General features: G+C 44.3%; 2 protein-coding genes across 6 annotated transcripts in view; one reads left to right on the forward strand and one right to left on the reverse strand.

Annotated features, from left to right (window-relative positions):
- LOC137544351 (RH-like protein) overlaps positions 1-11,638 on the forward strand; it is a 107,756-nt gene extending 96,118 nt beyond the window's left edge. For all 5 annotated transcript variants that reach the window (XM_068265417.1, XM_068265420.1, XM_068265418.1 and 2 more), the window contains 5 exons: positions 924-1,061; positions 5,137-5,267; positions 6,999-7,078; positions 9,611-9,684; positions 11,352-11,638. In XM_068265417.1, the coding sequence (XP_068121518.1) occupies positions 924-1,061; positions 5,137-5,267; positions 6,999-7,078; positions 9,611-9,684; positions 11,352-11,378 (450 nt within the window). In that variant the 3' untranslated portion in view covers positions 11,379-11,638. The remainder of the gene's footprint in view (positions 1-923; positions 1,062-5,136; positions 5,268-6,998; positions 7,079-9,610; positions 9,685-11,351) is intronic.
- Positions 11,639-22,962: 11,324 nt separating this feature from the next.
- Positions 22,963-51,470, reverse strand: TMEM50A (transmembrane protein 50A). Its single transcript, XM_068265421.1, has 7 exons — positions 51,337-51,470; positions 41,544-41,647; positions 38,117-38,229; positions 35,627-35,694; positions 31,708-31,800; positions 30,049-30,109; positions 22,963-23,244 (listed from the first exon to the last, which is right to left on the reverse strand). The coding sequence occupies exons 2-7, from the start codon at positions 41,634-41,636 to the stop codon at positions 23,199-23,201; spliced, it is 474 nt and encodes a 157-aa protein (XP_068121522.1). The 5' UTR covers positions 41,637-41,647; positions 51,337-51,470; the 3' UTR covers positions 22,963-23,198.
- Positions 51,471-72,089: the final 20,619 nt, after the last annotated feature.

A 72,089-nucleotide genomic window follows, 5' to 3' on the forward strand; every position in this document is an offset into this window, starting at 1 on the left:
TTTATAATCTCGAGGAACCCCTGCATTTTTTTTCCGGAGGCATGGTCTTTAAAAGTAGGTGAGGCTGTTAGTTTCACAACCTCCTATTACATTGCCACTCATTATACTGTGTTCATTATTATTCTGACCCCCAATTTAGTGCTTCTTTTTACAGTACCCCCTATTATAATGTGCTATATTATACTTCCTCCACGATGGGGGAAAATGCCCCCTGCAGAGTCCTCAAGGAACCCTGGGGTTCCAGGGAACCCTTGTTGAGAAAGCCTGCTCTAGGATAAAGAGGATAAAGATGGACCCATTGCTGCAACTATGGGCTATAGAAGGCAAGCCCCTGGATTAATTAGAGGCTTCTCACTACTAAAATAAAATATCCCTCAGGCGATAATCCGTCCGACAGGATGGATCCTAAACAATAATTAACCCTCAGTTACTGCTTCCTAAACAAGTCCCACAAGGACACAAGTGGGAATTTGAGAATTTGGGGTTGCTCCATCCACTAAACAGTGGTTTGTTGTGTTGGATGCAACAAAGCACAATTTAAAACACCTATAATTTCTTGAAAACAATAGCTAACCGGAGACTGAAGTGGAAAGATATCTTCTGACATTAAGGTACAGTATGGTTTGTGTATCAATGACACATCACTTTTTTATGAAAATGCAATTATTGTGTAAACAGTGCTTGTGTGGCAGACTGTGTAGCACTCCCTGTAGCTCTTTCCCCTGATATTGTACACAGGGGGAGGGTGGCCCCATACATGTTGTATGGGACCTGGATTTGGTTTGATTTTGTTTGATTTTGTTTTTGTTTCAGCACTAGTTAGAATCTATGGTGGGCTTGGGCTTTTACTTCTCCTTTGGGAAATGTGTGTTTGAATGTCACTCTGACTGTGTTCGAGTCACCTTAATTTTCTGTATTCTCAGATTCAGATCCGCAATGCTGTGCTGGCTGGTGGTGTTGCAGTTGGATTTACAGCTTCCATTGTTCAGTATCCCTGGGTTACCATGACTCTAGGGCTAATAGCTGGACTTGCTTCTGTATTTGGTCTAAGATACATGAAGGTAATCAGTTACATCATATCAGTAACATTGTGCATCATAACCCTTTCTAAATGTGCCTCAAATTTAGGATGGCGATGGTTAAAACACATTTAATTTTTGACGGGACTATTGCATTGCCCTCTATGCTGGCCTTCTTTTTTTCCACAAAAGTATTTTATTGAAAGCAATAAGTGTACAGTACAGAGAATAAGGGAGTGCATAAACATCTGCGTAATTGCACTAGTACACGCAAAGAAAACATTCACAATTTATCAGTAAAGTGCATAATGAAACAATAGAACATGAATGCCAAAACAGTGACTAACAATTTGGCTGAACCTCTATGTCAGTGGGCTCTGACGTATGTCATAAATTTTAGCCTAGTTGTGCTTACTGCCTCGCTAGGTGGCAGTGTCTGTACGGTGCTAAATTACAGGTGAGTGCCAGCAGCTCTAAGGCCTCTGTCGCCGGCACCCATCATGGTGTCCACAGGTTGGACTGTAAATGGATAAGCTACATGGAGGCCCACCAAGCAGCGGTGGGCAGTTAGGTATATGATTTAGCTGTGGAGACCAGAACAACTAGGTCACATATGCTCCTAGGAGGGGGGGAAGAAACAGCAAGTAGTTTTTCCGACCCCTAGAAGGTCAGGGCAGGCGTCTGCGCCTGGTCCAGAGAGAAGAGGCTCAAGAGACTGAGGAAGAGAAGAAGGGCGGAGGACAGTGGCAGAAGCAGAGAAAAAGAAGAGGAGTAGAAAAAGGCGGGGGGGGGGGGGGAGGGGGGAGCAACCATCCCTGGCTACATCAGATGCCAACCCTCCCCTAAATTAGCAGGAGAGATGTGGAGAGTCCCTGGTGGTATTGATTAATATAAGGGAGCCAGGTTTTTTCAAAGCTGGGGAGGGAGTCTTCAAGGATAGCCTTCATCCTGTCAAAACATAATGCGTTGCTCAAGTTAGTTCTGAATTGGGCTATTGGCAGGGTTGAGGATTTCCATGAGCTAGCTATGACCCGTTTACCCGCCAGGCAAATATGCATGAGTAATCTGTATTGGTGTTTAGTTATTGCTGGAGGACGCATGCCCAAGAGAACAATTTCAGGGAGCTTGGGGATCCTGACTGTAATAGTAGAGTAGATGACCTGGTAAATTCTGATCCAGAACCTCCGGACTCTAGGGCATGTCCACCATACATGTAAGAAGGTGCCCCTCTGGCCACAGCCACGAAAGCATAATCCGCTGCATTTTGAATCGAATTTAGAAATGCGGTGTGGGGTGAGATACCACCTTAGGAGCACCTTATATTGGGTTTCTACAAGTGAGGCGCTTATCGAGCATTGTGGGGTATTTGACCATACAGTAAGCAAATCCTCGCTCTCAAGCGTGGTGTCTAAATCCTGTTCCCATTTTGTAATATAGGGTGGTTTTGGGAGACCAGGGGGAGAGACGATGTTCCTATATAATGAGGATATTAAGCCCGGGGAGCCTGGGTCAGAGGCACAGATGTGTTCAAACCCCGTGCGCGTCCGGAGTGAGCTGTGACCCTTGATTAGTGAGGAAAAGAAATGTTTTATTTGCAAGTAGCGGAAGGATTCTGACTCTGGCAACTGATATTTTTCTTTTAGGAATGTAAAAGATTTGATTGCGGTGTCGGTGGTCAGGTCGTATAGGGATGTTAGGTGTTTATGTTGCCACCAATGAAATGCTGAGGGGTTTTCGATACCCGGGGTGAAACTAGGGTGACCTAGGAAAGAGGTGAGGGGGAGGTGTGCTGATACTAGGCTGCCTCTATGCTTAGTCGCGTCCCATATTCTGAGAGAGTGTTTAATGATTGGGTTATTGATAATCCCCCGTTGCTTGGGAGATAACCATAGCAGATTCCCGAGGGAGATGGGAGAGCAGATAGACTGTTCTATCCGAGTCCATTTGGGGGGTTGAGGTGTCGTATTCCACATAGCTAGCTGTGATATCTGCGCAGCTTTGTAATAAGCACTGATGTTGGGGACACCCAGACCCCCGTCGCATTTTAGACGTAGCAATGTGCTCCTAGGGACTCGTGGTTTAGTTTTACCCCATATAAATGCAAAGATGGAAGATTGCAAGTTTTTGAGTATTGTGGCAGGGATGTTCACGGGCAAAACGCGGAAAGCATAGAGCAGCCTCGGTAGAACCACCATTTTAGTAGCAGCTATGCGGCCGACCCAGGAAATACAGTATCGCTTCCAACATTCCATGGACTGGGTGACCCCTTTAATTAAGTCTGGGTAGTTTGCCTTAAACATGGTATGGTAGGAGCTAGTGAGATAGATTCCTAGGTATTTTAGTTTATTGGGTTCCCATTTAAAATCACATGAAGCTTTCAAGGGCTCAAGCTCTTGAGGGGGGAGGGATATGTTGAGAGCACAGGATTTCTGACTATTTATTCGGAGACCCGACATATCCTCAAACGTTAGCAGGATATCAGCCAGGTTAGAGAGCGAGTTTTGGGTGTCTGTAAGTGTCAGGACCACGTCGTCTGCGTACATGCAGATTTTGTGCTGAAGGCCAGCAATGGGGAGCCCCCTGATCCCTTCATGCTTATTTATTAGTATGGCAAGGGGTTCCATGGCGAGTTATGCTGGCCTTCTAAATAAAGACCTACACGACCTGCAGCTAGTACAGAATGCTGCCGCAAGACTGTTAACAAGCCAACCCTGTCATTGCCACATAACACCAAACCTTTGCTCACTACACTGGCTACCCATAAAATAGAGCATTCTTTTCAAAATTAATAATCCTAAACCTAACATTTGTATAGCGCTTTTCTCCTGTTGGACTCAAAGTGTTCAAGAGCTGCAGCCACTAAGGGCGCGCTCAAGAAGCCACCCTGCAGTGTTAAGAAGACTTACCTAAGGACTTCTTACTGAATAGGTACTGACCATGGCCAGGGATCGAACCCTGGACTCCCATGTCAAAGGCAGAGCATGCTGCTAACATTCAAATCCCTACACGATCTAGGCCCAAGATACCTGAAGGATCTGTTGCAACTGCGTCACACCTTCTACAACCTCAGCTTTACAAATGTTTTGTTGTTGTAGACTTACAACCACTTGTTCAGATTAAATACATTCCTTTAAATAGGAAAAGCTATTCTCTGCCAAAGAGTACATTCCATAATGACTGTTGCTAGACAGATCTACTGTGGCTCTTATGGTCCCTTATGAGAGAATAGTCACTAATACAATCTCGGTACTCGTACTACAGACCCATATTGCCTTTTTTTCTTGACTACTCCATGCCTGCAGCTTCCCCAGTACATTCTGAATTCTAACAGTTAAGGATGTCCACAAAGAAGAGAATGAAAAGCTCTACTGTATGTTATGGAGAATGGAGTGATGCAGTATTGTACCATAACTTGCCTTTGTGGTAACTGAGCTGGACAGACCTGAAGTTTCTGCTACAGAAAACTTACCCGTGGCTTTAACAGGGGCTTTTACAATGTAGCACGTGATTCTACTGGCTAACAGCCTTGCTAACTACACATAGGAGATTTTGGTAAACTTGACCTATACAGACAGTCCCCTATTTACAAATGACTCAAGCTACATTGTCTCAGAGATACAAAGTATGTTGTCTTCATTCATGTACAAAATATACAATTCTGCATTTTTATCAAATATTTATCTTGTTAAAGCCTCTTGCACACTACATGCAATTCCGATTAAAAAAAGTACTACAAGCTGCTACGTTTTTTAATTGAAATAAAAAATCTGATCGTATAAAAAAAATCTGAATTGTATGTAGTGTGCAAGAGGCCTAAATGTTACATTATTGTATAAACTGTTATAAATATTTGAAAACACTTTAAAAGCACGATGAAAACAACCAAAAAAAAAACATAATTCATACTATATCTCCAAATCCAGAGTTGCCCTAAAGTAAATAATTTATCCACGTTTCACCATGTTCAACACAGGACTCAATTTACAAACAAATTCAACTTACAATCTCCTGTAACCCAACCTGTTTGTAAGTAGGGGACTGCCTGTAATGGATCATGTATCTTTTTATATATTGCCAGTTGTTTTCTGACAACTACCAACAATATATCATTTTGCAGGACTCTTTAAAAGTCATTACTTTAGTGCATGACACGTGTGGTGTTCACTACACATTTGGATTGCCTGGTTTGATTGGAGCACTGGCCTATGCACTTGTAATCCTAGTGGCAGATTTTGGAGAATTTAGACTGTAAGTATTCCGTTTCTTTTACATTTGTCTGTATGTGATATATACATTATGTGTAGGACTGTGCTTACAGTATTAGGTCGCCCCGCCTCCTCAGTTTAGATAACCAGATGTGCACCCAGTATTAAGTAGTCCTCCTTCCCAATATAGACAGTCAGATGTGATGGAGCAGAGTGGTAGGCACACGCAGATAGGCACCCGGTATAACAAATTAGAGTTCTTTACTGAAGAAAACATACGAAGATAAATCATACAAAACCATCAGGTAATGCAGTTTAATTAGGACAGAGAGGAACATGGAATGAATACAGGAAAATCACAATACCCTAGAGATCATTGCAGCACATTACAGACAGTGACATCTTGTGGTTGCTGTACTATACTGCAGTTTAAGTTATTCTGTTCTTAAATCTAACAAGATTTGCCCCTAGTATTAGGTAGTCCCTCTACAGTATAGATAGTCGGATGTGCCCCCAGTATAAGACAGCCCCCTCCCCACTATAGTCAGATGTGCCCCCAGTATTAGGCAGCCCTCCTCCTTTGTATAGTCAGATGTGCTCACAGTATAAGGCAGCGTTCTCCCCAATATAGTCAGATGTGGCCCCAGTATTAGGCAGCCCCTCTCATCTGTATAGTCAGATGTGCTCCCAGTATTCGGCAGCCCCTCTCCTCTGTATAGTCAGATGTGCACCCAGTATTAGGCAGCCCGTCTCCTCTGTATAGTCAGATGTTCTTCCATTATTAGGCAGCCCCTCTCCTCTGTATAGTCAGATGTTCTTCCAGTATTCGGCAGCCCCTCTCCTCTGTATAGTCAGATGTGCACCCAGTATTAGGCAGCCCGTCTCCTCTGTATAGTCAGATGTTCTTCCAGTATTAGGCAGCCCCTCTCCTCTGTGTAGTCAGATGTTCTTCCAGTATTAGGCAGCCCCTCTCCTCTGTATAGTCAGATGTTCTTCCAGTATTAGGCAGCCCCTCTCCTCTGTATAGTCAGATGTTCTTCCAGTATTAGGCAGCCCCTCTCCTCTGTATAGTCAGATGTTCTTCCAGTATTAGGCAGCCCCTCTCCTCTGTATAGTCAGATGTGCACCCAGTATTAGTCAGCCTCCCTCCCCCATATGCAGAGTATGCGGAGCAAGCTGCAATAGTTACCTTGGCACCGCCAGGATCCCGGTCACATAGTAGCAGCGTCCCCTCTCTGTCTCCTCCAGCGACGCATGTGATGAGAGGCGCCACTGAGGGCGTCCCAGAGATGAGAAGCTGTGACAAGGTGAAAAGGGATCCCGACAGCGCTGAGTTTCCACCTTCATATTACTATATATTTGTTATGTTTTTGGTGGTGTGAGAAACAAGGTTATGGTGGTCAGGGTAGGATAATAGAGCAATACATGTCATTAGAGGAATTGCAAAATTATGTAAATATAATGTGGAGATACAAAGTATGCATACAAAATAGTCTTGCCAATTTCTGTTCTATGCTGTTATGTATTATTATTTCATATGTATATAGCACTGACATCTTCCACAGCACTTTAACAGAGTGAATTGTCTTGACACTAACTGCCCCTCAGAGGAGCTCACAATCTAATTCCTACCATAGTCTTATGTCCATCATGGTCTGAGGCCAATTTAGGAGGGGGGGAGGGAACCAAATTAACTTAACCGTATGTTTTTTGGATATATTAATACATATTAATAAGTCTCTCTCTACTCCTTTCTCCCTCTCTTTCTCCACAGTCCTGCTTATCAGCCATTAGTTGTTATCGGCTGTCTCTTTATGACACTGTCACTAAGTGTGGTTGGTGGACTTATAACTGGTCAGTATAAACTTGTGCTAGATAATTGTAGTTTTCTCTTTATACTGTGTTCTATATAGGACTTAAATAACTTGTGCTGTATACGCTTTTAAAGGAAAACCCCTAATAAAAAGGGAAACTTCACTAAACGAAATGTGCAATACCTAGTTCATGTTCGTTGTTTTTTTGTTTTTCATTCATTAATTACAAAAAAATATATCCTCAATAAAACTGAAACTACAATAAGCTGAAGCCTTACAAACAAATCTGCTGCTAACTATAATTTAAGGTGCCCATTAACAGTACATCTTCATTGTACAAACTCACCACATCTACATAAATTATCCATTCACAGTATATTCACTCAGCTTACCCTTCTACAAGATTGTACATTATGAGAGTATCCATTTAGTATTCAAAGGGTTTTTATTAAAAGTGCAAAAGAAAAAGACAAAAGGTGAAAACAATCGCAAAAGACATGTAATATATCTCATTGCTTACTAAAAGCATATGGAGAGAGTATCCATTTAAATCATATTCACTCAGTTTACCTTTCCACTGCATTGATATGGTACAATCAAGATCATATCATTGATAGGCACCTTGCTTTGTATGTACAGGTGTATTAATTTAATCAAGAGAGAAATTGATCTGTGTACTGCCATTCACTGACCTAAAGCTAGCCAATAATCATTTTAAAAGTGAACCAAAGATGCGCAAAAGTGTTTGGTAGAATTTTTAATACAAATAATTGGACCCCATATTAAAATTATGAACATAAAGTCAGTCCACTCCTCTGAGGTGGATTTTACTTAATGGTGGGGCCTAAGTCCTTATACATTCTTGTTCTAATGTTTTATGGTTATGATTAAGGGCTGAGTGTTTTCCAATTCACAAGAGCCTTTTTGTAATTATGTGTCAGTAAATTTTGGATTTGAATCGTACTCTACTGTGAACTGCAGACTGCAGATCTATACACATGGTCATTGGAACCTGGTTGTACCTTGGTTGTCCGTAGCAATAGGGGATGCAGAGGTAGTGACCGCACCAGAGCCCCTGGACCAGAGGGGCCCTCCTTCAACTGCTTTATTAGCTCTTTATTAAGGCTACATTGGTAATGGTTATGCATCCCACAGCATGCCTTTCCTCATACATTGAAATCAAATGTTTTGCTCAACTTTTGGTCAATAACTGAATCAACTAAGGCAAGACATATTAATAAGCACAGTTATACTATGTTCCCACTTGAGCCAGACTCCAACGGCCGGGGGGAGTGGACAGTGTTGTGTCCACTCCAATTGTCTATTTGAGGTCCGGTTGGAGCCTGGGCTTGTACTGCACCCTTGAAGTCTATTTTGCAGGCCGCAAGCAGTAATTTTGTATTGCAGTCACTCCTCACATATACAAAATTAGTATACAAAACTATATACCATACAAAGTGAAGAATCTTTTTTTAGCAGTTATAATTTCATAAGTTATATGAGATTCAGTCCTATATACAGCGGGGTGCACAAAAGACCGGCCTGTCTGTCACGAGCAGTGAGTTTACAGGCAAATGCTGGCTGGTCCCGGTACACCTCTATCCCTCTTGTGTGAGAGCGCTCTCCAGCTTAATTGAAGCCTGTGTTGCCTTGCTTCCATCCCATGTGGGTAACGCTCTCATATGGCCACAAATGCAGTTGACACAGGCTTTAATTAAGATGGAGACTTGACAGACAGCAGGTATAGCGTAAGGCCCGGGACCCACTCACAGCTATTCTGCAGCTTTTGCAGATCACCGGCAATCAGCAAAGCACTGCAACAAAGGAACCCTATGAGGGTGGTTCCACTTGCAGCTTTGCCGACCGTCACACATTGCTGTTTGCAAAATTTTGGGTGCAATCCCGGAGCAATCGCATTAGTGGTTACAGTAGCCAAATCTCTGCGGGAATCGTGGCACTTTCATGATTTGGCAAATCGCGGGTGCTTTGCAATTTCCCCCAAAGCGCCTGTAGTGGGTCCCAGGCCTAAGAGGCACACGGGGACCGGCCGGCCAGCATCTGCCTGTATACTTGCATTCAAGGCAGGTCTTTCATGCGCCACCCTGTACAATAAACTGGTAATTTAGCATCTGTAAAAACAGGAGTGCTGCTGTACTATGCAATAACAGCATTTTAATTTGCCTCTTTTTGGAGATAAATCAGAGCCCTCTTTTTGCTTCACAAATTGCTCTGATAGCTCCTGATTACCAGTAAGGTATCTAAGCAAAATCTGGCTTGGGAGAGGTTTTTGTTATTTACAGAAAAATAATTCACATGCACAAACTCTTGGAACACATTTGCAAGCCAAATGAGGGTGATGAATCAAGCAAAGATGAAGACATTAAAGACTGAGAAGCTTTAGCACAAAGTATAAGCAAAAAACTATGATTCCCTTTCCCGCATGAAGTCCTGTATCGCTTAGTAGTTTGTTATGTGTGCCGTATAAAAAATGTACAGGTCTTACGGCATTTTAAATGTTTTCCACCTCACTGTTATTGATAATTCATTTGATCTCTTACATTTTTACCAACAGGTTTCCTATTGAAGTGTAGAATCTTCAAGCCCCCCAAGGAATGGCATTATTTTCATGATCAGCCATACTGGGAGGTAAGATATATACTTCATATATGTCAGCCATTGACCGTTTTGAGATCGCCGATAGTTAAAACCACACCACAATTGTAGCTGCCTAAGCCTGATGTGGTGTAGTTTTAACACCCACACCCACTCTGGAGCACTGGAAGCAATAGTGCGTCTCCGCTGGCACAGATCTCCGCTGTCTAAAGACAGCTGAATTCCATACATCGGTCAGGAGCTGTTTTCATTAGCTCCTGACCTCCTGATCACAGTGATCAGAAAGTAGAAAACTGAAAAAAGGCTTTGGTCTTTAAAGAGAACCCGAGGTGTGTTTGAAGAATGTTATCTACATACAGAGGCTGGATCTGCCTATACAGCCCAGCCTCTGTTGCTATTTCATACCCCCCTAATGTCCCCCTGCACTCTGCAATCAGACATAGATCACAGCCGCGCTGTGTGTGCTGTGTTTACATCTGTAGTGTCAGTCTCGGCTGCTCCTCCGCCTCCTGCAGAGCTCCGGTCCCTGCCCCCCTCCCTTCCCTCTAATCAGCAGGGAGGGAAGGGAAGCAGGCGGGGACCGGAGTTCTGCAGGAGGTGGGGAGAGCAGCAGACTGACACTATAGAGATAAACACAGCCCGCTGCGACACGCTGTGTGTCGACAGCGAGGCTGTGATTTATGAGGGATTGCAGAGTGCAGGGGGACCTTAGGGGGGTTTAGGATAGCGACAGAGGCTGGGCTGTATAGGCAGATCCAGCCTCTGTATGCAGATAACATTCTTCAAACCCACCTCGGGTTCTCTTTAAAAGTGCCAAAGCCTGCCATTCCCAATGAGTTAATAAATCATTTTGGGCTCTGTTGGGTATATCCCTGAGGAGTTCTAAATAGTTATACTCCCCTCCCTCCAATGCATGGCTCCATCCTCCAGACCAGGTGTTGTTGTGGCCACACTTGTTATGGGTGGGAGGAGGTTGGGGTCCATATCAATGTTCTGCTGGCAAGAGACGTGATCTGTAGTTCTGCCCCTGATGTTATACTATGGCCACAATTAACATTGCTGTCTGTGACACACATTTTACCACCCGGCAGCAGTGCCCAAATTGCCCATTTCGGTATACAGTATTCCGTAAAAGGAAATTAAAGTAAACTCAAGCCAAAGCTCAGGTAAAAAATCACATACTAAGAAGAGGGAAGCCTCTGGCATACATATGTTCTCACCATTTGCAATTTGGCCGCAGGGAGAAATGGAAAGATGGCCCTTCCTGTGCTAGGTAATCTAAGGGAATATAATAAATATATGCCCCTACTGATTACTTAATTTGTCCGTTTGGACACGTAATTTGTGGTCTGGCTATTATTGGCACCTAAATTACAGCGATTTTGCAGCAATTCTCGCTGCACCCTCTCTGCTATAGCCATAAATAACATTACAGTCTATGGCAGCGTCCAAAGCAGCTGACTCGAGTCTCTGGATCCTCCGGCGGCTTCCCACGCTGTTCGTCGTGGCTGCCTGAGACATTCTAAATTATCGGGGCTAGCACAAGCACTGAGCTATTGCTAGGGCAAAATATCCAGAATCTCAGTACTAAATGATTGGATATTTAATGGAAACACGGTAATACGTTATTAAGCTTGTCTGCTAAATCACTTCACAATTGTTTTGTATCAATCGTAATGCGTAATGTCTCCTACTTGCAGTTTCCTCATCTGGCCTCTCATCTCTAATACCCAAGGACAACAGATGGATACAGCTATTTATTTTGCTGTGGAAAGGACAATGTGCTCCTTAACCCGCTGTGGGAGGAAATGGACTTTACATAAATACGTTCTTCTTACTTTTTTCATATGTAAACATTTTTATTATTTCTATTCTTTTTCAAATGTTTTTAGAAGTGTTTCTTAGGCAAAATGAAATAGAATTGATGAATCCTTGGCACTGAATGTTTGTTTATTCTTATATTCAATAAAATGCCATACCATTTTAACTCTAGAAGTTTTTGCTTGTACTACAGGAGATGTAGCCTGAAGTTACAGCAGGTGGAATATTAGGATGTGCTGGAAACATCAATCTCGGTAGACTAATAGAAAAACAGACTGGTGTAACAACTTGTACAGCCACTTAGCTTTACTTTTGTTCAGTAGGGAATATTGTGGAACACAGCAGCCAGTCTGATTTCACTGTACCTAATATGGAAAAATGATTGGTTGCTCTGCAGAAATGCATGCCCAATGTACTATCTAAATGTGCTGCTTTATTTCCAACAGCAGTATCATTCAGGTAAAGGAGTAGCATGTGGTCCGGAGTTAGTCATGGAGAGAATCCGAAGACATAACAACAAAAGTTGTTTAGGTGATACTTTTAATGAATAACTGCACAAGATTTCTTTGCAAGCTTTCAGAAGGTTCTTCAGGCATGATACAGAACTGGTTCAGAACCGTACCCTTCTATGGCTCAGATCCTGTTCTGTATCATGGGCAGCACAGTGCTGTAGTGGTTAGTGCTCTCGCCTTGCAGTGCTGGGTCCCCGGTTCAAATCCCAGCTTGTATGTTCTCCCCGTGTCTGCATAGGTTTTCTCCCACATCCCAAAACCATACAGATAAGTTAATTGGCTTCCCCCTAAATTGGCCCTAGACTACGATACATGCACTACCCGATAGATACATAGACATCTGACTATGGTAGGGATCAGAGGCGGCCTTAGAGTACGCAGGGCCTGGGGCGAGTGTCATATGTGGGGCCTAGAGACATACTGTATGCTGTGGATACACACACACACACACACTGTGGAAATACACACTCTGTATAGGTTAGATAGGTAGGTGCCCTACAGTATAGTTTAGATAGGTAGGTGCCTGCAGTATAGGTTAGATAGGTAGCTGCCCCGCAGTATAGATTAGATAGGTAGCTGCCCCGCAGTATAGATTAGATAGGTAGGTGCCTGCAGTATAGATTAGATAGGTAGGTGCCTGCAGTATATGTTAGATAGGTAGCTGCCCCGCAGTATAGATTAGATAGGTAGGTGCTGCACAGTATAGATTAGATAGGTAGGTTACCTCGCAGTATAGATTAGATAGGTGCCTGCAGTATAGATTAGATAGGTAGGTGCCCGGCAGTATAGATTAGATAGGTGCCTGCAGTATAGGTTAGATAGATAGGTAGGTGCCCTGCAGTACAGATTAGATAGGTAGGTACCCTGAAGTATAGATTATAGGTGCCTGCAGTATAGATTAGTTAGGTAGGTACCCCGCAGTATAGATTAGATAGGTGCATGCAGTATAGATTAGATAGGTAGGTTCCCCCGCAGTACAGATTAGATAGGTAGGTGCCCCGCAGTATAGATTAGATAGGTAGGTGCCCCGCAGTATAGATTAGATAGGTAGGTGGCCCGCAGTACAAATTAGATAGGTAGGTACCCCGAAGTATAGATTATAGGTGCCTGCAGTATAGATTAGTTAGGTAGGTACCCCACAGTATAGATTAGATAGGTAGGTGCCCCGCAGTATAGATAGGTGCCGTGCAGTATAGCTTAGATAGGTAGGTGCCCCGCAGTATAGATTAGATAGGTAGCTGCAGTACAGATTAAATAGGTAGGTACCCCGAAGTATAGATTATAGGTGCCTGCAGTATAGATTAGTTAGGTAGGTACCCCACAGTATAGATTAGATAGGTGCCTGCAGTAAAGATTAGATAGGTAGGTGCCCTGCAGTACAGGTTAGATAAGTGACTGCAGTATAGATTAGATAGGTAGGTTCCCCCGCAGTATAGATTAGATAGGTAGGTGCCCCGCAGTATAGATTAGATAGGTAGGTGCTCCGCAGTATAGATTAGATAGTTAGGTGCCCCGCAGTATAGATTAGATAGGTAGGTGCCCCGCAGTACAGATTAGATAGGTAGGTGCCCCGCAGTATAGATTAGATAGGTAGGTGCCCCACAGTATAGATTAGATAGGTAGGTGCCCCGCAGTATAGATTAGATAGGTAGGTGCCCCGCAGTACAGATTAGATAGGTAGGTGCCCCGCAGTACAGATTAGATAGGGATCTGCCCCGCAGTACATATTAGATAGGTAGGTGCCCCACAGTATAGATTAGATAGGTAGGTGCCCCACAGTACAGATTAGATAGGTAGGTGCCCCGCAGTATAGATTAGATAGGTGCCCTGCAGTATAGATTTGATAGGTAGGTGGCTGCGGTGGTGGGGAGAGCGGGCATAGTAGTTAAAGCTCACCTTTCTTCCTCCGATCATGGCAGCTTCTATCTCCTTCCTCTCACAGCATCTGACGTATTGGTAACAGCGCCCCCTGTGGTGACATGCGGTCACATCATCACAGGGGCCGCTGTTACCAATACGTCAGATGCTGGGACAGGAAGGAGTTGGAAGCTGCGATGATTGAATTAAGAAAGGTGAGTTTTAACTACTATGCCCGCTCTCCCCACCACCGCAGATGGTGCGGGGCCTCTTCAGGCGCAGGGCCTAGGGCAATTGCCCCACTTGCCAAACCCAAAGGCCGGCTCTGGTAGGGAGTAGATTGTGAGCCCCTCTGAGGGACAGTTAGTGACAAGGCAATATACTCTGTACAGCGCTGCGTAATATTTCGGTGCTATATAAATACTTAAATAAATAAATGCCTGAAGAAGAAACTTAAGGCTGGTTTCACAGTGGGATGTTACAGGCGCACGTTAGAGCAGCCTGTAACGCACCCCACCGCACAGCAATGAAAAATCAATGGGCTGTTCACAGTGCCCACGTTGCGTTACTTAGTAACGCTGCGCCATAAGACAACGTACTGCATGCAGTACTTTAGACTGCTTGCACATGCTCAGGAAAGTTGGGGAGGAGCGGAGAACGGCCAGGCACATGGCTAATTAATATTCACTGCACGGTGTGACGTGCAGTGTTTACTTCCTGGAGCGGCCGCTCTGTGCGGCGATTGGCCGGGCGGGACCACGTGATGCCGCATGCGTCCAAGAGTGCGCATCACGGCAGCCAGAGTGAGCTGCACAACGCGGCTCACTCTGACGTCCACATCAGAGAGCACCAGGCGTTGCGTTAGGGGCACGTTATGCGACCTTAACGTCCCCTAAAACGCAACGTCCTGGTGTGAAACCAGCCTAAAGCTTGCAGAGAAATCTTGTACAGTTTGTCATTAAAGGTATCACCTAAACAACTTTTGTTGTTATGGAAGCTGGAGTAAATGGAAGCAGTACGTGTTCACATTTGTAAAATGTTGCAGTTCTGTAAAATGACAGCAGGGGCACTAGAACACTAGTTTGCCTTAGTCCAAATAATGTCTTCAATGCTACCAGCTGCTTGTGTTTATGACAGATAGCATGTTTATATTATGCATGAAGGATAGCATTACAAATTGCAGCTTCTCCTACTTAACTAGCATTGCCCTTTTTTGTGGAATAACACTGATATACTATAGGATGCAAACTCAGACACTGACAATACTGTATTTCATAGGCAAAAATACATTTGGTAGTCAAATTGAAAAACCTGCCATAAGACCTGTAATACAGATTGCATCCTCACATGGTATGAATGAGGTATGAGTAAGCAAATAAAAGGTATCCTTAATGTGACCTCACATTAAGCTAGTTTCACAAATGTTTATGTTGTGCATCTCTTACAAGACTGAAAATGTATCCACCAAATGTTTGATAACTCCCAGGTCAGAAGAAACCAAGCAGGGAGTAGTGATTGTTTTATTACCTTGCACAAACACATTTCAATCAGATTAAAGCAGAAATCAATTTACAAGTAAACTGCACCATCACTATCATTTAACTGAGAAATATAATACAGAGCTATTCAGTCAAGCATCCCATAGCTTGCCTTTGCTCAATACATTGAAATCAAATTTCTTGACCAACTTTTGATCAATAATTGAATCTAATAAGGAATATGAATAAGCAAAGTCAGGGTATGTTCCCATTTGAGCCAGACTCCCACGGCCTGTGGGAGTGGACAGTGTAGTGTCTGCTTCGAGGGTCTGGTTGGAGCCTGGTTGGAGCCTGGGCCAGATGCCTTTCCACCACAGGCTATGTAGTATACGCATTCACTTACTGGGAGAAATTGTGGACTGTACATGTTCTATGTGTGAACCAAGCCATAGAAAACAGATTAAAAACTGACAGGACTGGAACGGAAATGTACAGATTTATTTGTGAACCAAGCCATAGACGACTCTTATATAACTGATGCAAAAAACTGACAGGACAAAAATGTCTTTTGTGTGGATTTTTTCTAATAAAGAATACAGGCGTTTATGAACTCTACTAAAGACTGCGGATCACTTTTTGTTGTTCATTGTGGCCTGGCTGTCCAGATCCTGCACCAGCGGGGACGTTTTTCTGGGGGTTTAGAGCATTTGGACTCTCTTCTGACTTCAGATCCCACTGCTCTGTTTTAGACTCACAAGTGTGAAGAGAGTCTATTTATAGAATAGGATCACTGTCAGTTTTTAATAGCAGTTAAACAGACATAAATATGTCCATTTTCCGCTGTAGTGAGAATCGAGCCCAAGTCATAGATAAGAGAATTGTGGAAATAAACAGGCTGAACCAGTTTTGTGGTACAACAATATATCCAAATTTGGGTATAGTTTGAAGAGGGATTCTGCAAATCTTGGATATGAAATAACTTAATATGGCAATTTCCAATACTCCAGTGTTAAATAACATTGTCTATAAAGCCCTACACATGATACATTTGCATTCATTAGCAACACAAAGGCCTCAATTCACTATCGATAAAACATTTGATAAATATATAACACCTTAATGAATTCAAAATTACATTTTACCCATGAGGTAAATTATCATACGTTTGATAAAGCTTAGTGAATTGAGGCCATTGTGTTTTATGCATTGTGCTTCTGTACTTCTTGCAATATTTTTTTTAAATAACTTGCCGAGTCCTGTAAGTTAACCACTTGAGGACTGCCCCCAGCCGATGGGTGGCGGCAAAGACTGGGCCTAAGCGACCGCAATACGCCCATCGGCGGGGCGGGGGCGGGCGTGGTTATGCGGCGATCGCGTCATTTGTGACGAGATCAGCCACCGGCGACAGGCTCCGCCCCCCTCGCGCTGTAACCCGCCGGCCGTTCGGAAGCGCCGGCGGGTTACTAGCTGCCCGATCGCCGGTAACTAAATGTATAATAGGCTTTGTTATGTATACAAAGCCTATTATACAGGCTGCCTCCTGCCCTGGTGATCCCAGTGTCCGAGGGACCACCAGGGCAGGCTGCAGCCACCCTAGTCTGCACCCAAGCACATTGATCTCCCCCCCCTTCCATCTGATCGCCCACAGCACCCCTCAGACCCCCCTGCCCACCCCCCAGACCACTGTTTGCACCCAATCACCCCCCTAATCACCCATCAATCACTCCCTGTCACTATCTGTCAACGCCAATTTTTTTTATGCCCTAAACTGCCCCCTGCTCCTTCCTGATCACCCCCCACCCCTCAGATTCTCCCCAGACCCCCCCCCCCCCCCGTGTACTGTATGCCTCTATCCCCCCTGTAATAACCCACTGATCACCTGTCAATCACCCATCAATCACCCCTTGTCACTGCCACCCATCAATCAGCCCCTAACCTGCCCCTTGCGGGCAATCTGATCACCCACCCACACCATCAGATTGCCCGCAGATCTGACGTCAGATCACCTCCCAAGTGCATTGTTTACATCTGTTCTCTCCTCTAAACACCCACTAATTACCCATCAATCACCCCCTGTCACTGCTACCCATCAGATCAGACCCCTATCTGCTCCTAGGGCACCCATTCACCCACCTCCACCCTCAGAACGACCTCAGACTCCCCCAGACCTCCCCCCCCCCTGTGTACTGTATACATATATTCTCCCCTGTAATCACCTGTCATTCACCACCTGTCACTGGCACTTATCAGATTAGACCCTAACCTGCCTCTTACGGGCATCTGATCACCTTCCCACACCATCAGATTGCCCCAGACCTACCCTCAGATAACCTCCAAAGTGCATTGTTTACATCTGTTCTGCCATCTTATCACCCACCGATCACCGATCAATCACCCCCTGTCACTGCTACCCATCAGATTAGACCCCCATCTGCCCCTAGGGCACCCAATCACCCGCCCACACTCTCAGAACGCCCTCAGACCCCAGCCCTGATCACCTTGCCAGTGCATTGCTTACATCCATTTCCCCCTCTAATCATACCTTGAGACACCCATCAATCACCTCCTGTCACCACCTGTCACCCCCTAGCACACCTACCCATCAGATCAGACCCTAATTTGCACCGTGTGGGCTCCTGATCACTGGGCCAAACCCTCAGATCCCCCACAGACCCCCTCCAGATCACCTCCCCAGTGCATTGATTGCATCTTTTTTCCCCTCTAACCACCCCCTGAGACACCCATCAATCACCTCCTGTCACCCCCCTAGCACTCCTATCCATCAGATCAGGCCCAATACAACCTGTCATCTAAGAGGCCACCCTGCTTATGACCGGTTCCACAAAATTCGCCCCCTCATAGACCACCTGTCATCAAAATTTGCAGATGCTTATACACCTGAACAGTCATTTTGAGACATTTGGTTTCCAGACTACTCACGGTTTTGGGCCCGTAAAAATGCCAGGGCAGTATAGGAACCCCACAAGTGACCCCATTTTAGAAAAAAGACACCCCAAGGTATTGCGTTAGGTGTATGGTGAGTTCATAGAAAATTTTATTTGTTGTCACAAGTTAGTGAAAAATGATTTTTATTGTTTTTTTTTTCACAAAGTGTCATTTTTCACTAACTTGTGACAACAAATAAAATCTTCTATGAACTCACCATACACCTAACGCAATACCTTGGGGTGTCTTTTTTCTAAAATGGGGTCACTTCTGGGGTTCCTATACTGCCCTGGCATTTTAGGGGCCCTAAACCGTGAGGAGTAGTCTAGAAAACAAATGCCTCAAAATGACCTGTGAATACAACGTTGGGCCCCTTAGCGTACCTAGGCTGCAAAAAAGTGTCACACATGTGGTATCGCCGTACTCAGGAGAAGTAGTATAATGTGTTTTGGGGTGTACAACAAAAATGACCTGTGAAATCCTAAAGGTACTCATTGGACTTTGGGCCCCTTAGCGCAGTTAGGGTGCAAAAAAGTGCCACACATGTGGTATCGTCGTACTCGGGAGAAGTAGTACAGTGTGTTTTGGGGTGTATTTTTACACATACCCATGCTGGGTGGGAGAAATCTCTCTGTAAATGGACAATTGTGTGTAAAAAAAAAAATCAAAACATTGTCATTTACAGAGATATTTCTCCCACCCAGCATGGGTATGTGTAAAAATACACCCCAAAACACATTATACTACTGCTCCTGAGTACGGCAATACCACGTGTGGCACTTTTTTGCAGCCTAACTGCGCTAAGAGGCCCAAAGTCCAATGAGCACCTTTAGGCTTTACAGGGGTGCTTACAATTAGGCACCCCCCAAAATGCCAGGACAGTAAACACAACCCCACAAATGACCCCATTTTGGAAAGTAGACACTTCAAGGTATTCAGAGAGGAGCATAGTGAGTCCGTGGCAGATTTCATTTTTTTTTGTCGCAAGTTAGAAGAAATGGAAATTTTTTTTTTGTCACAAAGTGTCATTTTCAGCTAACTTGTGACAAAAAATAAAATCTTCTATGAACTCACCATGAATCTCAGTGAATACTTTGGGATGTCTTCTTTCCAAAATGGGGTCATTTGGGGGGGTATTTATACTATCCTGGAATTTTAGCACCTCATGAAACATGACCGGTGGTCAGAAAAGTCAGAGATGCTTCAAAATGGGAAAATTCACTTTTGGTACCATAGTTTGTAAACACTATAACTTTTACCCAAACCAATAAATATACACTTTTTTTTAATCAAAGACATGTAGCACAATAAATTTGGACAAAAATGTATACAGAAATTTTACTTTATTTGAAAAATGTCAGCACAGAAAGTAAAAAATAAATAAATCTTTTTTTGACAAAATTCATGTCTTTTTTGATGAATATAATAAAAACTAAAACTCGCAGCAGCAATCAAATAGCACCAAAAGAAAGCTGTATTAGTGACAAGAAAAGGAGGCAAAATTCATTTAGGTGGTAGGTTGTATGACCGAGCAATAAACCGTGAAAGCTGCAGTGGTCTGAATGGAAAAAAAGTGCCTGGTCCTTAAGGGGTAGAAAGACTGTGGTCCTCAAGTGGTTAACGTCTGCTGCAATTTTACTGTCCAGACACCTCCCCATCCTATCATTACCCAACACTCAGAGAAGAACTTGGAGGGATGGGCAGGAGCAGTCTCTCCTTGAGAGCACAGATCTGACCTCTCCACACCATCCCTCTGCTGAACGATTAATTCTTTATGGCCAGTAGTACAGCTACAGCTCAGTCTCATAATAGAAGGATCTGCAGTACTGGCCATAAAGAGTAAAGGTTTCAGAAGCATAGGGAGGAAGTGAACAGTGAGAGCTGGTCTCCCGGATCTGCAGTACTGGCCATAAAGAGTAAGGCAGGGAACACACTTGTCTTTCAGTTTTTTGCGCGCGTTTTCCTGCATACTTTTTCTGCACACCAAGTGTGTTTCTATGCAGGAAAACGCGCGTGTTTTTTCACAGCAGCTGATGTAATTGATAGAGAAAACTGACCAAATGTGCAGAATCAGGATGCAGAATGTCAGTTTTTTTCTGCGCGCGAACAACATATTAAGTGTGGACTAGCCCATTGATTAACATAAGTTCTCAGTTTTTCTGTGCAGAAAACGCGCACGAAAACAGTCAAGTGTGTTCCCTGCCTCAAGGTTTCAGAAGCATAGGGAGGAAGTGAACAGCGAGAGCTGGTCTCTAGCTGAGAACACCTATTCGGCTGCCAGCTCCATACTAGCTGAAGCGATCTTTGAGTTACACTTGTACACATCAGATTCTGGAATGGTTCTGCCAACATATAAACTGTATTAGCAATGACAGACTCCTATACAGCTTTACTAACAATGGAAAACATAAGAGGGTGAACTAGGACTTTAAAATCTAAGCCTTCACAAAATAAAGTATACAGTGAGAATTTGGCTTTCAGATTAAAAAAGGGAGCCAAGGTACCTGTGGCTGGAGCAGTGTGTAGAAGCCAGTAACAACCCAACCATGCCCCCCATCAATAGAATGCATCATAACTGAAGATTGTACATCAATGGGGAGGGTGGAACTGGTAGCAGTGATTAAAGTATGCTGCAATCTTAGCGTGGTAGTGTTTTTAAAATTAAACACACCCCTCAACTAGGTAGTAGACTGGAAACCACTGGACTGGGAATAAGACAGGTAGACTGGAAGTGGGGGCATGTGTTAAATAATGTACATATAATAGCAGAGACATGAAAATACTTTATTACATGTTACATAAGAATATATATATAATTATTACAAAACAAATCTGCAGCATGACACTAACCACTCCTACGTCACCAGGGTCTGCATTGTAGTTAGGCTACAACTGTTATAAACACTTTAGGAAACTTGCAGGAAACCATGGCAACAGTATACAGTTTGGTGTTTAAGATACCTAGAAAAAATTCAATAAAATGTATCAGTTAAAGGACCACGGTTACGAAAATCGTAAAATTTAAAATGCATTTAAACACATACAAGTAAAAAGTACAGTTCTTCCAGAGTAAAATGAGCAATAAATTACTTTTCTCCTATGTTCCTGTCACTTACAGCAGGTAGTAGAAATCTGACAGAACCGACAGGTTTTGGACTAGCCCATCTCCTCATTGAGGGATTCTCATGGTTTTGTTTAATTTCAAAAGCATTTTGCGAAAGCAGTTGCTTCGTCCAACTGCCAAAAAATGTGTGTAGCGAGCACAGAGGCTGGCCAGCATCTTTATATAAATCTTTTTCAATAATAAAGGCCATGCTGAGAATCTCCTATGGAAAGATGGGCTAGTTCAAAACCTGTCAGTAATGTCAAATATCTACTACTTGCTGTAAGTGACAGCAACATAGAAGAAAAGTAATTTATCGCTTATTTTACTCTGGAAGAAACTGGTCTTTTTTGTATAGGTTTACATGCATTTTAAATTTTAAGATTTTTGCGATAGTGGTCCTTTAAGATACCCAGAATTCTTATCAATTTATTGTATCTATTTGAGACCCAAATTCTTCACTGCGTTCACTGCAATGACCTAATCATTCCACATGAAGGGATCTTACCGGTCTGTTGGGATGGTAACTATGTATACAGTGTCTAGAGTACTCACTAGGGCCCTTTTCCTTTTGTGAGGTGATGCGAGTGCAGTTACCTTGCCACATTGTATCATTTCCGCATCTCCCGATGCAGAAATGAATGGAGGAGACGGGACGCAGATATGGCCGTGTGAGAATCTGCAGCATACTGCAGATTCTCGGATCGCTCCACACCGCTCTGCATAACCAGCATGCAATGGAAACTGTTCCATTGCCGTGCATTCCGCAGTGCACCAAGTGTAGCAGAAACAGGAAATCAAGGCATGATGTATAAACATGATTTGATAATTGTTTACTTCTTCAGGAAATTGGAGTGTACCCAAGGTGAGCCTCGGGTTAAAAAGATATAGAAGAACGCCGACAATGGCTTTTCAGTAAGAAGACCAGGGGTGCTTCTTTTCTTCAGACACGAGTACGTCTGCACAAGCGCAATAGGCCAGAGCCACTCGTGCACAGAAGCGGCCGCACTTGTACTAAAAGAGAACCACAGCCCCGATGTTCTGGAGGGTCCCAGCGAGCATCGGCAAAGAGGACTTGGGAAGCCCCTACAGTATCCAGAGGACTGAAAAGCGTTGTGTAGATACAATGCCTATTTAGTGTGGATATTAATTGTTATAATCACACTTCTTTCTCCACAGCCTCGCTCTCTACCATTCTACACTGCCCATTTATTTCCACACTTTTTACTTTTCATTTCGTTACCACCCATCTCGCTCTTTTTTCACTTCCTCTACCTCTCTGTCACCCCTTCCTCCATAATTTTGTTCTCTACCCCTTTTGCCTTCTCTCTCCCCTTCCTCACTACCACATCTTTTCCCTTCATGGTCTGCCCCATACACACACTCTACACACACTCTACCCCCTCCCCCACCCCCTTTATACCACCCTCACTCTCTCTCACCCTTTCCTCACTACTCCCCATGTACAGGTTATTCGTATGAAATTCCACCTGTGCACACTTTAGTTAGCTACATGCAGTCAACAGCCATCATTTTTTCAGACACTGTTAAGTCTAAAATTGTGGATTGGGTTAAAAAACAAAAACACGATTACTATTATCAACTGATTTTAATTAATCTTTCACATTGTTTTCTTACAAAATCCACATCAAAACGAGACAACATTTGTGTTATAACGAAAAAGTGCAAGACTTGGCTATTTTATCATTTCTTACATAATTGAAAATCTGTAAATATCAAAAGATTTGCATCTGAAAAAGTCTTATATGCTGTAGCTAGGAATGTGCATTACAAAAAGATACATGGATAGTTTGACGAGGATGACGATATCTACTGCCATAAATCTTCAGTTCGACCAAATTTGAACACCAGACCCCTATGAAAACAAAAGCGGATGTTTCACAGTCTGAGATAGCATCATTTTATTTCACAAAAGCCAGTATTTGCATTTATAAAAAAATAATAATAATAAACTAACAGGACACACAGCATCACAATGAAACACAATTAGAGTTGAAAATAATTAGAACTTGCACTGTAACAAACAGGTAAAAAGGAACAAGTAGTACAAGGAACAATGCACTTTTTCAAATAATCTTAACAATGTTCTTTAAACTAAATATATGCCGTTTACTTGCAAACTCATGGTGCCCCTCAACAGAAAATGAGACTGATATTATATTTAAATTTCCTTTGTGGCCATTTTAAGCTATAGCTAGTCATTGATTTTAAAGGACACTTTAGCAAGAGGGTTATGGAAGCTACCATATTTATTTTCTTTTAAGCAATACCAGTTGCCTGGCTGTCCTGCTTATCCTCTGACTCTGACTAATACTTTTAGCCATAGACCCTGAACAAGTATGCAGCAGATCAGGTGTTTCTGACATTATTGTAAGATCTGACAAGATTAGCTGCATGCTCGTTTCTGGTGTGATTCAGACATATTGTAGCCAAGTAGATCAGCAGGGCTGCCAAGCAACTGGTATTGTTTAAAAAGAAATAAATATGGCAGCCTCCTTATTCTTCTCATTTCAGTTGTCCTTTAAGTAACTGTTTGATTAGCTCCAGTGAAAATAAATCTAAAATTATTTGGTTTTATATCAATCACTAGGTGCCTAGTCTTGTTTATTTTACCAAGTAAAATAAAGGTTCCTCTATCTCCCATTCAAAGCAATCCAGCTAAACTGTTTTCAGCACCATCTAGTGGCCTGTTTGTATAGCACAAATGAAAGGTTAAAAAGCACCTTTCCTATTACAGTGGACCTGAACTCTTGCCTAGGACAGAAGGAAAGCATATAGAAATGCACCCTGTATGTATTGAGAGATTAGCCTAATTCCCCCTCATCTGTGACTAAGCACAAGTTGTAATTTGATACCTCCGCCGCCTGACATGACAGAAACCCAATTGGTAAACACAGGATGTTAACAATATATCTGCTTCCATGACAGCAGGAAGTAGAAACACTGCAAATTTATTGCAGGATTTGTATCAGCTGTAGCAAAGATTTTTTTTTTTAAAGTTATGCTGTTGCATATGTTCTAGAGCAGAAAGGAAGTTCTGAGTTCAGGACCACCTTAATGCAGAGGCAATATATAAACAATAAGCTACATAATATCTATTCTCTTCTCTCCTATTTTTACAGCTTAAAGTACATCTGAACAGAGGGATATGGTGGCTGCCATATTTATTTCCTTTTAAATAATAACAGTTGCCTGGCAGTCCTGCTAAATATGTCAGCCTCCATTTCCCTTTCAGTTCAGGTGTGCTTTAAAGGGGCACTATTGTGAAATCCATCCATTAGTAGTTAAAGTGAATATCACAACATGTTAGTGGTAGAAGTGTGAATGAAAAACAAATCATGAAGAAAGCTCAAGCACACTAATCACAGACTCTCTGTGTAGTTAGCGATGGAGCTGCAGAGTAGCTCACCCCCTTGTGGGGCCTAACAAAAGCAGCTGGAGTTCTAAAACAAACATTATCTCCCTACATGCATGTTGTAGGAACATTGGTATGTTCCTAACGGCCACAGATCCCCCTCCCACTGCTAGAAAGCTTATTATTCATAGCTGCTACAGTGCAAGGGGCTCTATGCTGCTGTAAGAGCTGCATGGTTCTGTGGAAGTTAGGAACTTGCCTACAGTATGCATGTTTGTTTGTCATAGAACTCTAGCTGCTTTTATCAGCACACACAAGTGAGTGAGTGAATTGCCCTGTAGCTGTCGCTAACTACACAGGCAATGGGATGTCTATAGAGACTGTGATTAGTGCGAGTCATCTGTTTTTACTGTATAGCGTAACGAGGACAGAGGCGCCAAAAGAGTAAAAACAGTAATTAAAAGTTTTAAAAGAATTGCTTAGGAGGCAGTGGTGGACTTACCTCTCACAAGCAGACACAACAAGCTGTGTATTCAGAAATAAATAGATTTATTGGTACACTCCGGGGGGTAGTCGCAACGCGTTTCGCAGGCAAAACCCGCTTCCTCAGGCAATAACAAACGGAGTACATACAACTGGGGACAAGAGGCACAATTGGTATATAATCTCGGACACATGCATATGTAAATTAAACAAGTAGGAAGTGATAAACGCACATATACACAAACTATACAAAAAATACAAAAAATTGCAATAATGCTTGTAACACTCAATGTTAGCTATTATGCTGTAATGGGGAAGTGGGTGTTTATACAAGTGAGAGGGCAGGAGGGGCCCAGAGTAGAATGGGGATATACTGATGTGTATAATAAAAATAAAAATAAAGATAAAAATAAAAGACAAAAAATAAATAAAATGTGAGTGGATGGGGGGATATATATAGGAGAATGTGCGTATACAGGGCGAGATGGGGAGAACTTATAGAGGGGGGGGGGAAGCGAGTATTCCAATGGGGTGTGTGTGTAAGGGACAACAATGAGTGGAAAAGGTGATATAGGCAATGTTATTCTGGCTGTAAGGTTTGGGGGAGAGTCATAAGGGAGCATAGCGTCAGGCGCTCAGTGAGCGTAGCATGAAGAGGAACATTGTGTCACCTGTTAAGCGCATATCATATGTGTAGCTTAATGTGATCCACTTACCAGCAATACGTCCGGGTAACACCTGGCGCCTCGTTGCCATGGTGTCCCGGGTTTGCTGTTTAAAAGTGTCAGTGTGGTGCTCATCAGCCAATCAGGGTGCGGGGGCTGGCATCTATTTTCCCGCCTCGCGGGATCACCTGATTCATGCGACCATGCCGTCGCATGTAGATGATGTCCTGTGCGGGATGTGGACGCGTATTGTTGACGTAAGCCTGAGGGTAGTATTCGTGTCGGCGGAGGAAGCCCTTCTGACGTCATCATATTAAACAGTGTTTTCTTCAAGTGCGTGGGTATTCTATTATACCCACGCACTTGAAGAAAACACTGTTTAAAAGAATATCAACTGAGTATAGTCTTCACACTAATTTACTGTCCACAATCAGATTTTTCTCCCCTCAACAGTAAGCCTGCAGCCCAGCCAGATTTGCCCATGACCAACATGGCGGAGGGAGACTCGACGCATGCGCAGTATAAATGCGTGACGTCAGAAGGGCTTCCTCCGCCGACACGAATACTACCCTCAGGCTTACGTCAACAATACGCGTCCACATCCCGCACAGGACATCATCTACATGCGACGGCATGGTCGCATGAATCAGGTGATCCCGCGAGGCGGGAAAATAGATGCCAGCCCCCGCACCCTGATTGGCTGATGAGCACCACACTGACACTTTTAAACAGCAAACCCGGGACACCATGGCAACGAGGCGCCAGGTGTTACCCGGACGTATTGCTGGTAAGTGGATCACATTAAGCTACACATATGATATGCGCTTAACAGGTGACACAATGTTCCTCTTCATGCTACGCTCACTGAGCGCCTGACGCTATGCTCCCTTATGACTCTCCCCCAAACCTTACAGCCAGAATAACATTGCCTATATCACCTTTTCCACTCATTGTTGTCCCTTACACACACACCCCATTGGAATACTCGCTTCCCCCCCCCCTCTATAAGTTCTCCCCATCTCGCCCTGTATACGCACATTCTCCTATATATATCCCCCCATCCACTCACATTTATTTATTTTTTGTCTTTTATTTTTATTTCTATTTTTATTATACACATCAGTATATCCCCATTCTACTCTGGGCCCCTCCTGCCCTCTCACTTGTATAAACACCCACTTCCCCATTACAGCATAATAGCTAACATTGAGTGTTACAAGCATTATTGCAATTTTTTGTATTTTTTGTATAGTTTGTGTATATGTGCGTTTATCACTTCCTACTTGTTTAATTTACATATACATGTGTCCGAGATTATATACCAATTGTGCCTCTTGTCCCCAGTTGTATGTACTCCGTTTGTTATTGCCTGAGAAAGCGGGTTTTGCCTGCGAAACGCGTTGCGACTACCCCCCGGAGTGTACCAATAAATCTATTTATTTCTGAATACACAGCTTGTTGTGTCTGCTTGTGAGAGGTAAGTCCACCACTGCCTCCTAAGCAATTCTTTTAAAACTTTTAATTACTGTTTTTACTCTTTTGGCGCCTCTGTCCTCGTTACGCTATACCTAATATCCACCCTTGGTGGAGAAGGTTACCCCAATTTTTTCCTGTCTACAGAGAGCGACTTCTTATTCCTGAGTGAGGACAGGCTAAATTCCTCACCTGCCCATACAGTGGTTGCCTGGAGGTAACCCTGGTTTGTGAGTATATCACTGTACTCTTCTACATTTACCCATTGTCTTAACCTACTACACTATATTTGGCTCTCGGTTCTTCTTTTTTACATACATCTGTTTTTACTGTTTCTTCATCACTTGTTTTTCTTGCACACTTCTACCATTTCCACAGAGTGTTATTTACTTGACCTACTAATGGATATTTCACAGTAGCACTCCTTTCACCAATGCAAGTGTTGCTTGATAACAGCCTTCAAAGTAATTAGCAGTTAGTGGATTTGCTAGCTTGGCCTTCCACTTTCTGGGTCTGTGGAGAATAGCATATCAGAGATATTTTCCCATTACTACTACTGGTAGTTTTTAAATTGATCTTATTACCATTGTATTTAAGTTCTAACGTATAAAGTGGTTTGTAGTTTCTTGTGTGTGACACCCCAGACAGAGTTCTAAAACACACTAAGCTCTGCATTGTGCAAATGCATTGCCAGTTGATAAAATACTAAAAGGGAGCAACACAGCATCAACATAACAGAACACACTGCATTACACTGGTGCAGACAAGCACTGGTGTAATGTATAGACTTTGTACTGCGGAAAGCCTGAACTCCATCTGGGTCAATAGAATTGAAAGCTTGAATTGCGTGCAGTGGTAATAGATGCGTAGAACGCACTACCATCTGTAGAAAAAGGTTTGTGGGAAATTCTGAAAGTAAAAAACACAAATAAACAATTCAGCTGATGGGCCACTGAAGGCCACACATAAAACGGAGGTTGCCCTTATTATTATTAATTGTATTTATAAAGCTCCAACATACTATGCAGCGCTGCACAATAGATAAATGGGTTAACATACAAGGTAGGACATACAGAAAACTCACAACAAAACAAGGTCACTTAGCATACTCCGATTCATTATGGTTGGAGAGCAGTGGAGAGTCTGTATAATTCCACAAACCTGGACTGGATTCTTTAAAAAGCTTCCTGATATTAGGTGACAAATGTCTGCAATCCTCGCCTGTGTCATATCACATCATAGTAAGAGTACAAAAATGTAAGTGAAATAACAGCTAGGCTATTGTAGCATATACACACATAGGGAACACTTTTTATAATGAAACCAGGACTAGCTAAGTCTAATGTAAAAAAACAAAAACAAAACCAAATCACTATGTGTGCCGCACATAACCACTACTGTACGACTGCAATGATCTTTTGTGACCTAGGTGACCGTTCTAAAATGTTGTTCCCGAATAATAGATAATTAAAATACAGACCAGATCCCATATGCAATTAACTTTTTCTCCAAAGTTTTCTCCTAGGTTATATTTTCACACCTTGTTAATAAAAATCCTTTTAAAACTACCAGCAAGCAAGAAAAAAAAAACTCAAAATAATTTTGATAGTACTTTTTCACCCACTTTTTGGTACTTTTTTCAATTGCAGAATTCTGAAACGTTATTTTAAAAGAGAAGATGAAAGATTATCTCCACGAATAATTTGGAGAAATTGTTCACTGCATAAGGGCCCAGGGGCCATATGCAATTAACTTTTTCACCTGAGTTTTCTCCTAGGAGATAATTTTTCATCTTCGAATTAAAATACCTTTCCAGCACATTTCAACTAAAAAAGTATAAAAAAAGTAAATGAAAAGGGACTATCAAATTATTTTGATCATTTTCTTGCTTTCAGATGGCTTAAAATGCATTTTATTGACAAATTTAAAAATATCACCCAGGAGAAAACTCAGGTGAAAAGGTGAATTGCATATGGCCCCAGGTCTCTAAATTGTTATTTAGGTTCTCCAAACTTAGTGAGTAAGGGCCTCTGTCTGCAAAACAGCTATATTAAAAAGCCTGATTGTAAATATATGTTTCAGGCCTATCTTTTAGCGATGGAATGGTGATAAAATGAAGTACCGTAGTTCTACAAAAGGACAAGTTAACTGCTTCCAGACCAAGTTGGTTGAACTCTACGTCCTGCAGGTGGCTGTGCACCTCTGACAGGACATAGATTTAAACTTCCCCGCCACTACCACCAATCGCGTCACTCTCTCCCTGCCGCAGTTCACTATGACGGCAGAGCTCTGTGAGCCGGTCAGGAGTCAACATAATCGGCAGAGCTGTGATCACTGTGAGCCAATCCCATTGGTTTACACTGATGGACAGGGTCAGAAGCCAATGAAAGTGGCTCCGGACCGACAAATAGAGCTCTGCCCTCATAGAGAGGGGCCTGCGGCAATGGGTGGCGTGACCGGAGGGTATGTGAGGCGATTCGTCGGTAAGCAATATTTTATGGTACCAGCAGTCTCTCAGATTGCTGGTATGCAAGGGGTTTAGCCTTGCTGGCATTTGAGTAGTTACCCAAGTCACAGTCCAGCTACTGCCTTCATGGCCTTCAACACTTGCCTTGGTGGGACTACTTACCACGATAAGGACAAATAATATCTAAAACTAAGCACAAGCACAATAATTACTTACCCAAAGAAAATGAAAGCATTTTGAAAAAATATGGCTATGCCAGGATAGACTGTCTTGACATCTATGGGGAAAAAAAAGAAAAAAAAAAAGGTATCATTAGTATAATTATTTTTGTCTAAGAGAATATAAATGGCCAAGAGTCCTTTCACACTTTGCCAGTTGTGTCAAAATCATCACGTTGCACCACAAATGCAATGATAGCCCTATGGAGCTATCACATTGATCCCGAAGCAGTGTGACAGGCTCCTTTGGGATAAGTCAGTGGGTGCACTTGTGTTTACAGGGTAGCTTGCGTGTTTACATTGGCAGTGAGGCATACTTTGATGGTACTGTATGCCTCACTGGTCTCGCCACACTGTTAACGTGCGATGCAACTATTCTGTACCATTGCTGGGCAACTGTAGAGTAATCACCTAGCAATAATCTCCTCGTAGCATCAAAGGAGCCTAATTGTCGATCCTGCTCCAACACAAGAGACAGTTCCCACAAGTAACCAGTGACAGATCATAGGCCTAGTGTGTCAGTGTCACACAGCCCTCAGGTGTATCAATTTGGCCTAAGTGAATGCGTTTTATATGAATTACAGACAAGATATAAATAAAGCATTGTATATTTTACCATCACTGAAATAGTGAAGAAGACTGTATTGCTGGTTAGAAAGAGTTAAAGGGAACCTGAGATGAGAGCCTGAATTATTTATTTCCTTTCAGACAAAGTAAGTTGCCGACTGTCCTGCTAAACCATTGCTTCCAATACTTTTAGTCATAAACAATGAAATATGATCCAGATCAGATATTTCTGACTGGACTAACCTCTTACCTGTTTCAAATGTGTGATGCAGACCCTACTGATGCCAGAAAGATCAGTACGGCTGCCATGCAACTCGTATGGTTTAAAAATGAAATAAATATGGCAGCCTCCATATGTCTCTCACCTGGGGTTTCCTTTGCAGAGAGAAAGTGGGCTGGGTGAAAAGATCTGTGGTGTGAAAAAACCTGGCTGGTGCCCTCTACCCAACTATCATGAGGGTGGTGAGGGAAGGGGAAGAATCTGAACAGCTTTCTTGTCTGTAAATCTACACAGTCATCTTGTCAGGATATGGAAATGTAATGGTTTTGTTACATAAAGTACAAATAATATGAATACAAAAGGGTTAAAAAGCTTAATTTTATTCCTAGGCATGCCAGATATTGGCTATGGAGTAAGAAGGGTTCAAAACACAAGGGGGGGTTCTCAATGTAGCAGCAAAAAGGCTTGGTCCCTTTGAGTATGCTGGAACTAGACATCTATTAGTATTAGTGTGGTTGCCTCCATTACCTTCATTAATGATGCGCACCATCTCCTCACTGCCTGCCTGAAGCATAAATGAACGGAAATGGAAAGGACTGCTCTGCTCCACATAGATGCCTAGTCCCAGCGTACTCAAGAGGAGACCTTTTTGCTGGAAACCTTGATAGTCACCATGGACAAAGTCAGGTGAGAACATTCCTTTCCATTTCCTGCAATCTTTCTATGTGATCTGCACAATTATTTGAGTGCTGCATGTTCACTGTTTTATACTTCAAAGAAGGGAGAAAAGACAAAGATAAAACGGTAGTTAATTTATCATAATGTTATAGCTACAACTGACAATTAGATGCAAGATAAAACTTTATCTACCTCTTGTCACATAACCACCAAATAATATCCACATTGATGCGATCAGGGATCCAAAGGACAACATGAATCCGATAAAAAGCCAAATTCTTGCACCTAGAAAATACATTTGAACATATTTATTGAAAAATTCCGTAGGAATGCTATAGTGAGGTAAAGTGACTACATAACATTCAGGGAGGGATCACACTTGTGTCTGCGGCAATCATTTTGCTGCACAATATGTGCATTTTAAAGATTATTTTTCAAACAAATTTTTACAACAAAAACATACAAACACATTGAAAGCACATTGTGTCCATCTGTCAATCAAATTAAAAATTCAGCAGCTTACCAGTGCTGCTAGCATACGTTATCAAAGAGACACAAGATAAAGTCTATGAACTCCTACATAACCATGTTTCACATACCCATTATCTAAAGAACGAGAGATACTTCTCCCCCTATGCTTATTACAAAAGTAGTGTGTCACATGGCTGCCCCCATATGATCTCATGACAGTCCCTTAGCCTCCCTTCTTCCAATAGGAGGGATGATAATAAGTCAAGGTCCCATAGGCCCATAGGAACATCTACTTGGGAACCTCAGCCAATAAAAACAAAACAAAACTGGGACTTGTGAGCACTGTACAGAAAAAGAGGAAATTAACTGGGTATACGATACCTCTCACATCGGCTAATGTAAGGTACACAATTTTTTTTTTTTTACAGTAGCCAGTGATTGTAGGAGGAGACACAGGCATTGTGTGGAAAAATAGTGTAGGCTGTATCTTATTTTTGATGCAATGCAGAACAGCACATGCCTCCTAAAAATGCAGCAGCCACATAGACCGGGATTGCATGCGTTTTCCTAATGTAGCAAAAACACAGATGTTTGCAAGTGTGATCCCCCTAACCACAAAGCTATCGTTCTTGATCATTCACCGACAATAAATAATTCAATTTGGGTTCTGAAAAATAAAATATTTAGGCAGTAAAATATATATGTTTAAGTCAAGGGGCCTGCAGTATTAAGATTCTCCTGAGCTGAAGTACAAGAAAGTTTTTCCAGACAAACCTTGTTAGGGTCTATTAATATTGTCTACTGTTAGGCATTTGTCACCTAACCTGGATGCCATGGGACTATAGAGAGAGTTACTGAAAGGTTAGTGAATTGGTGTTTGTGGCAGGGTCCTCCACCCAGTGTGCTCATCTTCCCCACCGTATGGACTCAGTGACTCGTCTTCTACATTTAGCACCAGCATGGTGGCGTAGTGGTTAGAGCTCTCGCCTTGCAGCACTGGGTCCCCGATTTGAATCCCAGCCAGGCGAACATCTGCAAGGAGTACTTCGGGCAACCTGGTTTCCACCCACATCCCAAAAAACATACATATAAGTTAATTGCCTTATTAATATTATTATTGATTTATAAAGCGCCAACATATTCTGTGGCGCTGTACAAAGTACAACGGCCCTAGACCAAGTACTAAAGTATAAATTGGCCCTACATTATGATACATGCACTACACGATACACCCAGACATAGGACTATGGTAGGGACTAGATTGTGAGCCCCTCTGAGGGACAATTAGTGACAAGACAATATACTCTGTACAGCGCTGCGTAATATGTCGGCACTATATAAATACTTAGAGACACTGAAGCGAAAAAAAAAATTATGATATAATGAATTGGTTGTGTAATACGGATAATTACTAGAATTTTAGTAGCAAAGAAAATATTCTAATATTTTTATTTTCAGTTATATAGTGTTTTTTATAACATTGCATCATTCTCTATTATTTGCAGTTTAGACACTACTCAGCAGTCTAATTGGGTTCAAGAGCTCACTAGCCTTCTCTGTAAAATCTTTCCGCAGAGAGAAAAAAAAAAAAAAAAAAAAAAAAGATACATTGTCTTTAAAGCCTAATCTACACGGAGCGATCCGGCGGCTCGATTAGCCGCCGGATCGACTCTGACGCAACCCCACACGTACCCGCGTCGGATTCTATCCCCCCTCGTCCCCGCTTATCTTCAGCTCCATTCCCTGCCATTGTCCGCTCGTGGGGAACGAGCAGGGAATTGGCCGCGGTGAGATCGGACCTGTCGGATCTTATCAATCGAGCCGCAACAGCGGCTCGATTGATAAGACACATCGGAGCGAGTAGACCCAGCTTTAAAGCTTATTATCTCACGTGTCTGGGAGAGTTCTCTGCGACTTTGAAAGTCGTGGAGCTGAATGGCTAATTTGCATAGATAACAACTGGAGTCTCTTAGCTCTTCCTTTACTGGAAACAATATTAGACTCCTGTCTCTGCTGCTAATGTTTTTTTTTTCTTAACTGTACTACACATACAAATCATATAATTTTTTTTCCGCTTCAGTGTCTCTTTAAATAAATCCCTACCTTGAAATCTACGTACCATCATTTATTGTTACATCACTATTTTGTGTAGAATTCTCATCACTGTAATGCCCCTGTGTAACATTGTTATGGTTGCAATGCATCCCCATCTATTCTACAGCACTGCATAATATTTAAGCGCTTTATAAATAACGTTTAAAAATAATAATGTGCTATTGCAGATTCATTGAATATGGCCCAGTGGTGCAACTACTGGGAGAAGGCCAGGGATATCTTCACCATCTACCCACCAGGTAACCACAGTCCACCCCCAAAATACACAGCAGTGCAGAAAATCAGAGAAGCCATTTACCTGCTCCAGCTCCTCTTCACTGCTGTGTGCAGCAACCACACGGCAGTGACAATATAGTCATGGGATATGCATGTACACTCTGGAGCTGTAGAGTTGTGTGTCAGCAGGTAGCTACAGATACAGGTGCGATAGTGCCGTTATGTAGTCACACCTGTCATGGGAGGAGTTGTTGGCTTGGCAACACTTGTTATGGAGGGGAAAGAGGGAGAAATGCTGCTCACACTTATGTTGGGGTAGAGGGAGTTGGATATGCTGGGCACAGTTATGTAGAATAGGAGAGACATACTATATGCTGGCCATGCTTGTTATAGGGGTACTGGAATGGTGGCTGCCATTATTATTGGTTGAAGGGGGGGGGGGGGGGGCTACATTTGATATGGTGGTGAAAGGGCACTCAAGGTAGCCACATTTGTTATAAGAAGGGGGACATTGCCACACTGGAAGAGACTCTTTCATTACCCCTCTTTCACAAACGGGTGGTGCTGACACTATCTGCTGAGCCCCGATCACATGTAATAACATGTAATCAGAAGTTAGAAGAGAAGTTGGGAGTGTATCGCAACTGGTGGAGGAAGAGAAGAAGCTGGTCCAAAATTTAAAATATACAGAATTTCGTGCACTCCTCACACCACACACTATCCTCAAAAAACAGGAATACCTTAGATGACACTCAATAATACTGGTAAAAGTTGGATCGCTGACTGTCACAGATGTATGTGGCACACTATCATAAATTATGTTACTTAATACAGCTTTGCTGTATTAAGTAACATAAAGAAGCTGGTCCAGCTTCAGGAACAGGTAACTTATTGCTCCCTGTGCCTCCCTGCATGACCTCCGTAGTCAGAACAACGAGTTCTGCCAGATGAGGTTAAAATCAGTGCAGCATCTTCAAATGAAATATTTCACACACACACACACGCACATTGAAATCAACCAAAAACAGTTTACACTCTGTCCAAATCCAGAGTTTTCCAAAAGTAAATAATTTATCCACATTTCACCATGTTTAACACGGGACTTACAATCTCCTGGACAGAACAAGTGCTTCTGATGCTGAAACCAGGATAATTAATGTAAAAGAGGTTATCCTGAACAACTGACTGCCTCTTTAATTAATTGCTTATAGTGAACATGTACACACTTGTTATTCAAACACAAAAACTTTAGCCAATGTGTACTTTACTTTGTCTTTGGAAAAATACAATATGTAAGCAGTTTTAATACCTGTTTGTCCCATGCATCCCTCACTGTAGCTGTCACCACGAACCTGTCCATTAGACACTGCATTAATCCTGCAAAATTATGTACAATGTTATGGCTTGACATGCAAGATATTTAAAGTACAGTACAAGAGAAATGCAATTGCATTATTGAAGGTGAAAATCTTTAACGTCCCAACTCCTGTCCAACTTCACTCCTCTTCCTGTGTACTCAAAGCACCATGTTCTCCAGCACACCTCACACTGTTTTCACAGGTCCTAACTTTTTTTGATACCACAGAGTTCTTAAACAGACTTGCCCCTGTACTGTACCACAATCACTTCCAATACTCCTGGTCTCAAGCGTCACCTTACTGTACTGTGTAGCAGCCAACTCCCATCCTCCTCCTTAGTGTCTTCCAGCAGCTCTTTTCACAACCCGTTTATTGCATTCCTTTTCACTCATCCTCTATACATTGATGAGTCAAAACATTAAAACCACATGCCCAATATTGTGCAGATGCACCTTCTACCCCCATAACAGTTCTGACCTGACACAGACACCACAAGACCTCTGAAGATGTCCTATGGTATCTAGCACCAAGATGTTAGCAGCAGTGGGACTTCCATGGAGTGGACTTGATTTCATACCCCACAAATACTTACATGGATTAGACCTGGAGGCTGTGGGGGCTAATGAAAACGTGATGCGTCAAACCACACCACCTTCTTCCAATGCTCCATGGTCCACTTGTGAAACTGACATGCTCAGGATTTTCATGGACACTCTAGCTGGTATGAAGTTAAAGTCCACATATGCAGCAAACTATGATATATTGTGTGTGTCTTTCTCCGAAAGCCAGTATTAATATTTTTCTGAAAGCTCTACTGTGGGCTCAGACCAGGCTTGCTAGGTTTAGCACCTCACAGACATCTATTAGCCCTGGGTACCCACGGCTCTGTCGCTGGTTCACAAGCTGTAATTCCTGGAACCAGATTTGTCATGTACCAAACACTGCATACCTAAATCACTCCACTAAACCTGCTGTCTAATCAGTTTCATTTTAGTCAAAGTTGCTCAGACACTTATGCTTGTCCATTATTTCTGCTTCCAACCCACTACCTTGAAAAACCCGAGTATTTTCTCACCGTGTGCGCTATATCCCATCACTCTACAAATGCCACTGTAATGAGATCATCAGTACTATTAATGTCACCTATAGGTGGTTTTAATGTAGTGTCTGATCATTGTACGCTTTCCAACTCTTCTACTTTTTTCCCACACACCACCACAAACAAGAGTCTGTCTGGCGAAGCAAGTCACTTGGGCACCGTATAGATTGCATTGTTAACTGGGGCTATAGCAGTGCCCAAAGGGTAATTTGGTCGTCAGTGCCCAATAAATAACAGCTATAGGCGGTGGGGATATTAGTAGAAGGTGTGTTTAGTGGCAAAGGCAGCACTGATATCAGTAAACATTGCAACGGTGGGTGGGGTCGGTTAGGCTTCGATAGAGGATGGAGGGTTCATGTGACAATAGGTTAGGTTTAGAGATAGTAAAAATTACTAACGTTCTACTATCATATTACCCATTGCCCATTGGTTGTATATCTGTATTTTAATAGATATTCTATAAGCGGCTTTCCTCTGTACCTTGGAAATACACTAAGTGAGAGAGATATGGAGGCTGACATATGTATTTCCTTTTAAACAATGCAAATTGAATGGCTGTCATTTTCATCCTCTGTTTTTAATACTTTCAGCTATAGACCCTGAACAGGTAAGATGCTCTGACTAAAGTCTGACTAGATTAGCCACGTTTGTTGTAGGTGTGTGCGATTAAGACACTACTGGTATTCTTTAAAAGGAAATAAATATGACAGCTTCAATATTCCTCTGAGTTCAGATGTTCTTTAAGGGTTATTTCACAGTGCGACATTAAAATCGCATGTTATAAAATACTTTAACACAGAGTAACGCACAGCAATGGAAAGTCTGTGCGACATTCACAGTGCACACGTTGTGTTAAGTGTGTAACGTGTAGCGTTATTAAAAAGTGCTGCATGCTGTGCGCTTAGCAATGTATCTGCTACATTATGTGTGTTGCACATGCTCAGTAATGTTTAAAAAAAAAAAAATGTAACGCATGCGCCATTTTTGTTCCATCAGTATGCGACGAAAATGGCACACCAAGAGACACATAACGCAGTGCAAAATAACGTCCAATTTCATAACCTACATGCGCTGCGTTAGGGGCACGCGGTGCGACTTTAAAGTCGCATCAAACGCAATGTCCCACTGTGAAAGAGGCCTAATATAGCAATAATAATACAAACCAACCCACATAAGACTGATAGAATTTCTAAAAAAAAAAGTGAATGGCTTAACTGCTGACATTTGAGCTATCACATGATTTGCAGTCATCAGCTTTACAAGACAGTGTCCCATTCTTCAACAAGACTGCAGCCCTGAAACATGACAGAAAGGTGGGAGGGAGTATTAGGAGTATACTTACATTAAAAAGGCTACAGTAGCTATCACTCCACAGACGTGATATGAGTGAATTAACTCTTCTTGGGAAGGATATTTGACAGCAGCATCAATGATGATCCACCAACCTGTAAAAAACTGAATAAGATCCGAAGTTAGGGCCTATTTCCACTGGAATCGATGTCTGTTTCCTATTCGGCCGCAGATCCCTTTCTGCTGCGTAGCCACAGCTCAAAAAAATCGCCAGACCGTGCCATGCACAGCTTAGGCTGCGTGCTGCATAAATCTGCAACATGCTGTCCAGATTCGCATTGAAGTGTGATCTGGACTGCAAGCCATGTTACATATAGGCAGCGTTTCCTCGTGCAGCTTGCATGTGGGGAAATGCTGCAAATCTTTAGCTAGCGGAAACGGGCCCTAATACCCTCAATATCACTTGCATTTACAAATGCACCTAAATGTCATCAAACGTTCATAATCCAGTCCAGCAGTAGTAGCAGCTGACTACACCAAGGTGGCAAAGCATTTAGCATAAAAATAAAACACAAAACGTACATTGGAAGTTTGATCAGCATCTTGTCAAGTGTTATTTCATTGGGTGCTTTAGATATTATTTGTTTAATAACCGTCATTTACTAGGTGTATATAAAATTAAAGATTTGCTGTGGGGAATTTTTCTTTAAAGGATAAATGTACTTAAAACCTTATTAAAGATATCCTGGCCTGTCAACCCCAGAGTTCTCCTTAACCTCCTTGCCGGTTATCCCGAGCTCAGCTCGGGGTAACCTGCGCAGGAGGATTTCTCAGGCCCCGCTGGGCCGATTTGCATAATTTTTTGTTATAAGCAGCTAGCACTTTGCTAGCTGCTTGTAACATCCGATCGCCGCCGATCCGCAACGTCGCACCGCCCCCCCCCTCCAGACCCCTTGCGCAGCCTGGCCAATCAGGGCCAGGCAGCGCTGAGGGGTGGCCCGGGATTCCCTATGACGTCCCGACGTCGGTGACGTCATCCCGCCCCGTCGCCATGGCGACCGGGGAAGCCCAGCAGGAAATCCCGTTCTGAACGGGATTTCCTGCTTACTCCGATCGCCGGAAGCGATCGGAGTGGCTGAAGAGCTGCTGCTGCTCAGCGGCTATCATGTACATGATTAAAAAAAAAATTAAGTGCTGCGCTGCCTCCTTACCGGGGAGATTTGACCGGCAAGGAGGTTAAAGCGGGTCAGAGATGAAAAACTTACTATAACAAGTAACTTGTCTATATATCTTATCTAAAGTTTAGATAGTTTACACAGCAAATCTAGCTGCAAACAGCTTTAATAGAATAAGAATATTTCTTCCTGTGATACAATGACAGCAGCCATGTTGTTTGTAAACATTACACAGAGGCAGGCTTATCTGTATCTTGAGCAAAGAAAACGAATCCCCCCTCCTCCCCTCTGCCTCTGAAATCTCTGGCTAGTAATACCTCCCCCTCCTCCTGGCCAGACTGAGCTTCCATGAGCCCTTGCTACTGTCTGAAAGTGCTTTGGATCTCTGAAAACCTATGGCGTGGCTTATTTAGTTTATAGGGAATTAGAGCATTAAAACAAAAACAAAAAAGTAACGCTTGAAGAATGCCCTACAAACAATAGGAAAGGAACACAATTTTGCAATGAGTAAAAGTTCATCTTGGATCCACTTTAATGCTAAATGCTGCTATTTACCCCATCCACGTTAAGTGAAGAATGGGGTGATGAAGACTAGCAGTTGTGCAGCAGGATGGTCATGGTTGGTCATGCGCTTTTGTTGGACAGGTGTACAAGCCTTAAAGGTGCTTACACACATCCAATTTTGATTGGCCAATCACTGACCAATTTTACCACCTTCATAGAGTATGAGGGCCGCCAGACTTTGAATACTATGAAAAGGTTGTGTAGGTAAGCTCTCTCTCATACTATATGAAGGTGGTAAAATTGGTCAGTGATTGGCTAATCAAAATTGGATGTGTGTACCAGGCCTTAAACTGCATGCTTTTTCTGTAGATACAAAGTAATTATGCCAACAGGCCAGCTCCCAGCACAAGGCTCTGTTCCCAGTAGAGAGAGAGAGAAAAAAAAAAAAAAAGACTTTTTTGTCCATTCTCTGCTCATTGCTAAGCAGAGAGTCACTGGCGCCTATGGTATACATAAGAGCCATTCACACTTGTAACAATGCAACAGATCCGAGAAAGCGAACTACAATTTCTGTGCAGTTTGCGGTATCCTGGGCCAGGCAGATGCATTCCTCCACATTGCCTATGGGAGAGCACATCTGCCCTGGGCTCCAGCCAGATCACTGCGGATCATTGTGGCAGACATTATACTGTCCACACCCGCTGGCTGCATGCGATCTGGAAACAAGTGGGAATGGGGCCTGACTGCTAGGCACTACTGCCCCATTCTGCAAATATTCTAGACAGAAAGATTACTGGTCCTGTGTCCGATCGTGCTTCCCTAATGATTGTGCTACCGCATGCGCAGTAGCAAAATCTTTTAAAGTTGAGCAAAATTGTGCAACTTCTTACATGAGTTTTTCACACATGCACAGCTACAATCATCTTAAATTGCCCCTGAGCTGCACGGTACTCTGCACGCACAGGGCTGCACGCTGCCGCATAGTATACATTTCAACTATGCCCATGGCGCCAATTAACCCCTTACCTTCCAGCAGAATACATCTCATGCATTCACACCACTACCATAAATTTACCCACTACACTTTTTTGTTTAAAGAGAACCCGAGGTGGGGTTCTGACAATGCAATCCACGTACAGAGGCTGGGTCTGCCTATACTGCCCAGCCTCTGTTGCCATTTCAATCCCCCCTAAGTTCCCCCTGCGCTCTGCAATCCCCCATAAAGCACAGCCTCGCTGTGCCGGCTGTTTACATCTGTACTGTCACTCTGCGTGCTCCCCCCGCCTCCTGCATAGCTCCGGTCCCGCCCACGTCCCTTCCCTCCAATCATCGGGGAGGGAAGGGACGCGGGCGGGGACCGGAGCTATACAGGAGGCGGGGAGGAGCAGCAGACTAACAGTACAGAGATAAACACAGCCCGCTGCAACATGCTGTGTGCCAACAGCGCGACTGTGATTTATGGGTGATAGAAGAGCGCAGGGGGGGCTTAGGGGGGATTGAAATAGCAACAGAGGTTGGGCAGTATAGGCAGACCCAGCCTCTGTATGTGGATTGCATTGTCAGAACCCCCCCTCGGGTTCTCTTTAAGAATGTATATAGATTACAGTTCATGGAAAAATCCCCTGAAAATAAGCACTAACACGTCTTTTGGAGCAAAAATTAATATAATTATATGGATATTATGGAAAACTACACCAGGCAACAAGTTAGCTATAGGCGTTTTTGAAGAAGTTATTATTAGTTATCTAAGTACATTCTCAGACAACAATTTTTTTTGTGAATGTGTAAACTCATACTCACTAGAACTCCAGCTGCAACAGATGCTATTGTGTTCCTTTTCTCACCCCAGTCGATGCATTCTGAGCATCGCATGCTGTCTAGAAAGCCAGACATCTTCAAGCAATCTAAAAACAGGATGTTTAGACTAGTGAGCAATGCAAAATATTTCATCCCACCAATGCATATTAAAAAAAAAAAATCAAGTTTATCAGCATAGCAAATTATGAGTCATAATGATACATGAACAGTTTGTACATATACACAAAAGTTTGATGAACATATATGTCCCCTTCTCGTAAGAGCCTCATCCTGTAGGAACTTATGGTGTTATAAATCTACCACAGTCATGTAGGCATGCATTAAAGTGAACCTGAAAGTAAAAAAGATACCCTGGGGTGGGGGGCACTAGTAAGCCACTAGCACCGCACTTTTGGCTGCACCCCTGAAACAGGTGAGGCGTGCAGAACTTCCCACCTGGGTACCGTCAGGATCCAAACTGCAGTGAAACTGATTTAAGTCTGCACCACCTCGTCCAATCACACAGACTTTATTGAGAATAAAAATTAAAACATGCTGTGTGGCAGAACAGACCGCTGCTCCGTCCCCTTCTATTCTTCGAGCTGCCCAGCATGTGCAATTTTCCTTAACCACTTCGCATCCAGACCTTGTTTTCCCCTTATTGACCAGAGCAGTTTTGACGCTTTAGCGGTGTCCCTTTTTAATCAGCCATAACTTTATCCCTACTCACGACACCTAAATGATCTAGGTATCGTTTTTTTCAGGACAAACTAGACTTTCATTGGCGGGTATTTTGTCCCGATAATTTTTTTTTTCTGCGCATTTTAGCGGGAAAAAAGAGGGGAAAACGTTAACCACTTGAGGACCTAGGGCTTTCTACCCCTTAAGGACCGGCCACTTTTTTTCCATTCAGACCACTGCAGCTTTCACGGTTTATTGCTCGCTCATACAACCTACCACCTAAATGAATTTTGGCTCCTTTTCTTGTCACTAATAAAGCTTTCTTTTGATGCTATTTGATTGCTCCTGCGATTTTTACTTTTTATTATATTCATCAAAAAAGACATGAATTTTGGCAAAAAAATGATTTTTTTAACTTTCTGTGCTGACATTTTTCAAATAAAGTAAAATTTCTGTATACATGCAGCGCGAAAAATGTGGACAAACATGTTTTTGATAAAAAAAAACCCATTCAGTGTATATTTATTGGTTTGGGTAAAAGTTATAGCGTTTACAAACTATGGTGCCAAAAGTGAATTTTCCCATTTTCAAGCATCTCTGACTTTTCTGACCCCCTGTCATGTTTCATGAGGGGCTAGAATTCCAGGATAGTATAAATACCCCCCAAATGACCCCATTTTGGAAAGAAGACATCCCAAAGTATTCACTGAGAGGCATAGTGAGTTCATAGAAGATATTATTTTTTGTCACAAGTAAGCGGAAAATGACACTTTGTGAGAAAAAAAAAAAAAAAGTTTCCATTTCTTCTAACTTGCGACAAAAAAAAAATGAAATCTGCCACGGACTCACCATGCCCCTCTCTGAATACCTTGAAGGGTCTACTTTCCAAAATGGGATCATTTGTGGGGTGTGTTTACTGTCCTGACATTTTGGGGGGTGCTAAATTGTAAGCACCCCTGTAAAGCCTAAAGGTGCTCATTGGACTTTGGACCCCTTAGCGCAGTTAGGCTGCAAAAAAGTGCCACACATGTGGTATTGCCGTACTCAGGAGAAGTAGTATAATGTGTTTTGGGGTGTATTTTTACACATACCCATGCTGGGTGGGAGAAATATCTCTGTAAATGACAATTTGTTAATTTTTTTTACACACAATTGTCCATTTACAGAGATATTTCTCCCACTCAGCATGGGTATGTGTAAAAATACACCACAAAACACATTATACTACTTCTCCTGAGTACGGCGATACCACATGTGTGGCACTTTTTTGCACCCTAACTGCGCTAAAGGGCCCAAAGTCCAATGAGTACCTTTAGGATTTCACAGGTCATTTTGAGAAATTTCGTTTCAAGACTACTCCTCACGGTTTAGGGCCCCTAAAATGCCAGGGCAGTATAGGAACCCCACAAATGACCCCATTTTAGAAAGAAGACACCCCAAGGTATTCCGTTAGTAGTATGGCGAGTTCATAGAAGATTTTATTTTTTGTCACAAGTTAGCGGAAAATGACACTTTGTGAAAAAACACAATTAAAATCAATTTCCGCTAACTTTTGACAAAAAATAAAATCTTCTATGAACTCACCATACTCCTAACGGAATACCTTGGGGTGTCTTCTTTCTAAAATGGGGTCATTTGTGGGGTTCCTATACTGCCCTGGCATTTTAGGGGCCCTAAACCGTGAGGAGTAGTCTTGAAACGAAATTTCTCAAAATGACCTGTGAAATCCTAAAGGTACTCATTGGACTTTGGGCCCTTTAGCGCAGTTCGGGTGCAAAAAAGTGCCACACATGTGGTATCGCCATACTCGGGAGAAGTAGTACAATGTGTTTTGGGGTGTATTTTTACACATACCCATGCTGGGTGGGAGAAATACCTCTGTAAATGGACAATTGTGTGTAAAAAAATCAAATGATTGTCATTTACAGAGGTATTTCTCCCACCCAGCATGGGTATGTGTAAAAATACACCCCAAAACACATTGTACTACTTCTCCCGAGTACGGCGATACCACATGTGTGGCACTTTTTTGCACCCTAACTGCACTAAGGGGCCCAAAGTCCAATGAGTACCTTTAGGATTTCACAGGTCATTTTTGTTTCAAGACTACTCCTCACGGTTTAGGGCCCCTAAAATGCCAGGGCAGTATAGGAACCCCACTAATGACCCCATTTTAGAAAGAAGACACCCCAAGGTATTCCGTTAGGAGTATGGTGAGTTCATAGAAGTTTTTATTTTTTTGTCACAAGTTAGCGGAAATTGATTTTAATAGTTTTTTTTCACAAAGTGTCATTTTCCGCTAACTTGTGACAAAAAATAAAATCTTCTATGAACTCACCATACTCCGTACGGAATACCTTTGGGTGTCTTCTTTCTAGAATGGGGTCATTTGTGGGGTTCCTATACTGCCCTGGCATTTTAGGGGCCCTAAACCGTGAGGAGTAGTCTTGAAACCAAATGTCGCAAAATGACCTGTGAAATCCTAAAGGTACTCATTGGACTTTGGGCCCCTTAGCGTACTTAGGGTGTAAAAAAGTGCCACACATGTGGTACCGCTGTACTCAGGAGAAGTAGTATAATGCGTTTTGGGGTGTATTTTTACACATACCCATGCTAAGTGGGAGAAATATCTCTGTAAATGACAATTGTTTGATTTTTTTACACACAATTGTCCATTTACATAGAAATTTCTCCCACCCAGCATGGGTATGTGTAAAAATACACCCCAAAACACATTATACTACTTTTCCTGAGTACGGCGGTACCACATGTGTGACACTTTTTTGCAGCCTAGGTGCGCTAAGGGGCCCAACATCCTATTCACAGGTCATTTTGAAGCATTTGTTTTCTAGACTACTCCTCGCGGTTTAGGGCCCCTAAAATGCCAGGGCAGTATAGGAACCCCACAAGTGACCCCATTTTAGAAAGAAGACACCCCAAGGTATTCCGTTAGGTGTATGGCGAGTTCATAGAAGATTTTATTTTTTGTCACAAGTTAGTGAAAAATGACACTTTGTGAAAAAAAACCAATAAAAATTAATTTCCGCTAACTTTTGACAAAAAATTAAATCTTCTATGAACTCGTCATACACCTAACATAATACCTTGGGGTGTCTTTTTTTTCTAAAATGGGGTCACTTGTGGGGTTCCTATACCGCCCTGGCATTTTACAGGCCCAAAACCGTGAGTAGTCTGGAAACCAAATGTCTCAAAATGACTGTTCAGGGGTATAAGCATCTGCAAATTTTGATGACAGGTGGTCTATGAGGGGGCGAATTTTGTGGAACCGGTCATAAGCAGGGTGGCCTTTTAGATGACAGGTTGTATTGGGCCTGATCTGATGGATAGGAGTGCTAGGGGGGTGACAGGAGGTGATTGATGGGTGTCTCAGGGGGTGGTTAGAGGGGAAAATAGATGCAATCCATGCACTGGGGAGGTGATCGGAAGGGGGTCTGAGGGTTTGGCCGAGTGATCAGGAGCCCACACGGGGCAAATTGGGGCCTGATCTGATGGGTAGGTGTGCTAGGGGGTGACAGGAGGTGATTGATGGGTGTCTCAAGGTGTGATTAGAGGGGGGAATGGATGCAAGCAATGCACTGGCGAGGTGATCAGGGCTGGGGTCTGAGGGCATTCTGAGGGTGTGGGCGGGTGATTGAGTGCCCTAGGGGCAGATAGGGGTCTAATCTGATAGGTAGCAGTGACAGGGGGTGATTGATGGGTAATTAGTGGGTGTTTAGGGTAGAGAATAGATGGAAACACTGCGCTTGGGTGGTGATCTGATGTCGGATCTGCGGGCGATCTATTGGTGTGGGTGGGTGATCAGTTTGCCCGCAAGGGGCAGGTTAGGGGCTGATTGATGGGTGGCAGTGACAGCGGGTGATTGATGGGTGGCAGTGACAGGGGGTGATTGATGGGTGGCAGTGACAGGGGGTGATTGATGGGTGATTGATAGGTGATTGACAGGTAATCAGTGGGTTATTACAGGGGAGAACAGATGTAAATATTGCACTGGCGAATTGATAAGGGGGGGTCTGAGGGCAATCTGAGCGTGTAGGCGGTCGATTGGGTGCCCGCAAGGGGCAGATTAGGGTCTGATCTGATAGGTAACAGTGACAGGTGGTGATAGGGAGTGATTGATGGGTGATTGATGGGTAATTAGTGGGTGTTTAGAGGAGAGAATAGATGGAAACACTGCGCTTGGGTGGTGATCTGATGTCGGATCTGCGGGCGATCTATTGGTGTGGGTGGGTGATCAGATTGCCCGCAAGGGGCAGGTTAGGGGCTGATTGTTGGGTGGCAGTGACAGGGGGTGATTGATGGGTGATAGGTGATTGGCAGGTGATTGACAGGTGATCAGTGGGTTATTACAGGGAAGGACAGATGTAATTAATGCACTGGCGAATTGATAAGGGGGGGGGGGGTCTGAGGGCAATCTGAGCGTGTGGGCGGGTGATTGGGTGCCCGCAAGGGGCAGATTAGGGTCTGATCTGATAGGTAACAGTGACAGGTGGTGATAGATGGGTAATTAGTGGGTGTTTAGAGAAGATAACAGATGTAAACGATACATTTGGGAGGTAATCTGACGGCGGGTTTGCGGGCGATCTAATGGTGTGGGTGGGTGATCAGATTGCCCGCAAGGGGCAGGTTAGGGGCTGATTGATGGGTGGCAGTGACAGGGGGTGACAGGGGGTGATTGATGGGTGATAGGTGATTGACAGGTGATCAGTGGGTTATTACAGGGAAGAACAGATGTAATTAATGCACTGGTGAATTGATAAGGGGGGGTCAGAGGGCAATCTGAGCGTGTGGGCGGGTGATTGGGTGCCCGCAAGGGGCAGATTAGGGTCTGATCTGATAGGTAACAGTGACAGGTGGTGATAGGGGGTGATTGATGGGTAATTAGTGGGTGTTTAGAGGAGAGAATAGATGTAAACAATGGATTTGGGAGGTGATCTGATGTCGGATCTGTGGGCGATCTATTGGTGTGGGGGGGGGTGATCAGATTGCCCGCAAGGGGCAGGTTAGGGGCTGATTGATGGGTGGCAGTGACAGGGGGTGATTGACGGGTGATTGATGGGTGATTGACGGGTGATTGACAGGTGATCAGGGGGATAGATGCATACAGTAAACAGGGGGGGGTGTTCTGGGGGGGGGGTCTGGGGAGAATCTGAGGGGTGGGGGGTGATCAGGAGGGGGCAGGGAGCAGGGGGGGGGATAAAAAAAAAAAATAGCGTTGACAGATAGTGACAGGGAGTGATTGATGGGTGATTAGGGGGGTGATTGGGTGAAAACAGGGGTCTGGGGGGTGGGCAGGGGGGGGGTCTGATGGGTGCTGTGGGCGATCTGGGGCAGGGGGGGGAGAAATCAGTGTGCTTGGGTGCAGACTAGGGTGGCTGCAGCCTGCCCTGGTGGTCCCTCGGACACTGGGACCACCAGGGCAGGAGGCAGCCTGTATAATACACTTTGTAAACATTACAAAGTGTATTATACACTTTGTATGCGGCGATCGCGGGGTTAACATCCCGCCGGCGCTTCCGTATAGCCGGCGGGATGTTGCGGCGAGCGAGCGGTGACAGGCGCCGGCGGAGGATCGCATCACGGATGACGCGATCGCTCCGCCCATGCCCTTAAATGGACCGCCGCCTCTGTGGGTGAGGCCGTCCTGCAGGGCTCCACTTCCCCGCCGCCCCTGTGTAGTGGGCGGTCGGGAAGTGGTTAAAATTGCATTATTTCTCAGGTTTTCTTCAATTCTAGTAAAAAATACAAAGTGCTACAGTAGGTAAAAGACATGCCATCAGTATTAAGTCCCCCAAGGATAGATAGCCAGATGTGTGCCCAGTATCAGACCCCCCCAGTATAGCCAGATGTGCCCCCAATATCAGCCCCCCAGTATAGCCAGATATGCCCCTGCATTTGCGACCCCCCCACATATATTTATACAGCTGCGTATCACAAATAAGCACCCCTCATTATAGCCAGATGTGTCCCCAGGATCAGTGTTCCCCATTATAGCCAGATGTGTCCCCAGGATTAGCGCCCCCACCCCATTATTGCATATGTGCCCCCCAGCATTAAGTTATGTCCCTCAGGACCATCAGATGTGCCCCCCATTATAAAATCCCCCCACCCCATTACCCTGATGGGTCCCAATAATAATTTCAACCCCCCCCCTTCAGATTTTAAACCCCCACCCTCTGTTATGGGCAGCCTGATGTGCCCCCCCCCCCTTATCACGATGCCCCCCCCCCCCCCAGATCGTAAAAAAAACGCCCCTGCAAGATGAATATCTCACCTTACCTGGTTCCTGCGATCATCCTGCAGCTCCAGCCTCCATTCTCCGCTCTTCACTCAGCCCTGTGACGCTGAATATCCGGGTCCCGGCTTGATGACGTCATCAAGCCGGGACCCGGATATTCAGCGTCACAGGGCTGAGTGCACCGCGGAGAATGGAGGCTGGAGCTGCAGGATGATCGCAGGAACCAGTTCAGGTAAGATATTCATCTTGCAGGGGTGTTTTTTTTACGATCTGGCCACGGAGGGGGAAAGATGAATGATCACGCTGTTTGCTACAGCGGTGATCATTCATCCGCGGGGGGGTCACTAATTGGCTACAAGGGAACATGTTCCCTTTTGCCAATTAGTAAGGCAGCTGACAGTGCCGGGGGGTGCGCTCTGAAGCGCACCTGTCTCTGCACAACAGCGCTGCAAGCAGGTCAGTATATCTACGTGGCTGTGGCTTGGAGGGTGCCACAGCTGACGTAGATATACTGTAGTGGAGGGGAAAGTGGTTAATAACTTTTAGGGCTTGTTCACACTAAAAACACACGATTGGTTCACACGATGGCCAGGGGCCCTGGACCTCTCTCACTGGCCGGGGCCCCAAGGCCAACACGTGATACCTGGAGGGGAGTGCAGGTGGGCCTGGACCTCTCACACTTGTTCACACTACAAAGGTTTTTCTAAGCGCTTTGTGATTTTAAAAGCTCTTACGAATGTTATCCTATGTGTGAGTTCTCACTTGAGCGATGTGATTTAGTAAAAATCCCCCATTGTATTACATTAGCAAAAGCTTTTCAAAATCACTAGTGCTAAAAATGCTCTTGTAGTGTGAACAAGCCCTAAGGGAAGCCTTCCATGCTGAACCTTTTAACAATCACCATTGTTACAGTGTACCAGAGCTGTCATAAAAAGATCTGATACTCACCCGTGGCTTCCTCCAGCAGCATAAACACGTGCGAGTCCCTCGCCATCAACCTGCGGTCTCCCCTTTAGCCACGATCAGTTCCGGTAACTGGCTCAGTCAGGTCAAGTCTGGGTCTTCTGCGCATGTGCGGACCTCCCACGCATGCGCAGTAGACCCAGACTGGACCCGGCTGAGCCAGTTACCGGGGCTGATCGTGGCTGAACGGCAGACCGCAGGTTGATGGCGTGGGACTCACACGTGTTTATGTTGCTGGAGGAAGCCACGGGCGAGTATCAGATCCTTTTATGACAGCTCTGGTTTACTTCAAAGTGTACCTGGGACAAGTAAAAAATAATAGTTCTATACATTCCTGGGGCTTCCTCCAGCCCCCTTGAGGATGATGGTACCTCGCCGTCTTCTCACACTGCCTGCTGAATACTCCGCTAGGCAGTGCGGTAATTTCGCCAGTTGACGCAGATTGGCCGCATTCTGCATCAGGTGCAGAACTCACCAAGCAATGGGAGCATGATGGGGTGTGGCAGCCAGGCATGTGCTGTATGCCCCGACTTGCAGAATTACCGGGCCACCTAGTGGAGGACCCAGGCAGCGTGGGAAGACGGCAAGAAACCGACCAGCCTGAAGGGGGATGGAGGAAGCCTCAGGTATGTATACAACCTGTTTTTTCTTTTTTTCTTGTCTCAGGTTTTCTTTAACAAGACACTGTAAGAACCACTGCCCCCCCACCCCAGGATCCTTACCTCGGGAGGGGAAGCCTCTGGATCATAATGAGGCCCCCGAAACCACAGTAAATCAGATGTCGGCTGTATTTACCTTCCCCGGCTCCAGCGCAGCTACAGCTTTCCGATAGGCTCAGACGGATCCGACTGGGCTTGACTATTTAAGCCTGAGCCCGATCAGAAAGCCGCTACTGTAAATATTTATGCAGTACGTAAATATTTACATGTCCACTGTTCGGGGGCTTCCAGCACTGGTTCGCCGGGACAGAATAGGAAGCCTCACTAGGATCCAGAGACACCCCCCACTTAGTTAAGAATCCCCGGGTAGGGAAGGTGGGGGGTTTCTTACCGATTTTCATTTAGTGCCATACACACGCCAGAAGAAACTCAGCCGCGGGGGCCAATATCGACCATCTCTGACAGAGCAGTGCTTTTCAGTGCTGCTAGATTTTGGCGCAGCTCCATAGACTACAATAGAAATCACTACTATTGCAGTGCTCAGCGAGTAACATCGGCGCTGTCAGAAGACGGAGCCGACGTTGCTTAAAAAAAACCACAATAATTCGGCCTCCAGCAATCGCTGGAAGCCAAATTATTTCATTCCCCCACTATCCATGGCGGCCTGGAGGGGGGAATAGTAATGAAAACGGCCCGGACTTGTGCAGAAGCGGGATCAGCCATATACTGGCTGTATTCTGCGCCCAAGTCTACCGGCGCCGATTTCAAATGCACTCATCTCTGATGATAATCCAAGATGAGCACAACAGCCCACAAACCCTCGGGACTAGAGGGGCCTCCGTCCCAGCCAAGAGCACTGTTCTCCCCACTTACCTGGCTCCCGCATGATGTTGCTCCCACGCTGCACCATAATGCTGGGAATGCACACTTTTTTTGGTAGATTTACTTTCCAATCGTTTTTCTAATCGATTTCCATCCACTTCGATCAGAAAAACAATTGAAATCAGATCGGACCTGTCGGAAATTATCTATCAAGCCATCTACCTGCCAAAAAAAACTCATGGTGTATTGTCAGCATTATACCTTCCCTCTCTCTCCACATAGCAACAGAACAAATCGGGAGCCTGCATGCTAGTGACAAGTCTGTCAGCCTCTGCCCTGTAATGTCGCACCAGCGATTGGACACCGATCCCCGCCGGGCGACATTGATCTTGCGTGTGTACGGGCGTTTACTCACCTGTCAGCTTAGGCCTGCAGGAGTGAGCGCTTCAATGCGCACTGCAGGAGCACTCCGGCATGTAAACAAAGTATAATTTCCCCAGCAGTTTCCTTCTGGTTGTGGGTGTCGCCGGGAAGGAGAACGTCACCTCCGGCGGTGGTCGTGACCAAGGGATGACTCGCCTCCTTTCTCATTAGCATCTCTCTTTTTTTTTTTTTTTTTTTTTTTTCTTTTTTTTTGTCGGCCATTGTGCAGTGGTTAAATGTCTCCATATAGGAGCTCCGGTGGCCAGTGTTATGTACTGCGGCGGCCATCTTGTTGTAGTTGAATGTCGCCATATAGGAGCTCCAGCGGACGTTTTTCGGACTTGCTGCGGTGGCCATATTTTTGGCTGCTCCGTCGCTCATGCTCACTCCCGGGCGTCAATTCTTTACTTTTTACATGGAAGTTTTGTTATATCCATCCCCATATAATAAGTATTTCATGATATTCGTCACATATTCTGAAATATGGTATTTGCTGTTACCCCATACTGACATGATTAGTCCCTTTAATAAAAAAGATAATCATTAAAAATAAATACATAAATATATATATACACACACACATGGGGATGTCCAGCTTGCACATAGTTATAAGGGAGGGATAATTAATAATCAAAAATAAATAATAATACAAATAATATATAGAGAGATTGATCATAGTTTATTAACCATTTCAGCCCGCATGGATTTTTCAGCTTATGCATCGGAGCAATTTTCACCTCCCATTCATTCGCTAATAACTTTATCACTACTTATCACAATTTATTGATCTATAGCTTATTTTTTCCGCCACAAATTGGGCTTTCTGTGGGTGGTACATTTTGCTAAGAGCCTCTTTACTGTAAATGCATTTTAACAGGATTAATAAGAAAAAAATTGAAAAAATTCATTATTTCTCAGTGTTCGGCCATTATAGCTTTAAAATAATCCATGCTACCATAATTAAAACCTATGTATTTTATTTGCCCGTAGGTCTCGGCTATTATACATAGCTCCCAACTGTCCCTTTTTCGGAGGGACAGTCACTTTTTGGGAGCCCTGTCCCTCTGTCCCTCTTTCACCCTCATTTGTCCCTCTTTAGGGACTTTGTCCCTCTTTCTATGTAAATATATTTATTTCTATACTAAAAATGTGTTTGATGGACTCTAAACTTTATTCCCAACCTTTAACCTCTTGCCGACCGCGTCACGCCAGTAGGCGTGGCTGCGGCGGCAGCCCCAGGACCGCCTAACGCCAATTGGCGTAAAGTCCTGGGGCTCTGTTTTGCAGGAGATCGCGCGTATCTCCTGCTTGGGGGGCGGAGCTCCGCCCCGCCTTCAGTCTCCGAGCGGCTATTGCCGCTCGGGAGACTGTTAGACGGCGTGGTCGCCGTCTATTTACTCTGTGCAGCGCTGCGATCAGCAGCAGCGCTGCACTGGGGACAGCCGTGTGACACGGCTGTCCCCCTGGGGGACAAGAGAGCGATCGGCTCTCATAGGCAGAAGCCTATGACAGCCGATCGCCGTAATTGGCCGGCTGTGGGGAGGGAGGGAGCGAGGGAGGGAAGGGATTTAAAGGAAGAGGGTTTTTTTTTTAAGAACAGCAACACAAATATTTATTAAAAAAAAAATAAACATGGGGGGAGCGATCAGACCCCACCAACAGAGAGCTCTGTTGGTGGGGAGAAAAGGGGGGGGGGGAATCACTCGTGTGCTATGTTGTGCGGCCCTGCAGCTTGGCCTTAAAGCTGCAGTGGCCTTTTAAACTAAAAATTGCCTGGTCACTAGGGGGGTTTAGCCCTGCAGTCCTCAAGAGGTTAAATTGATATATTACTAATTGTAAAATGTTACTATGAAGGAAAATGAACCAGGATAGAAAGGACCAGTGTAGTTTGAATGATAAAATAACATATGTTTCTTATGAAATCTTTATGGTATGCGTGACTAGAGGCGTGGTGAGGGTGTGGCCAGGGGTGTGACAGGGGCGTGGCTTAAGTGTCCCTTTTTCTCATCTCAAAAAGTTAAGAGGTATGATTATACCATTTAAATTTTGTCCCTATCACAATGTATGGCGCCAATATTTTATTTGGAAATAAAGGTGCATTGTTTCCGTTTTGCGCCCATCACTATTTACAAGCTTATAATTTAAAAAATGTTTGTAGTATACCCCCTTCAAATGCATATTTAAAAAGTTCAGTCCCTTAGGTAACTATTTATGTCTTTTTTTTTTTTATTGTAATTTTTTTTTTCTATTAAAAATTTTATTTGGGGAATATTTTAGTGTGGGACATAAACAGTACATTTTTAATGTTGCTATATGCATAAATTGTAAAGTTAAAAATGTGTAGATGTAGTTTTACTATTTGGCCACAAGATGGCCACCTTCATTTTTGTTTTCCCTCCATGTACTTCTCGCTAAGCGGAAGTACAAGGGGGATGCGGACATTTGTCCGGGCAGAAGAGCCGAAGCCTTGCGGGTGAGCGCTTCGGTTTTTCTGCGGGGGACAGGGATCGGTGATCGGGAACCATGTTCCCTTTCACTAATCCCAGGGCTACCGGGGGACACCGCGGGGAAACAGGGGCGCGCCCGCGATCGCGCGCAGGAGCGGGAGAGCGCAGCAGAGCAGCCGCCCGGACGTGAGCTTCACGTCTGGGCGGCTGAAATGGTTAAAGGACATCGGAGGTGTGCAAAAAACTGATGAGAAAAACAATTTGATCTGTCCTCCTTCTCCTAAAAATGACTTTTTTAGATATCCTACAGTTTTAATTTATATTTAAATCTAGTTTTTAGGTTTTTACTGTTGCATTGTCTCTGCTCAATGACACCTTCATGGAAGTGTACCAGAACTCAAATCTATGAACTACTGACCCTTTTTTTTATCTCTTTTCTGCTCTCAGAAGCCATTTACTGACAAAAAGTGTTTTATGGCTGTAATTACTTATTAGTCTCACCCAGTCCGGCCTGGTCCTGACCCGGACAGAAACTGTTACTTGAATATCTGATGTTTAATTCTTTCAGGCAGAGAAAGAAAAAATGGAAGACGGCTTAGTTATTTGTGTGCTTTCCACTGTACATACACATGTCTATCTCATCATGTCACATGTCACCTCGGTTATCCTTTAAGGTAAATACTTGATAATCAACAATAAATAATTGATTAATAAAAATGGATAGCTATGGATGTATCCATAATGCCTAGCTTACTGTAACAGCTGAAGAGGCAGCTGCGGCGAACAGCACCGCCGCCGCAGCTGCCTCCATTCCCCTACCCGTCCCTCCGGCGTCTAGGACGCTGAGGTCGGGTCGTTAGTCAGGCAATGGGGTCCCAGTCTCACGCGGGCGCGCGCACAGACGGGACCTTTACGCTGGAAGGAGGCTCGTCAGCTGACCGGCTGGTCAGCTGACCTCAGAGGAGACTCACGGCGCCCAGGATTGGCTGAGCGCAGGGGGGCATGCCAGTGAGGTCTCCTCTGCTTCTTAAGCCTCCGGGCTTCAGTCTGGCGCTGTCTGCTGTCGTGAATACATCCTGTGTTCGCTCTCAGACCTTAGACTAGATCCCAGGTGTTGAAACTAAGGACTTCACACCTAGACTAGGATATTATTTGTATTGTGATTGATATTCTGTGTTTGACTCTGGCTATACTCTGACTCTGCTCTAAGCTTATCGATTCTGTACCTTTGCCTATCTGCCTACGTTGCTGAACCTCTGCACGATTACTGACTACTCTTCTGCCTTATGATTCTGCTCTGATACTGTCCTCTCTGTTGCCAACCCTTGCCTGTCTGACCATTCTGCTCACCAGTGGGCCCTCGCCACTGGTGAGGTGTTAGCTTCACCAGCTCCTCTGGTGAAGTTATTTGCTTATGACCAATTGCTCCTAGGCTGCAGTACAGTCTGAATCGCCTACTCCTCAGGCGACCATTAGTTACAGTACTGTTTGTGCCTCCTGCTCCTAGGCTGCAGTATGGTCTGAATCGCCTGCTCCTCAGGTGATCATTAGTCAGTACTGCCGGTATCTCCTGCTCCGCAGGCTGCAGTACAATCTCAATCACCTGCCCCTCAGGTGATCTCTAGGCTGTAGTACTGTCTGAATCACCTGCTCCTCAGGAGGTTCTATCTCTTCAGTCTTAGTGTATCCACCTTGCTGGGGTTGGTACTTTAGCTCACGGTCAGTATACCAATAGTACCTCACCAGCCCCTCTGGTGAGGTCTCGCCAAACTATTAAAGTTACTATACTCTATTACACGGTCAGCGTGCCGATAGTACCTTACCAGCCCCTCTGGTGAGGTCTTGCTAAACTATTAAAGTTACGGTACTCTATTACACGGTCAGTGTACCGATAGTACCTCACCAGCCCCTACGGTGAGGTCTCGTCAAACTATTAAGTACGGTTGCACCAAGCACTACATACTCCTTGTACTGCTATACTGGTATTATTGGTGATTCTGCAGATCACACATAATCAGGTATAGCGTCTGCATTATTGGTGATTTTGCAGATCACCAAATAATCAGACATCTGAGTTGCTACACCCAACCGTTACACTTACATAGTAAATACAACTTCACAAAGGAAAATTATTTGACCATATATACACACACATCCATTGTTGTGTATATATGCATTTGAAAATATACACATACATGTATACAGGGCAGGGGCATTGCTAGGATCCTAAAAGATCTGGGGCACCTTTAAACACGCTGTAAAATGGGCATGGTCATGAAGCCCCCTTACCATAAAAAAAATTATTATTTAGTATTTTTATAGCACCCACATCTTCCGCAGCACTGTGCAGAGTATATACCCACAGAGTATATTGTCTTGTCACATAACTGTCCCTCAGAGGGGCTCACAATCTAATCCCTACCATAGTCTTATGTCTATATCATCATGTAGTGTATGTATCATTGTCTAGGGCCAATTTAGGGGGAAGCCAATTAACTTAACGGTATGTTTTTGGGATGTGGGAGGAAAACGGAGTGCCTGGAGGAAACCCACACATATAAGGAGAACATACAAACTCCATGCAGATAGTGGTAGGGATTTGAATCGGGGAACCAGCACTGCAAGGCAAGAGTGCTAAAAACTACTCCACTGTGCTATCATCTCATCTCTTACTTATTCTATCCAACCAATCTGTTTCCAGCTCAAATGTATATTTTTTGTGTACAGCTTTTATAATAAAACGGACGATTTAATCACGCCAGTTTTTCCTTTGTTACCTGATTATTCTGATCTATGCTAAAATTCTATGTCCTCAAGAAGAGATACACTACTACTACATTGTGGTCTTCTTTTTTAAATAGCAGATTTGTGAGCTAGGTTGCAAATAACAGTTTCTTCCTTTTACACTTAAAGGGGTTCTGCGGAGAGGTTACAGTTGTGTTCAAAATTATTCAACCCTCAATGCTGTAAAGGGTTTTAGGGAATTTAGTGTACATTTGTAATTGTGTTCAGAATGAAATCTTACAAGGACTTTTTAAAGAACCAAATGCAACTAAAATGACATGAATTGTTTTTGTAATACAGTATTAAATGTTTTTTTTTTTTGTGTGATTTCTTCATTGACACAATTATTCAACCCCTTAAAGAGGGAAGCAGGAAATTTGGGCGCATGAGGCAGGTGGACAAAAAGGGCGCAGCCATTGACTTCCATAATAAATATCGTTTAATGGGCGCCCAACAGGAAAAAAGGGCGCCGGAGAAAAATAACGTTTTACAAGCGGCGCCCGGAGTCTTTTACTGTTTTATAACTGCCTCTCATGATTACACATTATTTAATGATTTATAATTTTTTAAACATTATTTTTAAACGAAAAACAGTACAATTTTTTTACAACATTATTTTTAAACGAAAACCAGTACAATTTTTTTTTCATTATTTTTAAACGAAAAACAGCACAATATTTTTTTACAAACGTTATTAATGGGGGTCTTAGGTTTAGGCACCACCAGGGGGGTCTTAGGGTTAGGCACCACCAGGGGGGTCTTAGGGTTAGGCACCTCCAGGGGGGACTTAGGTTTAGGCACCACCAGGGGGGTCTTAGGGTTAGGCACCACCAGGGGGGTCTAGGGGTTAGGGGTAGGTACAGGGAGGGTTCTGTGTGAGAGTAGGTTTAGGTATAGTTTTAGTAAAATTCTTATTAATCTTTTATAAAACGTTATTATACATTTCACTTTTTAAACAGGGAAGATTAACGTTTTTACAATTGCCGATTTCATACACATTATTTAATGATTTATAACTTTATAAAACATTATTTTTAAACTAAATATAGCACAATTTTCTTTTAAACGTTATTCATGCTTATCGTTTAAAACCCTGCGCCCTTTTTTCCCGGCGCCCTTTTTTAACGTACGCCTTAAAGACTACCACTCTTAAGAACAGAGGTTCATTCAAGTGTTTTTGATCAGGTATTGAAAACACCTGTGGATGTTAACGAGCAGCAATCAAGCATAATAAGCACCAATTAGGCAGATTTAAAATGACTGTGATATTCAGCTCCTTCTAGACATTTACCGATGTGTTTACAAACATGGTGAAGTCAAGAGAATGGTCCAGGAAGACAAGAGAAGAGGTGATTTCTATTCACAGGAAGAGCAATGGCTATAAGAAGATTGCAAAGATATTAAACATACCAAGAGACACCATAGGAAGCATCATTCACAAATTCAAGGCAAAGGGCACTGTTGAAACCTGGTCATGGCAGAAAGAAGATGCTGATTTCGACTGCTGTGCGCTACCTGAAGCACAAAGTGGAGAAAAGTCCCAGTGTGACTGCTGAGGAACTGAAAAAAGATTTGTCAGATGCGGATACTGAAGTTTCAGCTCAGACAATAAGGCGCACATTGCATAATGAAGGCCTCCGTAGTCCCCTTGCTGTCTCCAAAAAATAAGAAGATTCGACTGCAGTATGCCAAAAGTCATGTGGACAAACCACAAAAGTTTTGGGATAGTGTTCTGTGGACTGATGAAACAAAATTAGAACTGTTTGGGCCCATGGATCAACGCTATGTTTGGAGGAGGAAGAACAAGGCCTATGAAGAAAAGAACACCTTGCCTACTGTGAAGCATGGCGGGGGTAAATCATGCTTTTGGGTTGCTTTGCTTCTGCAGGTACAGGGAAGCTTTAGCGTGTGCAAGGTACCATGAATTCTCTTCAGTACCAGGAGATATTGGATGAAAATGTGATGCAGTCTGTCACAAACCTGAGGCTTGGGAGACGTTGGACCTTTCAACAGGACAATGATCCCAAGCATACCTCCAAGTCCACTAGAGCATGGTTGCAGATTAAAGGCTGGAACATTTTGGAGTGGCCATCGCAGTCACCAGACTTAAATCCAATTGAGAACCTCTGGTGGGACTTAAAGAAAGCAGTTGCAGCGCGCAAGCCTAAGAATGTGACTGAACTGGAGGCTTTTGCCCATGAAGAATGGGCTAAGATACCCGTAGATCGCTGCAAGACACTTGTGTCAAGCTATGCTTCACGTTTAAAAGCTGTTATAACAGGAAAAGGATGTTGTACTAAATACTAAGAATGAATGTCACTTGGGGGTTGAATAAAACTGATAATGATGTGAGCACAGAAAAGACATTTGTGGTTATTTCATTATAAATGTTATGTTATATTTGTCTGACTTACAAGTGCCTCTTTGATTTAATTGACTGAGATGACTGAAATGATCAAAATCAATGTCAAACTGGCCAAAACACTCAATTTCAGTGGGGGTTGAGCAATTTTGAACACAACTGTAAATAAACAAAAACCGACACGTACCTGGTGTCACAGGAGCCCTAGTGGTCTGACCGCACTTAGCCTTCTAAACGGTGCCAGCGCACAGATCGTGCGAACTCTGGTCGCAGTCAATGCGCAGCAACCGTTAAGAATTAGCCGCAGACAACTCAGAAGGGAGCCTGTGAGACACGGGTAATTACAACGTACACACGATTCCACGGTATCTGCCACCACCACTGGTATGAGCCAGTGGACCCGATTTACTGACTGACTAGTCCTGCGAATAAAACGGTTAAACACACGGTATTCTGTCTAGCCAACAACAAACAAACAGTAGCGTATCTTCAGAGACCCGGGATCAGTTCTGTGTGTGCTGATAAGCAGGGTAGCGGAACAGTGAATGACTTGGAGGAAGTCTTTTATTCACAGCAATATAAATAATTAATATATACAGACAATTATTAAAATCAACAATTATTAAAACAGTAATAGCCAGTTTGAAATAAAAAGGGAGAAAATACTTATGGTTTGTGGAAATATGTCCTTTTGTGGGAAAATCATAAAGTTCTTGGTTTCAATTAAAGTTCAGCAGAATTCTTTGTTCCAGGTTACAGAAGAGATGGCCAATCAAGATGGCCGCCAGCACATGTGTCCTTTGTTTCAGAGCTTCATTCAAAGTTCAGCAAAATGGCCACCAGCCCTATGTCCTCTGAGCTGGCAGCAGGATGTTCTCATATGGATGGAATGGGAGGACTCAAGCCCGCCTGCTGGCTCTCTGCTTTTGATGAAGCTGGTTTGGGGGTGTGGCAATTCCGGCCCCCTCTAAACTACCAGCAAATGACAGTTCATTCCCTCTGAGAGATTTTAGAGCTAAACTTATGAATTGCTGTAACTCCTGAACCATACACGTTACATTTAGGGGGGTAACAGCTTCATACTTGGAGGAAAATACAGATTAATATGATATCCGACATGGCTAGTGCAGCAGATCAGGGTCCTGGGTAGATTCATACCTGGGTTGTAGGGGCCCCGGGCCCCTCTCAACTGGTATCAAGAGATCCAGCATGACCCTACGGATCCAATGATACCACTCTCATAACCACCCTATTTATTGTATTCTGTAAATGGGCAAAAGATTATATAGTACATTCATTTCTTCCTGCTAAGGCTGGAGTCAGCCTGACTGGAGTCCAGCTGTGTCTGCTTCTTGGGATCTCCCTCTATGAAAGGAACCTTATGGTATGGTATGGTAATGTAATTAGCATCTGGATGTGAAATCAGCTGGGACAAGCTTTCTGAACTCAAGGGTTTGCCCCTGCTCGTTAGCATATCAAAAGAGCCATCCTGCAGCTAAGGTGATGCTATTTCTCTGCTGAGAAAGGACTGCAGACCTCCTACACAATAAATCCAGATTCTATCGATTTGAAGCGCAATCGATGCAGAGAATCGAGTGCGATCGCTTTTTCTTCACGGGCGGTTACAGGACGCGCCTGCGGCCCCGCAACCGTCCGTGACACCTGGGGCTTCTATCACCCCCCTGCAGCTGTCATGTCCCACGCCGTCCTCCCAAGATCCTCCGTTCCTTGCCGCCGGTCCGGGGCTAATCAGGAGTCTAATTACACTGCAGCTGCGAGGCCGTGGCTCGACAGATTTTATACACATATTTATATAAATAAGGCTGTATAGGGTTAGGTGTTTTCTGTACAATTATTCTGTTGTATTTTTCTCAGTTTAAGAGTCCTTTGGTTAATCCAATAGGCCAAAAGTGAAACAAACCATTTGGCAGATAGGATTGTAAGCCCGCCCACCACTTCACGGTAGACTCTTTTAGGACGGGTCCTACTCTACACTACGCTGGCCTACTCTAACCGGTGCTATTCACCTTAATAACCTATTCTGTTGTTGGATGTGTGTGTGCGGTATGTGGGGCCTCATCTAATTCTGAATCTCCTGCTCTGATTGGTGCTGCTCACCAATGTACCCTGTTCTAGTGTTGGATGCATGTGTGAAATAAGGGCCCTTTTCCACTCCTGCCTGCGCTTCTGCCCGCCAACGCGCTGGGGTGTGTATGCCCAAGCAGCAACTTCCACTAGCCATGTTTGCGCCGTTTACCCATCAGGAACTGAGCGTGAATGTGGCGAGAATCGCGCAACCCGACGTCTGCATGCGGGGAAAAAAGCACACACAGTAGTGAGAAATGAGCATTGCGTTTTACATATAAATTGCTGTGCTCTAGCGATCGGCAAAATAGCTGTGATCCTCTTTTTGAACGCATCGCAGCCAGTGGCAAAGGAGCCTAAATCTAATCTAATCCTACAATAATCTGTGTGGTTAGCCCTATGCTGTGGTCCACTGATTATCAGTTTTTGTATGTCTTTCTAAATTATGTCAGTCTGTGTATGAGTGTGCATCCAGCAGTGCATCACTTCAGTTTGATAGATTTTCATTAGATTTCAGGGTAAAAATATATTGAATATCCATGGGCAGTGTGAGTGTGCAGAAAAACGCGCGCGTTTTTTCACAGCAGCTGATGTAATTGATAGAGAAAACTGACAAAATGTGCAGAATCAGGATGCAGAATGTCAGTTTTTTTTTCTGCGTGCGAACAACATATTAGGGGCTTGATTCACTAAAGAGTGCTATTTGTTAGCACGGCCATTTTCGCGCGAATTTTCGCATTGCGCGCTTGCAAATTTTCGCGCAAAACGCGAACGTTTTCGCGCGCAAACGCAAATTTTTGTGCAAAAACGATATAGATTTCGCGTGAAAAATTGGCATTTGCGCGTGAAAATGTTAGCGTTTCGCGTGAAAATTCGCAATCGCGCGCAATGTGAAAATTCACGCGAAAACGGCCGTGCTAACAGTTAGCACTCTTTTGTGAATCAAGCCCATGTGTACTAGCCCATTGATTAACATGAGTTCTCAGTTTTTCTGTGCAGAAAACGCGCATGAAAACCGTCAAGTGTGTTCCCTGCCTTAGTTTTCTTTTCTTTGTGAAGTAGTGCCTCCAATTTGTCCATTGAGAGTACTTGAGTAAGCTCTTCCTGTAGATCCCAAACTGTTGGGGTGGATGGATAAATCCAACGGTTATAGATGGTTTTACGTGCTGCAATCAATACCACATGAACTAGGTCAGAGATTTTTGGCTGCGTTACACTTGTTCCCGTGGGAATGGTCTCATAATTAAATAAGCATAATAATGGTTCTTTGGTGAGCTGTTTACCACATATTTTTCTAATATAAACTATCACCTTATCCCAGTAGGCGGCTATCTGAGGGCAGAGCCAAAGGCAATGGACCATATCTGCGGCCTGAAGATTGCACTTTGGGCATGCTCCCAAATATCCAGCTGGAGGGACCTTATACTTTATGTTAAATGCAAATTTCGCAAAATACAACATTAATAAGTGCGATCCCCTCCAAGTTTCGTTGATTATGAGCTTACGCACCTGGTTATTGCCCTCTAATATTTTCTCCTCAAGCTGAGGAGCTGTGAAGTACTTCCCCCATGATTTCATTTTGTGAATGGAGAGACTCTGTGATCCAACCCGAAGGAGGTCTGATTGGATGATAGATAATGATTTCCTGTCGGGGCCTGGGCTGACAAAGTTGTCAAATGGCAGAAGTTTGGCTATGGGACCTATGTCTTTAAGATGACTGTGGACGTAGGACCTAACTTGGGCTAGTGCTAGGTAGTGTTTTCCTGGTATATTATATTTAATCAGTAGCTCGCGTGGAGTGTACCATCGGTGCTTCTTTAGGTCTAGAAGATTTCCCAGTCTGGCTACCCCTCTCCCTTCCCAATCCTCAAATAAGTTATGAAACCTGAAAGGACTAAAGGCCGGATTCCCATTTAAGGCCATGTACTTAGATATGCGCCAAGGATGCTTAAAGATTTTACGCACCTCCTTCCAGGTGATCACAGTGTCTCTGACCAATGCATGATATCTCAGGCGAGTAGGTATGGCTGCCCAGTTGGAATGCATTAAGCCTGTTAACGACCAGGGGGCAGCTATATCTGCCTCTAGTGGGGTATTAGAGTAGTGTGAAGTGTTAGATAGCCAGTCTCTAACATGCCGAAAGAGGCATGCTAAGTTGTATCTCCTAATGTCCGGAATATTTAGTCCCCCCATGTCTTTGGGCAGTTGTAACCGTGTGAGTTTAATTCTAGCCCTTTTTGCTTTCCAGACGAAAGTCGTAAAAGCTTTGTTTAGTATTATTATATCCTTATGTTTGATGAGAAGAGGTAAAGTTTGCATGGGGTACAAAGACGTCCAAAGCTTATCATCTTGATTAAGGACGCTCGGCCCATGAAACCTAGAGATTGCTCCATCTTTGTAATTGGTCTGTGATTGACTTAATTAAGCTGGGATAGTTTAGGTCATATAAAGAGGATGGGTTTTTCCCAATTTGAATGCCCAGATAGGTGATTTGTTGGGATGCTAGTTTTACCGGGAGTTTGCTAGGCTCTGGTAGCTCAGCTTTTTTAGAGAGATAAAGAATCTCGCTCTTGCTTTCGTTTATTTTGAAGCCGGATTCTAGTCCTATACTCTTTATGATTTGGAGAATTGAGGGAAGTTGTTTCACAGAATCATTGAGGAACATAAGTATGTCGTCTACGAATAATAGTTGGGTGAGCGTGTGTTCTGCTAGTTTGATTCCTGTGTTTATCTGTTCTAAGATACGGGCAAGGGGCTCTAAAGCTATGTTAAAAAGGAGGGGCGATAGGGGGCACCCTTGTTGTGTGCTTCGTGTCAATTTAATGGGCGAGGATAAGAAGCCAGGGGTATATACTCGAGCTATGGGAGTATTATAGATTGATTTAAAAAGATTTAGGAAGGATCCCTGAAAGCCCATTTTCAGTAATACTCTCTCCAACCACGACCAACTGACTGCGTCAAACGCTTTTTCTGCGTCAAGCGAGAGCAAAGCGCAATTTTTGTACGTTGTCGGGTATGCTTTAATCTGTTCTAAAACAGCCAATATCTTCCTAATATTTGAGACTGCTGACCGCCCTTTTACAAAGCCAACTTGGTTTTGCCCAATTAGCTTAGGTAGGAAGACCGCTAGCCTGTCAGTCATAATTTTCGTAAGTATTTTCATATCTTGGTTGATAAGGGAAATCGGTCGGTATGACCCTGGGTTCAGGGGGTCCTTCCCTTTTTTGTAAATCAATTTTATGTAGGCTTCATTAAAGAGAATCTGTATTGTTAAAATCGCACAAAAGTAAACATACCAGTGTGTCAGGGGACATCTTCTATTTCCCTCTGTCACAATTTCGCCGCTCCTCGCCGCATTAAAAGTGGTTAAAAACAGTTTTTAAAAGTTTGTTTATAAACAAACAAAATGGCCACCAAAACAGGAAGTAGTTTGATGTACAGTATGTCCACACATAGAAAATACATTCATACACAAGCAGGCTGTATACAGCCTTCCTTTTGAATCTCAAGAGATCATTTGTGTGTTTCTTTCCCTCTGCAGCTATCTTCCACTGAAGTGTCAGGCTGTTTCTTCCTGCAGAGTGCAGACAGCTGTGCCTGTATGTAATTCCTCAGTATGTAAAAGCCCAGCCAGCTCAGAGGAGGATTTATCCAGCTTGTAAAAGATAATAGAGCAGAGAGAAGCTGTCCTAATCTAAATAATACACAGGCAGTGTGCAGAGAGAGGCCTGGAGGGGGGAGATGCATCACAGAACCACAACACTGAAAAACTTGGCAGCCTTCCAGACACAGGCCTGACAAGTCTGACAAGAGAGAGATAAGTTGATTTATTACAGAGATGGTGATAGTAGAACGTGCTGCAGTAAGCCAGAACACATTAGAATAGCTTTTGGAACTTGTAGGATGATAAAAAACAGGATGCAATTTTTGTTACGGAGTCTCTTTAAAAGAGGGGGAAATTGGTTTTCCTTGGAGTATGTCATTATATATCTTGGCTAGGGTGGGTGATATGTCCTTGCATAGTAGCTTATAAAATTCTGAAGAGTACCCGTCTGGGCCTGGGGACTTGTTATTCGATACGTTTTTGATGGTTTCTGAAACTTCTCTAGGCGTGATAGTGTCATTTAGTTGTGTTAACTCTTCCTCCGACAGGCGAGTAAGATTAATATTATCTAGTTGGTTTGGTGATGTAAGATGGGAAGTTTGTTGGGCTGTGTATAGGGAGGTATAAAATTGCTGAAAGATCTGGTTAATTTGTTTAGGGTGATGTGTGATATTTCCAGTTTTATCCTTAATTCGAGTTATATTTAATGGAGCAAAATGACCCTTCGCCAGATTAGCTAGTAGACGACCTGGTTTATGGTACTTTAACATGTTATATGGCTGCTGTAACAGGACTCTGGTTTTTAAATGTTTGTCCGGAGAGAGTTTAGCTTGTAGCCATGCTTCTCTATTTTCTCGTGTAGGACTTTTTTGGTATGCAGCATATGCTGCTCTTGTCTGGTGGACTAAGGCTGAGTAATCAGCTTGATTCTTTTTTTTCTTAGCAGCAATATAAGATATTAGTCTACCTCTGAGCACTGCTTTAGCAGTTTCCCACATTAGCTGAGGATTGGATGCATGCCCTCTATTATCATATGTAAACTCCTCCCACCAATTTTGCAGCAGCGTTTCGAAGTTTTCCTCACCGTATAGATACTGAGGGGATCTCCAGAGGATGTCTGTTCCTCTAGGGATTTGCTCTATAAGGTCATCTACTACTGGCGAATGATCAGATATTACCATGTCTGATATGGTGACTGACTGAGTTTTACTAAGGGCCAGTGAGCCCATAAAGATGTAATCCAGCCTAGAAAAGGTATTATGCACTCTCGAGAAATGCGTATACTCCGTATCATAAGGGTGAAGATGCCTCCAAGTGTCTGTTAAGTTTAGATCAGTACAAAAGGTTGTTAAGGGGGTAGGCTTTATATGAGAAGGCAGCGTATTTGAGAATTTTGTTGACCTGTCCTCAGTCGGGTGCATTACGTTATTCCAGTCACCTGCTATTATAGCATTTCTAAGGTCTTTGTCAGCTAAATGGGTGTATAAGGTTGTCAGAAAAGAGGAAGTGTCGGTATTAGGTGCATACTAGTGTTGGGCGAACACCTAGATGTTCGGGTTCGCGAACGTTCGCCGAACATCGCCGCGATGTTCGGGTGTTCGCGCCGAACTCCGAACATAATGGAAGTCAATGGGGACCCGAACTTTCGTGCTTTGTAAAGCTTCCTTACATGCTACATACCCCAAATTAGCAGGGTATGTGCACCCTGGGAGTGGGTACAAGAGGGGAAAAAATATTTGAAAAAGAGCTTATAGTTTTTGAGAAAATTGATTGAAGAGTTTCAAAGGAAAAACTGTCTTTTAAATGTGGAAAATGTCATGTTTCTTTGCACAGGTAACATGCTTTTTTTCGCCATGCAGTCATAAATGTAATACAGAGAAGAGGTTCCAGGAAAAGGGACCGGTAACGCTAACCCAGCAGCAGCAGCACACGTGATGGAACAGGAGCAGGCGCAGGAGGAGAAGGCCACGCTTTGTGAGACACAACAACCCAGGCCTTGCATGAGGACAAGAAGCGTGCGGATAGCATGCTTTGTACCGCCATGCAGTCATAAATGTAATAAAGATAAGTGGTTCAATAAACAGGGACCACGCGGCAACGCTAACCCAGCAGCAGCAGACGTGATGGACCGGAGGAGGCGCAGGAGGAGAAGGCCACGCTTTGTGAGACACAACAACCCAGGCATTGCATGAGGACAAGAAGCGTGCGGATAGCATGCTTTGTACCGCCATGCAGTCATAAATGTAATAAAGATAAGTGGTTCAATAAACAGGGACCACGCGGCAACGCTAACCCAGCAGCAGCAGACGTGATGGAACAGGAGGAGGCGCAGGAGGAGAAGGCCACGCTTTGTAAAACACAACAACCCAGGGCCTTGCATGAGGACAAGAAGCGTGCGGATAGCATGCTTTGTACCGCCATGCAGTCATAAATGTAATAAAGATAAGTGGTTCAATAAACAGGGACCACGCGGCAACGCTAACCCAGCAGCAGCAGACGTGATGGAACAGGAGGAGGAGCAGGAGGAGAAGGCCATGCTTTGTGAGACACAACAACCCAGGCCTTGCATGAGGACAAGAAGCGTGCGGATAGCATGCTTTGTACCGCCATGCAGTCATAAATGTAATAAAGATAAGTGGTTCAATAAACAGGGACCACGCGGCAACGCTAACCCAGCAGCAGCAGACGTGATGGAACAGGAGGAGGCGCAGGAGGAGAAGGCCACGCTTTGTGAGACACAACAACCCAGGCCTTGCATGAGGACAAGAAGCGTGCGGAAAGCATGCTTTGTACCGCCATGCAGTCATAAATGTAATAAAGATAAGTGGTTCAATAAACAGGGACCACGCGGCAACGCTAACCCAGCAGCAGCAGACGTGATGGAACAGGAGGAGGCGCAGGAGGAGAAGGCCATGCTTTTTGAGACACAACAACCCAGGCCTTGCATGAGGACAAAAAGCGTGCGGATATAGCAGCAATGCTTTTTGCCGCCATGCAGTCATAAATGTAATACAGATGAGAGGTTCAATAAACAGGGACCGGAAACGCTACACCATCCCAGATGTTCATTGGTCATGTTACTTGGTTGGGGTCCTGGAGTGTTGCGTAGTCATTTCCAATCCAGGATTGATTCATTTTAATTTGAGTCAGACGGTCTGCATTTTCTGTGGAGAGGCGGATACGCCGATCTGTGACGATGCCTCCGGCAGCACTGAAACAGCGTTCCGACATAACGCTGGCTGCCGAGCAAGCCAGCACCTCTATTGCGTACATTGCCAGTTCGTGCCAGGTGTCTAGCTTCGATACCCAATAGTTGAAGGGTGCAGATGGATTGTTCGACACAGCTACGTCATCTGACATGTAGTCCTTGACCATCTTCTCCAGGCGATCGGTGTTGGAGGTGGATCTGCACGCTTGCTGTTCAGTGGGCTGCTGCTGCATGGGTGTCAGAAAATTTTCCCACTCCAAGGACACTGCCGATACCATTCCCTTTTGGGCACTAGCTGCGGCTTGCGTTGTTTGCTGCCCTCCTGGTCGTCCTGGGTTTGCGGAAGTCAGTCTGTCGGCGTACAACTGGCTAGAGGAGGGGGAGGATGTCAATCTCCTCTCTAAAGTCTCCACAAGGGCCTGCTGGTATTCTTCCATTTTGACCTGTCTGACTCTTTCTTCAAGCAGTTTTGGAACATTGTGTTTGTACCGTGGATCCAGAAGGGTATAAACCCAGTAATTGGTGTTGTCCAGAATGCGCACAATGCGTGGGTCACGTTCAATGCAGTCTAGCATGAATTGAGCCATGTGTGCCAGAGTCCTACCAGAATCCTCATCATCCTCTTGTGAGCGTTGTGATAGTTGTTGTGATGCATCATAGTCGTCACCTTCCTCCTGGTCTGCTTCTGCTGACCATTCGCGCTGAATTGTGGAAGTCCAACGTGCACCGCTCTGGCCCTCGTCAGTGGTGGCATGAAATTCATGCTCCAACTTCAGCTGTTCCTCCTCCTCTTCTTCGTTATAGCTGCTGGGGCCAGCGTTCCCTGAGGCGGATGGCCTGATGTTGGTACCATCACGCTGATCGTTTTCTCCTTCAGATTCCCCCAGTTGCATCATGACAGCTGTTTCCTTGATTTTCAACATTGACCTCTTCAGTAAACACAGCAGTGGTATGGTAATGCTGACTGAAGAGTTGTCACTGCTCACAAGCAACATGGATTGCTCAAAATTTTGGAGGACTTGGCAGAGGTCCAACATGTTGGCCCAATCGGATCCACGGAAGCTTGGCAGCTGTCCGGATGCGCCTCGGTACTGCGCCGTCATGTACTGGACCACTGCACTCTTCTGCTCACAAAAGCGGGCTAGCATGTGCAGCGTAGAATTCCAGCGCGTAGGGACATCACACAGCAAGCGATGGTGGGGGAGATTGAAGCGCTCCTGCATCTTGGCGAGTGCCCCCGAAGCAGTACTGGAATTTCTACAATGTTTGGCCACTCGACGCACCTTCAACAGAAGATCGGCCACGCCTGGGTATGTCCTCAGGAACTGCTGAACTACTAGGTTCATCACGTGCGCCAGGCAAGGGATGTGTGTCAGCTTAGCCAACCTTAAAGCGCGAATGAGATTACTCCCATTATCACACACAACCATGCCCGGTTTCAGGTCCAGCGGTGCCAGCCACAAATCCGTCTGTTCCTTTATTCCCTTCCAAATTTCCTCCCCTGTGTGCTGCTTATCCCCAAGGCAGATCAGCTTCAGCAACGCTTGCTGACGCATGCCAACAGCTGTGCTGCACTGCTTCCACGATCCTACTGCTGCTGGGTTAGCGTTTCCGGATGAGGTACAGCTTTGAGATGCGTTGGAGGAGAAGGAGTCAGAGAGGTAGGTGCTGCTGTTGTTATCCAGTGGGAGGGACGGCGGTGCAGCTGTTTGCGGCGTGGGCAACACCCGCGCCGTAGCAGGTGAGGAATCGCTGCCAGGCTCCACAAGGTTCACCCAGTGCGCGGTAAGGGAGATGTATCGACCCTGGCCGAACGCACTCGTCCAGGTGTCAGTGGTGAGGTGAACCTTGCAGGCAACGGCATTCTTCAAGCTTCGGGTTATTTTGCTGACCACGTGCTCATGCAACTCAGGCACTGCAGAGCGCGCAAAGTGGTAGCGGCTGGGAACCACGTAACGTGGGATGGCCACTGACATCATGCCCTTGAAGCTGTTTGTCTCCACCACTCGATATGGCAGCATTTCGCAGGCCAGAAGCTTGGCTATGCTGGCTGTTACTGCCACGGCCCGGGGGTCATTTGCTGGCAATTTCCTCTTGCGCTCAAACATCTCCGACACAGACAACTGAACCGTAGCACTGCACACGGAAGGGCTGTTGGTTGTTGTGTTTGATGAACACTGGGAGACCTCAAGAGCACTACTCCGGAAAGTGACAGTGTCAGCGTCGTCTGATGTTTGTGAATGTTGTGAACCACGCAATGGCTGGGCTACTGCTGCTGCTGAGGCGGGTCTGGTGGTGAGTCTGGTGAACCCAAGGGAGGCAGTGTTGCTGGTACCCTGTCCTGCCGCGTTTGCCCACAGAGTGGGATGTTTGGATAGCATGTGGCGGCTCATGCTGGTGGTGGAGAGGTTGTTAATACTTTTCCCCCTGCTCAGGCGGGTCTTGCACACCTTGCAAATCGCCATGGTAACATCCTCAGTGCAGTCTTCAAAGAAAGCCCAGACTTTGGAGCACCTGCCTTGCTGGCGATTTCTGTTTGCTCCTCTTTTGCCTCTCACTTGAACTTCCACGCTTGTGGTGCCTGAAATTGCGCGCCGCCTACCTTGTGGCACAAGGCGAACTCGTGCAGCAGTGGGTTCTTCAACAGACTCATCTGTGCTGCTGCTACGACGGCGATGTTCTCGTTCACAAACAAAATCTGGGTCTCTGTCCACATTGTCCATACCCTCCTCTTCCATCTCCTCAAACTCGTCATATGTCATTGTGGGGGGCCGCCGCCGTGGAGTAGAGCTCCCCAGAACAACCTCTGCGCAGCTCACTCCAACGTCGTCTTCCAGATCTTGTCGGCCGACTTCCTGCAATTGCAACCCCTCCTGCCCAACTTGCTCTGGGATTTGGGTTTCCGAGTCCTCCTCGGACTCGCCATGTATTTCAGTGCGCGGTGCATTTCCCACAGTTAATGGTTGTGAATCCGGGCACAACATTTCTGGCTGTTCCTCCATTGACCTTTGAAAGGTGGAAGTTTGTTGGGCTGGGAATAGCTCCTGCGAATACCCCATTGTGTCCTGAGGTAATTCATCGGACTGGTTATCCGGCAGTTGTGTGCGTGGTGTCGCTGCCGGTTGTGTCAGCTTTGTGCCCACTGGCTCCTTGTAACTGGCTGAGGACTCGGACCTCGTGCGTGATGTGCTGGTGCTGCTTAACCCACTGCTGGACGCTTGAGAGGTCATCCAAGTAATTATCTGGTCCTGTTCTTTTGGATTTGTGAGGGTTGTTGTCCTGGACAACATGGGCGGTATTGAGTGGGTTTTCTTGGGTGCTCCCCTGTGGCCTGTACGTGAACCGTCAGGGGAAACACCTCTTCCCTTGCCCCTCCCTCTTTCACCGGATTTCTTCCTCATTTCACTTATCCTTACAGTACACGCTGACTGGCAGCAGTACAGTGGCAGTACAGAAATGCTATACAGTACCACTATTCCCAGCAGCGACACAGAGCACAATGCTATACAGTGGCGGGTGAGCGGTGTACTACTATTCCCAGCAGACACAGAGTGGCAGTAAACAGAATGCTATATAGTGTGGCTGAGCGAGGTACACAGAGTGGCAGTAAACAGAATGCTATATAGTGTGGCTGAGCGAGCGGAGTACTACTATTCCCAGCAGACACAGAACAGTAAACAGAATGCTATATAGTGTGGCTGAGCGAGGTACACAGAGTGGCAGTAAACAGAATGCTATATAGTGTGGCTGAGCGAGCGGTGTACTACTATTCCCAGCAGACACAGAACAGTAAACAGAATGCTATATAGTGTGGCTGAGCGAGGTACACAGAGTGGCAGTAAACAGAATGCTATATAGTGTGGCTGAGCGAGCGGTGTACTACTATTCCCAGCAGACACAGAACAGTAAACAGAATGCTATATAGTGTGGCTGAGCGGTGTACCACTATTCCCAGCAGCGACACAGAGCACAATGCTATACAGTGGCGGGTGAGCGGTGTACTACTATTCCCAGAAGACACAGAGTGGCAGTAAACAGAATGCTATATAGTGTGGCTGAGCGAGGTACACAGAGTGGCAGTAAACAGAATGCTATATAGTGTGGCTGAGCGAGCGGAGTACTACTATTCCCAGCAGACACAGAACAGTAAACAGAATGCTATATAGTGTGGCTGAGCGAGGTACACAGAGTGGCAGTAAACAGAATGCTATATAGTGTGGCTGAGCGAGCGATGTACTACTATTCCCAGCAGACA

Source organism: Hyperolius riggenbachi, chromosome 2 (genome assembly GCF_040937935.1).
Source record: "Hyperolius riggenbachi isolate aHypRig1 chromosome 2, aHypRig1.pri, whole genome shotgun sequence".
In the NCBI taxonomy this organism is placed as follows: domain Eukaryota; kingdom Metazoa; phylum Chordata; class Amphibia; order Anura; family Hyperoliidae; genus Hyperolius; species Hyperolius riggenbachi.

Excerpts from the sequence above, each read along its gene's own strand:
- TMEM50A (XM_068265421.1), bottom strand. The coding sequence starts at position 41,636 with ATGTCTGGCTTTCTAGACAGCATGCGATGCTCAGAATGCATCGACTGG. Across the intron at positions 35,695-38,116 it reads GCTACTGTAGCCTTTTTAAT|GATTAATGCAGTGTCTAATG; the intron begins GTAAGTATACTC and ends ATAATTTTGCAG. Across the intron at positions 31,801-35,626 it reads GGGATGCATGGGACAAACAG|GTGCAAGAATTTGGCTTTTT; the intron begins GTATTAAAACTG and ends TGTATTTTCTAG.